This window comes from Polyodon spathula, chromosome 3, assembly GCF_017654505.1.
Source record: "Polyodon spathula isolate WHYD16114869_AA chromosome 3, ASM1765450v1, whole genome shotgun sequence".
NCBI classification, from domain to species: domain Eukaryota; kingdom Metazoa; phylum Chordata; class Actinopteri; order Acipenseriformes; family Polyodontidae; genus Polyodon; species Polyodon spathula.
Genome location: NC_054536.1, coordinates 9805694 through 9877782, shown reverse-complemented (window position 1 = coordinate 9877782; position 72089 = coordinate 9805694). Strand labels below are relative to the sequence as shown.

Genomic DNA, 72089 nt, shown 5'->3' with positions numbered 1-72089 from the left:
ATTGTTTTCATTTGTTAAAATAATCACTGTTGAGTATTTCGGTATGTTTGCCCTGCATGTTTTCAAAGTTCTAGCACTGTTTCTTTTTTAGTGAGCTTCCTGATTGTGAAGGTGAAGAGCGTGAAGGTGTCATGGTTGTCAAACAACTTCTGCGAGCCAGTGGCCCTTGTGTTATTTGTTCTGAAGTGATAAGCATTTCTTAGCACTGAGATTTGCAATAGAATTACAGGAGATTGGGAAGTGTATTTCTGTCTCGGTAACAGGGTGATTATTCGGTTTGTATTGAACTCATTTTGACCCATGGAATGATGTTAACCATATCAAATTGGTACTGGCTTACCCCCTCGTTCCAAAATCTAGAAAAGTATAGTACGATGCTGGGTGCCAAAAGTCATTGTAAACATAGCCATTATAATTCCGACTATAGACTGGCGTACCCTGAAAATAGTCTGTGTAATGATGCAGAAGCAACAGCTGCACTCACCTTGTCTGCAAGATAAATGCTCCTACACCTGAATAAAATACATGTATTTTTTTTTATCGTGGTCATGGCCTCACACAAACATTTTCAATAAAACTTTTCCAGGAAGTTGATTATTTATCTCCCGTCACCATACAACAATAACTCTTTATTTTGGCCTATATTTTTAACTCCCTTGAGATAAATATATATATACTTTTTATTTTTTTTTGCAGTGAAGGTTATTTATATTTTCCCTCAGGTTTTAAGTCAAAGGAAGAAACATTATACAAACTTGGTAGACCTTTTTTAGACTATATAAAGCAAGCTGTTCAAAGGTGCAACACAATAACATGATATGGTTTGATTAAGCTTTGCATGGGCGTTTTTGTTACAAGACGCTGTTAAACTTATTGTGAATCTGTTGGGAAGAGCCATGAAGTTCTTACCTCCCAGTGAATGTACCGAATATTCAAGCAGTACATGCAATTACTTTTTTTTTAAGTACATTTGAAAATGTTCCATATAAATTAATAACAGTCTTTACTGGTTTAAATACTGTGTTAATATACCAAAACCAAATGGTTGTGAAATATACCCACTGTACTTGAGTTTATGTATATAATCCAGGTGCTGCAAATGCATACTAGACCACGTGCTTATAATTGTTGTTTGTTGTTGTTTTTTACAGACTTTGTCTACTGATAGGTGAAGGTTTTGAAGACAGAATCGTAATTGCCCATGATATACACACCAAAAACAGGTTAACTAAATTTGGTGGTCATGGATATTCTCACATCCTAACCAACATTGTCCCAAAAATGCTTCAAAGGGGCATCACCCAGCATGCTGTTGACAACATTTTAGTGGAAAACCCCAAACGCTGGTTAACTTTTAAGTAATCATATATTTGAATGTAAGAACAAATAGTAGTTCATGTTTTTACAAAGTGCAAACTGCAATAAAGAGAAATGTAACCATACCTTTAATCATTAAATCATAGTCCTTGACACCAAAAATTATTTTGGTTATAAATGCATGCCAACATTTCAGTGTCTTTGATCAGCACTGCCACCATTGTATCACGACAAATCTTACTGACAGATCCTGTTTGTCGCTAAATTCCTAATAAAATACTGTATGTTTTCTAAATGTACAGTTCAAATGGATTGTCTTGGTTTCTGCCTCAGCTTTGTGTCTGTTTGTTTGTGTGTGAGGGGGAAAGCAGTCTTGAGGATCTTTTATAGAACTATTTTTGTTGTTGTTGAAATAGTGATCAGGCATAGCAAAAAAATGATCTACAAACAAAAACATTAGGGATCTATACATAAGACACAGAACTGTACGATGTGCAATATTAAAGCCATGTAGATAAGTTGCCTTAAGTGATTGCCTGGTATTATATATATAATCTCATATATATACACACACACACACACACACACACACACACAATACTGTGCAAAAGTTTTAAGCAGGTGTAAAAAATGCTGTAAAGTAAGAATGCTTTCAAAAATAGACATGTTAATAGTTTATATTTATCAATTAACAAAATGCAAAGTAAGTGAGCAGAAGAAAAATCTACATCAAATCAATATTTGGTGTGACCACCCTTTGCCTTCAAAACAGCATCAATTCTTCTAGGTACACTTGCACACAGTTTTTGAAGGAACTCGGCAGGTAGGTTGGCCCAAACATCTTGGAGAACTAACCACAGTTCTTCTGTGGATTTAGGCAGCCTCAGTTGCTTCTCTCTCTTCATGTAATCCCAGACAGACTCGATGATGTTGAGATCAGGGCTCTGTGGGGGCCAAACCATCACTTCCAGGACTCCTTGTTCTTCTTTACACTGAAGATAGTTCTTAATGTCTTTCACTGTATGTTTTTGGTCGTCATGCTGCAGAATAAATTTGGGGCCAATCAGATGCCTCCCTGATGGTATTGCATGACAGATAAGTATCTGCCTGTACTTCTCAGCATTGAGGAGACCATTAATTCTGAACAAATCCCCAACTCCATTTGCAGAAATGCAGCCCCAAACTTGCAAGGAACCTCCACCATGCTTCACTGATGCCTGCAGACACTCAGTCGTGTACCGCTCTCCAACCCTTCGGCGAACAAACTGCATTCTGCTACAGCCAAATATTTCAAATTTTGACTCATCAGTCCAGAGCACCTGCTGCCATTTTTCTGCACCCCAGTTCCTGTGTTTTCTAGCATCGTTGAGTCGCTTGGCCTTGTTTCTACGTCGGAGGTATGGCTTTTTGCCCGCAAGTGTTCCATGAAGGCCACTTCTGACCAGACTTCTCCGGACAGTAGATGGGTGTACCAGGGTTCCACTGTTTTCTGCCAATTCTGAGCTGATGGCATTGCTGGACATCTTCCAATTGCGAAGGGAAGTAAGCATGATGTGTCTTTCATCTGCTGCAGGAAGTTTCCTTGGCCAACCACTGCATCTACGGTCCTCAGCGTTGCCTGTTTATTTGTGCTTCTTCAAAAGAGCTTGGACAGCACATCTGGAAACCCCTGTCTGCCTTGAAATTTCTGCCTGGGAGAGACCGTGCTGATGCAGTATAACTACCTTGTGTCTTGTTGCTGTGCTCAGTCCTGCCATGGTAAACTGCCATGGTAAACTGTCTTCAGCAACCTCACCTTGTTAGCTGAGTTTGGCAATTGTCATTTCTGTCCCCTCTGCAACTATGATTTCCATATTTATACCATAGTTGCAGTGGAGCAGAAATTACAGCTGCACAGGGGCTCCCGAGTGGCGCATCCAATAAATGCACTCTGCGTGAGTGCAGGATGCACCCTATAGCCTGGACGTCACTCGTTAAAGTTTGGGCTATTCCACAACCGACCGTGGATGGGAGTTCCCAGGAGGCGGCGCTCAATTGGCTGAGCGTCGCCAGGGGGGGCTTAGGTCAGCCAGGGTGTCCTCAGCTCACCACACATCAGTGACCCCTGTAGTCTGGCCAGGCACCTGCGGGTTTGCATGTTAACTGCCCGGGAGCTGCGTTGTCCTCTGACACCGTAGCTTCTGGATGGTGAATACGCAGTGTGTAAAGAAGCGGCCGTCAACAGGCACACGCTTGGGAAGAAAGCATGTGTTCATCTTTGCCCTCCTGAGTCAGCACAGGGGTGGTAGCAGTGAGATCAGCAACAAAAAAAATAATATTTGGGCATTTCAAATTGGGAGAAAATAACAAAAAATAATTGGCAACGACTTATTTTTTTTTAAAAAAATAAAGAAAAAATAAAAATAAATTACAGCTGCACAACCAAAGTAGTCATTCCTAAAACCATGTTGCATCATAAAAATCTTACTAAGCAGCCCTCTGATTCAGAAATGGCAACCGTCAATTATCTCTGTAAATAATTATCTAAACAGAAATGACAGGAAAGAAAAGTATACATGACACACATAGCAGGATATCAAAAACAGGAAAGAAATGTCAAAGTATCCCTTAAGGAAATAGCAGGCTGCAGTGCCATCTGTACTGCAAGCAGAGGTGTGAATGAGCTTCAGTTGCTGACAGATATCTTCATGTTCTTTTAAAACCTGATTGAGCAGAAAATAACAAAGGCGGCAGTGTCAACAAAATCATTCAGAAAATCAGTAAGAAAAGTGAGACATAGAAATGAAGTAATATTTTAATGAAGTGCCAGGACCTAATTATGGTTTAGAAGCTCTGGTAAAATGTTGTAAAGAAAGAGAGTGTTTGCCTTGTAGTACTGTATGTATGTATTTTGTATTATTATTATTATTATTATTATTATTATTATTATTATTATTATTATTGTATTAATTGAAGTTAAGCTCATTACACTTTTACAAGCATTGTCTTATTGTCTCAGGAGTGTTAATATGATGGTAGAAAGAGATGATCCTTTGAAACATCATGGGGTTTACTCCATTGATTCAAATGGCTAGATAATGACACTATTTAAATCATTAGCATTTTATATACAGTCATTTTAATAACACAAATACACTCAAAAGACTCAATTGTACTTTTGGGCCCAAATTGACAGTTTCACAAATCCTGATTAGTATTAATCTTGGATTACGTAATGTTACCTGAGGTAATGTTGTCCAAGATTAACACCAATCAAAATTTGTGAAACCAGTTGATTGGCACCTATTTGACTCCAGTCAGCTGCAACATGTAGGTTAGCCACTGTATATATCAGTTGAATAAGATCATTTGTTTTACATTTCATACACAGATCATCACAGATAATCAGAACTAAACAAACTGAATGTGAAAAAAATGTATGCACAAATCACAAGCACCTTAGTTAATCATCATAAAAATAAGTATGTTTTAGTTTTGTAGGAGGCTGTGTTTAAAGAAACAGGCTTGTAAACAGGAAGTCCCCTGTTGAAATCCCAGCTCAGCCACTGACTCATTGTGTGACCCTGAGCAAGTCACTTCACCTCCTTGTGCTCTGGGTAAGATGTTGTTGTAAGTGACTCTGCAGCTGATGCATAGTTCACACACCCTAGTCTTGTATCTTGTAAAGCGCTTTGTGATGGTGGTCCACTATGAAAGGCGCAATATAAAAATAAAGATTATTATTAAAACAAATATTGTAACTAATTACAAATATTGTAACTAATTAATTAGTGACCATCACTCCAGGACAGTATGTCAATAAATAATACCTATTTGTGTATGTTGTTCTGTCAGCAAGATGTGAACAAATTAAAAAGTTATAGAGCTCTGGTTAAGCACTGATGGCTCTAAAACTGAAAATTAGCAAATGATCTATGAAAATGTAATGAAAAAAATGACAGCTAGTATTGTGTAATCAGTTTGCTTTCTTAAATGATTTGTTAGCATTTCTAAATAAAATCACTACCAAGACCCAACTTCCATTGGTAGAAAGTTGCTGCTTTCTTCCATGTCGTTGATTTACAAGACAATCTTCTCCAATGTGTTAATTTAGCTGCTGGCAGATCATATTTATTACATACAATTTAAAAACAACTTGTCATTGAGGATATTTTGCTATTCCTTAATATTTTGGGTTAGCTTCTTCTGAAGAAAACATTTATTGAATGTCAGTGTTTAAAACAAAATACTGTCACTTCCTTTTGTGGTCCAATTATTTTTAGTTTTATTTCAATATAAAATCTCAGTGTATATTTGTATATGTCACTTACAGTTTCAAAGCCTGCTGAGTAGGTGCTGAATTTGCTGCGGATTTTTTAAGGCTGCTTGGAGAGAACCAGGAACACATTTTTCTATGGCCAGCAGAAAATCATGACTCAAATATAACGACATCTAGAGAGTGTACTTCCGTCAATATCAAAGCAGCCAATAAAACCAAAAGGTAAATCTTTATCTTACTAGATTTTTGATACTGAAGCAAAAGTTTATTATATGAGCATCAGCAATTTACACTACCCTTGCATTTGTAAAAATGAAATACCTTATTAATATGTTTGTATTTCATAAAGCAGCTTTTCAAGTTGAAGTTTGTTTTATTCTTTTATACAGACTAAATGGTTACTGAGCATATCAGCTTTGCAGTTGTCTTTCATAGATGTTTTGGAGAAGCGTATCCATTGTAAATTGTTAAACTTCCAATGACACCTTCATATAAATGAGCCGATTACATTACCTAGGCAGGCCTATCTGAGATCTGTGGTAACATGACAGTATTATCAATTGGCAAACTTTTGGATGACATGCAGCACTTGTATCCTTTTTTTTTAGTAGGTTCTGACAAGTTCTAAACATTTTAAAAAACAACCAATTAAAGATATGCCTTAACCCTTTAAATTCACTGTGACTTTATACCTACTGCTCAGTTTCATTTGAAGGCATTTCAAATGGTTCACATATCCCTTTGTCTTTCGCATGACCACAGCATGTGACTGTGCAGAAGCCCAAATTAAAAAGCACAGCTATTCTGTTTCGAAGTGTATCTTTTGGGCATGAAAATGAATCACGCACATTTGGTTGTAGTAGCCCGAGGTATATACTAGTGCTAAATTCCATTGTGCTCAATCTTGGTAAGCTTATTGCCAGTGAAGTTAATTCAAAATGAGCCCAAATCAGAGGAGTATAGTTTTTACCAGTTTAGGCGTAGGCTTTCAAAATAACTATGAATCTAGCATTCTTTACACTAAAGTTTAAGGTAAACAGTGCCTTTATAGGGAATCAGAACACATATTGCACTTTCATTTACATTGTAAACCTGTTTCTCACCACATTATGAGTGGACGATAAGCATCAGAATTAGCAGACAACTCTCAAGAAGCATTGGCAACACATGATTGAAGCTGCTAGATGATACAAACAACAGTGATATAATAACGAGGGATATTTAGTGCACAATCTTATCATTTCTCATAAAAAGTCTTACATATAGGCATCAGTTCACACAGACAAGAAATACACAGGTAACTGCTTTGGTGGTAGAAGGTTACACATCTGTTTGACTCACATTTTTACAAGGGGAGTCTTTATAGCACACAGATGTGAGTCGGGTAGTTTTAGCTTGCTTCTTGTTCAGATCCACTCAACGGTTGATTGCCCAATAAAATCTACTTCCAGCGAACTGACTGAATGCTAGGGATCCAGCCCTCTGACTTTTGAAGGGGGAAAAAAGTTGTTTTAGGGTGACTTAATCAGCATAGATGATAAATCCAGAAAATGTGCTATATTTGTTGTTGTTTCCTCCATGTGCTTTCCCACCGTCCAGTTTAATATAGACTTCGTCCCCTGGCTCCAAATGCAGAACCACACTGTTGCTAGCATAGTCATAGTTCTGGTCAGCATCCTGAGCTATGGCACTGGCACGGACCTGCAAACAACAAAAACCTCTATAAATACATTTCAGGAGTTTCAGGACAGCCCCTCCCCCACCCCCCCTACACACACACACACTATGAGTTTAAAGATTGGATTTATGATAATGCAAATGCAAAGAATGTGAGGTATGTGGAGGTTGACTGGAAACCAATTTGCCATCAAACCTGCTTGATTTGAGGGACCACTACCTGCCCCCCCCCCCCAACAGTGATTGTACTTAGGATAAGTTTCTGGCGGAGCATTAGAGAAAAAAAGATAGTCCTTGCATATAATAAGCTAATTGAGTCTACCAACTGCTTCTCAGAAGTACATTTGTAAATAAAATAAGTTGGAGGAACTGTGGGCAAAAACTAGTGAACTTTCTGTTTGTTGTAAACCACAGTCAACCAACAGATCTATATATGCTTTCTGTCTGCATGCATTACCTCAGTCCCATCTATCGATAGAGATGTACTGTGTCTTTATTGATAATAAATGGAGTAGATGTATGGCCACAACCTCATCTCCTTTGGGGTCTGTTTCCTATATAGACAATGTGTCATTTTGCATTCACTATAATGGTTGCTTGTGGACAGGCAGCTGGCTAATGGAGCTGTGTTTCCCAGTATTTTCTAGTTTGCTCTCTATATGAACTCTAAAAGAGCTCTGTAATACAGAACAAAAAGCACTAAGAGCAGTGATTAGAAGTAGCAGGCATTCATGTTTCATATTTGCCAGAATAATGGTCAGAGCATGTATCCTTGGAAATATTTTACATGTTGTGAGGCTTTGGGCTTATACCTTCCGTATGTGGAAAGGGCCATATTAAAACAGTACAATATATTTTTGGTCTATCTAATAAACATATCAATGGGTATGTTCATTATCTATTCAATATATTATTTTTCATTGAAAAGATTCAGAAAAAAAGATAAGATATTATTATTATTATTATTATTATATATTATTATTATTATTATATTATTATATTATTATTTATTATTATTATTAGGCCCTTTGCAGTGTGGTTTTTAATTCTTTCAATTTCCCAGTTTTATTCCTATTAGTTTGTCAAGGGATTTACTCTTCTATGTGACCCATTGCCAAACGCATGACAGTATTTGTCAAAGTGAATAAACGTTTGCTGTAAATTTGTTGTCTTAAGACTTGCAAGTGTGGTAGTCCTATGTTTTCAAGAACTCTCTTTGAAATATTCAGCAAGTACCACTATTGTAAAAAAAAAAAAATGTATAAGAATTGTATAATTGTATAAGAGTCTATTTGGTGAATCTTCTAACACAAGGGAGATTCAAAGTAAAATATATTTATTATCAGGGAATCATAGTAGATATTAGGAAAGAGTGCTGTGTTCATTCTCTCTCTCTCTCTCATCATATATATATATATATATATATATATATATATATATATAGAGAGAGAGAGAGAGAGAGAGAGAGAGAGAGAGAGAGAGAGAGACCTGATCTATTGCGAGTTTCTCTAGATACATTGTTTTGTAAATTATCTACATCCAAAAAAAAAAAATAGATCCTTTTTTTTTTTTTATCTCTAACAGTGTGGCAATTACTAAAACTATCGACCGTTACATATATACCTACTTATATATATATATATATATATATATATATATATATATATATATATATATATATATATATATATATATATACCTACTGGCATACAAAATATTAAATCAGAAATTCTGATATAAAGAAAGTTGTATTTGTCTAAGATGACCATTCATAAACTGTCGGAGATTCCAAGCTTGTGTATTGAAATATAAGCCATGTACAGTGTTACCAGAACCTTTATTAAAATGAATACATTCGAGTTACCAACCTGTCCGCAGTATAGGGATACAACTAGACCACCTAACTACTGCCGCTGCATCAGAAAAACACTGTGAAGCTGTTAGAACTCTATTCAAATAATCTCTGGGATTAGACATGTCACGTGTATTTTACCTTGATTAATCCTAGTGTACAACCTGCTAACTAATCTATTTTAAACAATGCATTGTTTTGCGTAAATTTTTAACTCCTCCATCCTTTCAACCTGTTGAAAGACAGCTTACATTTTAACAATTTTAAAACATTTCTGACCGTTTTCCTTTGCTTTTTCCTTTGGTATTATTATTATTATTATTATTATTATTATTATTATTATTATTATTATTATTATTATTATTATTATTAGTGTTTTTAAGAAGAAAGAAAAATTAAAGAAAGAAGAATCTCTCCCACACCTGCTTATGCAGGCAAGTGCAGGGAGAGAAAGGAAACACTAAAAAAGTGTTCTTTAATAAAAAATAAAAACACTAAATCAACAAAAAGGTGCACTACTACTTTAAATAAATTGAATTATAAAAGTTTTCCAAAATAAAAAGTTTAAACAACTGTTTTTAATGTTTTGAATGTGGAAACGGAAGTGCGACCTCTCAGTAGTAATCATATTTAAGGTCCGTATGACCGGACTGCACGAGCTGTCCAAAGACAGCTGGAACTTAAAAAGACGAATCTTAACTAATTTAACTGAAAAAAACGGTCAAAAGACTGTAAATTAAATTACCAATAGTGGTGGTGTATGTTGTGTTAAATGTTATGAGATTGCACACAATCGTTTCCTTTCTGACTTGATGTATATATATTTTTTTATAATTGAATGTTTGGTTTCATGCATATTAAGTTTAGTATATTATCTGTATTTTACACCGACTGAAGCTGACTATCTGAAATGTCACTTCAGTAATTCCCTATGAGATTGTTTTCCTCCTGCGCCCTTTAATAGATTAACTTTATTTTACTTCATGCTTTGCGTTATATGCTGTTGCTCATTTTATTAATATGTAGACTACTTTTCAAGACGTCTGCGATTGCTTCTCTGTTATTGTTGTATATGATTCTTAGCTTTAGCTCACTTGTCCTCTTTATATACCTGGTTATTTTTGCAGAGATCAGCCCACATGCTGGTCCCGTCCCCTCCTCGCATCAAGATGTGGTAAGTGAAGAAGTAGATTCCTGGAATGGAACATGTGAATTTCCCCGTAGTCGGGTCGTAATGATTGCCCAGGTTAGTGACTACATCGTCGAATTTAAGCACCTCGTAGCCTTCGTGTTGCTTCTTCAGACCAGCGTAGAAAGCGATCTTGGGGACTGTGCTGTAAGTAGCGGCGCTTATAGCCCCAGCGGCTGTGTTTGATCCTGGTGGACCGGGTAGTCCGGGGCGTCCAGTCTCTCCTTTCTCGCCAGGAGGGCCCGCTGGGCCGGGTAGACCCGGTTCTCCGGGAGGACCCCTTGGACCTGCCTTCCCAGGACGACCAGGTTCCCCTTTAGGACCTTGGATGAATGTTGGTAGGGACTGGATTAGGTTGGGATCGGGGACGGTGTCTGCCGTGGCGGTGCTGGTTGGTGATTTAGTCCCATAAGGATCACACACCATGCGGCAGGTTCCAAGCATCTCGTAGTGAGCCGAGGTTCCAGCTGAGTTGACCAGGACCGGGATTAGGATGACTAGCACGAGGACCATTACGACCCCGAAAACTCCAGCAGCGATGAGCCGCTTCCTGCCGACAAACCTGGTCAGAGCAGGGCGAATCTCTTGTCTGCTTTTGGACGGAATTTTGGTGGTTGACCAAGGACCTCCTTAAGAAGAAATAAATTATACCCAACTGTTTTAGATCTTAATTAAATGTTGGCTTGAGCTTATTTGCTGATGCTGGCTCTCTTCTTTGTCTTGTTTCATATGATCGCTCAGTCACTTCAAAGATCACTCACAGGTGCACTGGGTTAAATAAAAACACAATCTTCTACATCGCTCACACCTCCGCTTTAAATCTCTATATCCACGTGCGGCTAAGAGGAGCAAACCACCTCTCTGAAGTGAAGAATCACACTCCTTTATGCTCTTGAAGGCGATCGACTTCTGCCAGCCATGCCACTTCAGAGATATAGCATCGAGTCTTCAAGGCGAGACGGGAAATGCTGAAAACAGCGCGCAAGTTTGCATGCGGCCACTTACAGATCTGTTAGCATCTTCACTGCTGTTGAATTGCCAGCGCCAGAGTATAGAGGCGGGCTATATATATATATATATATATATATATATATATATATATCACCAGAGAACCCAGCCTTATAAAAGATGAACATGTTAAACAAACCTCGCCACTTACAGCTATCTTGACATCTCTCTTGGAGATCAGCCGGAGCAACTGCTAAAGAGATGTGGAGGCAGAGACAAAGCCAGTCTCCTTTGAATAACTTGGCATTACAGATAACTCGTGTCTCAGCAAAAGATAAACAGTGACTTGAAGTGCAGCCCTGTCTGTGAAACGCGTTGTAGCAGAGAGCTTTCATTTACATCTTCTGATGTTTCCTGTCAAGGCATCAGTTTTTGAATGGAATATGTCTGAAGGTTTCAATATACGTCAGTGGGCATAATTATATTTTAACAACTGAATCTAATTGGATACGGTTTAAAGCTTTAATAGTATTTCATAATCTAACATCCACAATTAACTAACGCGATAATCGCAATAATGAAATATAGCTGGACAAGGGTACAGTTTTTAAAGAGAGAAGTTCATTCTTTAATACTTTCTTTGCATTGTCACTTTGCAGTATACTTTCTGATTCGTAGATACTCAAAGGCACAGCTTGTATATCACATGTCAAGCTCAATACACCGTCAGATGGATACATGTATACAGAAAAGTCGACAAACAGAGAGATACTTCTTAGGAATATTACGAAGCAGCAGCAATTGGGGGGGGGGGGGGGGGGGGGGGGGGGGGGGACTTCTGGGGGGGGTGGGGAGACGGGGGGGGGGGGGGGGGGGGGGGGGGGGGGGGGGGGGTGGGGGGGGGTGGGGGGGGGGGGGGGGGGGGGGGTAGGGGGGGGGGGGGGGGGGGGGGGGGGGTGTGGGGGTAACTGGTGGATATCAGGATGCGACTTATTACACTGGTGTAGGAATCAAAGTCATAAAGGATTATCCACGGTGATGCGCGTGTGTTTTCTTGTCATATTACACCGTGTAACAATTATTATTATTTTTTTGTTCCTGGGTAGTAAGTGTTATTTCCTAATTGCTTATGCCTCAAAAGTATAGAAAATGGCTATTATTCCCCACAAACTTTCCTTTTGTGACCAGGACAGTGATATTTCAAAATATTATTATTTCCAATGGGAAAACAGGAAAATGTGTGTCTTTTCGTTCACATAAAGTCAGAAAAAAACCCACATATGAATCCAAATTAACATGTATTTATACTAAAGTAATACAAAAATGATTACAAAAGATTTAAAAGTGAGTAATTTTTCGAGATTAATGATTATACTGTATTATATAAAGACCATGCTTTATAGCACAGACAAGTAAAGAATTGATTTTTTTTCTAATAAATGTTTTAAACTTTCTTTTACAACTACCACCAGGGAAAACAAATCTGAACACACAAGCACACAAGCACACGCGCACACACACACACACACACGCACACACGCACACACAAACGCACACACTTGCTTCTGAAGCAAACTATATATGCGAGAAACGCTTATGATCACTTCATCAAACAAGACAATAACACAGTTTGGTAAGAGGCGATGCACTGTAAACGCGGCCAAAAATATAAGCTAATCTGCAACCACCTTCAGACATCAGAACACACAGTGCAGGTCAGGATTACGCAAGATGTACAATTAGTGCCATGTGCTACTGACACAAAGTTTGGAAACTACCAGTACGGGCTGGATGTTCTGCTGTCTATGGTGCTGAAAATGAACACGGGGGTTTGAACACTGAAGTGTTGGGTTAATAGTATTAGTTTAATATCCATCAGCAGAAGTCACCGGTGGACAAGCAAATTGGGAATATATACGCGTGTTAAATAATACATAAAATGGATTGCATTGTATCGTAATACACTGGAATATACATATACTGTATTACTGTAGAATACACAGTATAATGGCATATTCTTAGAAGCAATAAGAATGTTCCTGGTCTCTGAGGTTGCAGTGTGGAGAGATTATGACGCGGGTTATCAACTTTTCAGCTGTTGTTAAGTTTTGTGCCAAACATGAAAAGGTTTAAATCTAAAAAGACAGCTTTGCGTGAGTCTGAAAAAAACAAGATAATAATTTTAGTCCATGACAATTAAAACACTTCACACTTGTTATAATTTCTTCATAAAATGTTGATTGAATGAACCTTGTAATGAACTCGTATTATTCGTTATGGTCAAAAGCTATTTAATTCTAATTAAGTTGCTTGTATCAAACACACAATAAGTATTGCCTGCAAAAAATAAAAATAATAAATAAATAAATCTATTGAATATAAATGTATAAACAACAGAGGCAAATCGTGTTTCACCAACTACTATTGCAGTGTTAATACAACTGAAACTGTACCAAACACACCAAAGTAATTGATGAGGAACACATAGGGTTTATTAAAGGATCATATAAATAAGAAAGATATTTCTGCAAATGGACAGTCACACGACTGTTAATATATTATGCAAATTAATTACATCTCTGACATACCGTATTTTTGTTGTTAATAAAGTTGAATCTCCCTGTCAATTTTAGTTATGATCTTGCAAAATTGACTTCACTTCCTTGTTGGATTCAATTTTGGTTACCTAGATGTGCTCCTTCTAACCCAATTTAACTTGCTTTTTGTTTGGTTCATTACTATGAGATTAAAGCAAACATTTAGACTGCATTTGAATGACAGCTTCATGCCGCAAAACGGAATGGGTTCATCACCCACAGTTGGTAAAAGCAACTCATACTGGAGTCCGGGTAGCAGTTGTCCCATAAACACGTTAGTTCTGTGCGCAGCTGGGTAAGGTGGGATAATTATTGATATTAAAACAAACAAAAAAATAACAATGCAGTTCAATTGTTTGGTATTAAAGCAACATTTATTGTGTGTGGGGTGTGGGTCATTTTAACGTGGTATAAAAAGTTCATTCAAGTGTTATAGAACTCGCATTAGCTAAGGTCCATTTTTAAAGGCACCAGAGTACACCAACACAACTATAGGCTATATAAGTGTAGACTACACAAACAGTATGCACAGTAAAACCTAGCTAACACTGTTCTACATACTGGCATACATTTAGCTTCCCGAAATTAATGGTGTGACACCCTTCAATCTGGAACCTGTCTATGGATTCCAGCGTGATTTATAAGCGCTGTCTGCCTAAAGCAAATGCAAATCTGACTGTGCAGTCTGACATCAAATCGTGCATTTTTCTTTTCAAACTGTAGTCAGGCATTTTTGTACATATGCACATATGTGTGTATAGTACACCTTCAGTAAAATACTTGTTTACATAATGGGGAGTACAATTAAAACATATTTAGCTCAGATATTAATTGCTATTGTTTATAGATGTATTTATTTGTTTTATTTCAACATTGGAATGTTCCAATTGTAGGATATATTTTAATCTCCATCCTTCGTTTTATGTAAAGTGCAACACAATTTAATACTGTATAGGAAAACAAACATGCATTTATTTATTTATTTATTTATTTTACTTTTTCTGCAGTAGGGCTATAAGGTAATGTTTATGTTTTCTTAAACTCACATCTCTTATGTTTGCCCCCCCCCCTTGAAAAGAAATACATTAAAAGACGCAGGCATTTGTTATTTACCCTTATTACATTCTTGAGACTACCTATTTTTTTAACACCCAATTTTCTCCTGAATTAGGAACGTCAAATTATTTTTTCTCCTCACTGCAGCAATTTCACACACAGCTCAAGTGATCTGAAGCCTCAATGGGTGTCCTGTGATCCCACGACCAAGCCAGATTCCTTGTTTACACCCAGGAACTTAAAAGAGGATGTCAGCAAGCTACCGGCCTCTGGAGGCCAGGTGCCCAGTTAACTCAAAGCGGTTTGCAGGGTTCAATGTAGTGCAATGAGGAGAAGCAGTTGCTGACAGCTTTGAATCCCCCAACCCATGGGAGTGCCAGAGACAATGCAACGCTCACATTGGAATCCTCAGTGAAGACGGGTGACTCCGCACAGCCAGTACGCCAACCTGTGCTGTATAACTCACCCTGCACACCATGCGGCTGAGACTGCCTTTTGTTATTATGACAATAATGTAAATGTGATCTAGCCTACAGCCTACCCCAAAACAATGAAAAGCTGATATAGGTTACTTCTATTTTCTGGGGGAAATGCTTCATTTGTTAAATTGGATTTGGAAACTAGTTGTTTTTCCAAAAGGAGACTCCACCCATCAATCTTATAAGTTACCAGTTTAATCAATTTAAATAGGTCTCTGCCCACAAACCCGTCATTTCTTTTTTCGGTCCTCCTTCTCCCTGCAGTGTGCCTTGTCTAGTGGGAAGGTGGCCACACTTAATCACTGTATTGCATTAATCTTATCTCGGCCAGCATAGGGGCGGCTATCGGGCTTCAATGGATAAGGCCAAGGGTCAAATTATAATGTGAATGTATTATGTATCTGTCGGCTATCATGTTCATGTGCCCATCAGGCATATCTTTCGCAAGCAATACTTTGTTATTTCTTCAACTAAGTTGATGTCTCCTTTCTGAAAATACATGTTTTATATACTCCGTCGTTTCCATGGTGCTTTTTGTGCACTTCCAGATGCTTCGTTTATTTCAATAAAAGTAGGCCTGATTGAATCTACTTTCGACAGTCTATAGTTGTGTTCGATGTGATCTGATTTGGTTTAATGCCTATTTATATTTCGTTTTTTTGTTGTTTTTTTAAAAAGTGGGTTTTACAAGGTTTGGATTAATTAAGCAATAGTGCCAGCCATTGATTGTGATTATGTGTCCTGAGGGTTTGTCAGAGTTTGTTTTTTATTACAGTTTCTTCCTGTTTGGTCCAATTATATTTCTTTATAGATGCTAAACTTACAACACAGATTTAAAAGATATACTTCAAGTAGAAGAAGTGTATCTAAATATAAAACTTTTAGTGTGGTACAACTGAACACCTTATGATTAAAATTTTGAATGACAAGGATCTCTCCAAGAGACTATATATTTACTATGGGTGGTGGTAGCCCTTTAATGGAACTACCATGGTGTATATCTGCATACATTAACATTGTTTGCCACAATCTTATTTTTTCCATGCATATCAACCAACTAGTGCAATATTGCAAGTTTCAGGGTCTTTTTCCCTACTTTGCGTCCATTTTTAATGCGAGCACCAACTTAAACAATAGCATCGCTTCATATGTATCATGCCTCATAATGCTAAACAACACATTGAAGACTGAAGTTGTTTTAAAATAGCTGTCACTTGTAGACAAAATGCCTATATTATAGACCCTTGTCATTTATAACCTGTTTTGTGAAAACATCAAAGAAGTGGAGGGGATCCTCTTGTCCTGCACCTAGTCCTGGGCCTGGCAGGTGTGTGAGAGATGTTTGGCATCAATTCTACTTATCTAGACTGTTGTTAAAGCTTTATGAAGAGCAAAGTCAGTATTGTATTTACTGGGGTCTGTTCCATTTATTTAAACAGTTTTGGGACTAAATGCTAATGAATGATTACATTATTATAACAGAACCTTCACTGGCGTTGTACATATTTGTCAAACATACGCACATTAAAGAACATTGATAAACAAAGGGACTTCTATTAATTGACCATCTTAATATTAAAATATCAAAGTTGAATATTAGTAGTATTATTTTGTCTACAGACATTTGGTACCGATATTAAATTATTTTACATGCAAATTTAAGTAAACATTACAATTTGTTGGTAGTGTTTCTTCATTAGGAGTCCTTTTATACTGTGGAACAGCTAATAATGCAGTATGGCCATAGACCCCAAGCACTTGTGTTTTCATTATAAACCAGATTTTACCTAGGCTTCTGAAATTTTATATTTATTCCTTTTGAGTATTTTTACCTTCAACATACAATTATAATGGTGGTATAGTATGTACAGAATGTCTTTTTGCAAGTCTAATATGTGGGTCTTTCAGTTTCAGAAATCACTGAAGAAAAATCAATGTTACTGGTCTGCTGTGATACCAGTGCCCTTGAAATGGTGAGACAAATAAATAAAAAAAAAAAGACTACTTTCTAACAAAGATGTCAGTAATTGATCAGCCACGAAACTGAAGTGCTTTGTTGTATTTCGATTGTGGTTATACAGTGTTTGAGCATATTGATTGTGTTTAAAAGACTGCAGATGAATGGCTTTGGTACTGAATTAGCCTCCACTTAATGAAGCATTTCTTAAAGAGATGACACCTTTGGTGAATACAATAAAAAAAACTTGCTGTACTGCAACTCCCAATAAGCATACCCAGCAAAATCTCTGCATAATACTGAGGAAGGACATGTCTAACTTTAACAGCTCTGGTATTGCAAAAGGTTAGTACTTCATAATCATCCATTCTGTTGAGGAACGATAACCATCCTAGAAACCAATGTTATGTTATCCAGTTTAGTCCAGTAACCGCATAATGCTATTAAAGTTACTTTGCTAATTAAGTTCTACTTTTAGAATAAATATTAGACAAAATACAATATGAAACTTTTTTTTATGCTTGTCAATTTTAGTGTTCATGACGGTGAGGGCAAATGACACTTGTCTCAATCAGACTTAATGATTAGTAGCTAAATAAATTAGCAATGGGAGGAAATTCATCAAAAGTTTGACCTACCTGGAGTCTTAAAGAGAGATACTAAAAATATATTATGGGATGCCTTTGGTCATTATTCTGTGTGAGGTTATTATTAATCATTTTTCAGATGATCTCAGGATTCTCAAATCATTTTTTATACTTTGAAGTTCCCAATTTAAAATTTTAATATTTATAAATGTAACATTCTACAAAATCAAAAATATGATTACAAAAAAATAAATACAAGAAGCCACCAGGAGCACAGTGGGATGTTATAAAAGAGCAAAATAAAGATACAGATTGTCATACAAACACATTATTTTATTTAAAATAACAGAGGAACAAATTATACTTCTATCTGAAATGAAAGAGTAGATGACGTCCAAAACAAGTGTGAGTTTTAAAAGCAAACAAACACATATAATATAAGTGATAAATGAGCTGATACATACCAACATAAACAGTGTGACACTATGTATGAAGCTTAAACCACTGGTGAGATTAATAATTCTGTGGTGGTTATAAAATGGTGCGATACATGTAGAAAACTCCCAAGACATTCATTTGTAGAGTTTGTTAGTGGAAATATTGATAATTTGTTCCAAACAACCTTGGTCCTCATTTGTTTTTAGATGCCAGGGGTTTGCGGCTGATTTTCTTGGTCTTGTCACTGTTCTTCTTTGGGGGCTCTGGGTTGGCCTGCATGTGTCTCCCATATAGGCTGCAAAAACACAGGCAAAAAAGTTACAACCAGTTAAAAGGTTGATGTTGCACAAAGAGTTGTTTTATTCATTCACTTGTACAGTTTCTTGTCAAATGTGAAGGAGAAAGCAAATACCTCTGACAAGAATCAGGGAGAAATGAGGTAACATTTATTCAAAGAGTAGGATCTTTAAACGGTGTTTTGATTGAATTTATGTGCATTGTTCTAATTATAACTTCTGGATCCTTGGGCCATCAAAATGGCTAATAAACCCTGCTTCCCTGTCAGTGGCTACAATACAATTAATTTTATTTACAACTGCAATAATTACTCATAAGCATGCAAATTAGCTTGATTGATATGAACAACAAAAAGTAATAGGCTCAGTGTTAACATCCTCTTTCCGCTTGTTCTTTAGCAAAAAAAGAAGTAAAAGCTTTCAGTAAAAAAAAAAAAGACAATTACACAAATTGGGTTGAGCTCAAGAGACAGAGTGCCCCTTTACAGCCCAGTGAGTTTCATGCCAAACCAGAAAACCCAGCGGCTCACTAATGTGACTGAGAGAAATGGTGTCAGAGCCTCCCTGGCTGCCCCTATGTGATTGATGGCACAGGGGTAGCTACCCAGCCATTAATTCTACATTAATAAGTACCATTGATTAAACGTTGACAAAGTACTGTGTGTTTAAAGTGGCGGGTGTGCAGGACGCCGCGAAATGGACTACGCTGCCTAACGGAAGCCGAATGCAGACTGCAATTAAAGTACGTCACTCAAAAATGACTTTCATTACGCCTACTAAATACAAAGCAAAGGGTTAGTCACAGCAATGCTAACATTACAAATATGTGAGAGGCCAGCATGAAGGCAGTCTCTGTGGGACTGCTATGTATTTAATGGCTAGAGAAGGATTCATCTGCCAAACGTGAGTCTTACAAAATTCTACACAGCCGTTACTTTAATGGCACCTTTCTCACTTAAGCGTCACTTAAAATCTACCATTTAGAAATTTAAAAGAAAGCAATATTAAAAATACTTAAAGAATGTAAAACACAATATTTGTTTTCCTCTTAAAAATACTAAATTAAGAAGACAACCTTTCCTGATAAGTTTCTGGTACTTTTCTTCAGTTCCATTTTTTTTTTTTTTTTTTTTAAACCAGTGATTTCATGCAAGTCTCTTAATAACTGTCGTCATACCAAAAGACGAAATAAATGCTTTATTAATAGGTAAGAGGCAGGGCTTTAATAATATTCTATATAGTTTAGCAAACTAAAATCCCTCCCTTCTCTGCTTCTTTCCTGAATAACGTTAAATTATTCTATTTACTTCTGAATAATTGGCGGAACACTTTACACACTTCAATATATGGTCCAGAATGGTATTTGAACCGCTCAGATATGCAGGATGTTTCTTGCTAGTTTTGTAATTAACCTGTCAAGCAGTCAAGTTAATGGAATTTGCTTGGAATCTAATGGTTTTTTTTGAGGCGAGTTGTAAAGTTATGCAGCGTTAAGCAATTTAACAAGACTGATAACTCAAGCAGTTTAGGGCAGTGGCGCTGTAGCACCCGCGGTAAGGAAGTTGAACAGAAGTAAACAGCAAGTTTGATAGAAGGAGGATAAATGTTTTCTTGCATTAAATAATAATGGGGGAGGAACTCTGCACTGGTGGAAGCAGAATAAAAAAATGGACCCCATAACCTTTTTTTTGGTGGAAATTTTTAACCAATTTAATCTATAAAAGTTTCAAAGAGACAAAAACATTATTCCTGATGTATCAGTAGCACTTTTTTCTACTGAATTTGAAGACGCATTTTTGCAAGTTTTTTTTTTTTTTTTTTTTTTTTCTATCTCCTGGATCATAAGGGATGAAGCTGAGCTGTGATCTGTAGAGCCACAAGGCAGTGGATACTGTAATAAACAGACCTCCTGTTGGAATTGTAATCCCTTTTCTTACTTGACCGCTCGGATTTGTAGTGGCAGCTAAAAATCTCCAGGCACTTCTGGGAAATACAACAGAAACTTTACTCGTGCTCAACCAGATTGTTTTTTATAATTTGATTTTTGTACAAAATAAGCACTTGTTTCTTGGTCTATGTGAACATGGATATCTGATCTTGTGCTATATAAATGTTGTAAATCCATCTTTTATCATTTTTAGAGCTTACTAAAATGCTTAGGTCTTGTTAAATAAACAGCTTCAAAATCACGCATGGTGGAATTGTTATGTGGACCTTACTATGGATATCTGATCTTGTGCTATATAAATGTTGTAAATCCATCTTTTATCATTTTTAGAGCTTACTAAAATGCTTAGGTCTTGTTAAATAAACAGTTTCAAAATCACGCATGGTGGAATTGTTATGTGGACCTTACTAACACTTTGACTTTATGTGTCAAGTAGATTCAAAGCACTTAAAACAAGTGGAAATGTTACAGGTTTGACTTGCTGTTATAACTTGAAGTGGTAATGTTTGTGTACTTATCTTATGAGCTTTTGGCCTTCAACTGTCAAAACAAACCTTTGAAACTGATTCTAGCAACATGTGTCTTTTGTGTTATGTCCAAATTGCCCTGTTTTGCATTTTTAAAGTTGAAAATCAGCCGACCATTCATTTTCTGACAGATCATGCAAAGGCATACCAATGTGGAACGAAGTGGAATGATGTGGTTTGAATTTGTAAAGGCTTTAAAAAGGGCAGATAACAGGAAAGGGATGTTGCATTATTCTATCAATCCTTTTCTACGAAGTGTATTTTTTATTTAGGTCCATTGCAACAGACATAATGCTCTGTTACCATATTAAGGTGAACGTAAAAGAATAAAAGTGCTCTCTTCCGAATGTAGGTTAACCATGAAATATCAGGTAAGAAACAGAAACAAACAAGCACAACCTACCAAAACAATGCTTAAACAAGTAGCTGCTATATTATCCAAGGGGTCTGGTTGTGTATGGGGTGTCTTTCGTCACTGAACGAAGTGTACAGAGCAGCACACTCGGTACCAAGAGGAGGAGGCACAACAACTTCCACCTAATAAATGCAGGGAATCCAACAGCCTTTGCTTGTTAATATATTGCAGTGTTTTTATGAATAACTTTAACAAATAAAAACAAGCAGCCAATTTGAACCTTGTAAGAAAGTAAACTACAACATAATGGCTGTGTATGACAAAATATATTATACTTTTCATTTTTTGATGTTTGTTTTGAGTTTTATTTAGATACCTTGAAAATGTATTTTTTTTTTTTTTTTTTTTTTTTTTTAAGGGCTTTTTGCTTTTTAGATACTGTATGAGATTATTTTTTTCAGTTACCCAAAATTCTTCTGCCGGTTTTCCTGGCACAATTACCACAACTAGCTTGTTTCCTTTGCTGTCTTCCACAACGAAATCCTTATGGTCACGAGTATATCCTTCAGGATTTTTTTACATGTGTAGGCATGTTTTAAATCCCACGAGCATGTACAATCCTCCTTATCCGACTGTAATATAGCTTTAAATCCCGCGCGCAATCTCGATTTAAATCTCACAAGTGTCCCTGCCTGCAGAGCCTCCAATAGAAATGTAGGAGTTTGCTGCCACTCTGGAGTTGGGGTGGGTTTAAAGTATTCAGAACGAATCAATGTGAGATACAAGTCAGGAAGGAGGGACATTGCGACACTGCATAACTAACGGCACTGGGAAACGGGTGAAGTCAATGTGAATCGAGTAACCATTTCCAGTGTTTTTTCTGGAGTTTATTGGATAGACACCGAATGCATATTTTTTTTGTATCAGCTTTGTTTTACCAGTGTTTATCAGTTAAAATCGAAAACCAGAAGCACTGCATCTCCTCATTCTTCCTTTCATAAGGAAACTGTTTAATTGTATCTCTTGGTAATGTCTCCTTTGAAATTGCATCACATGAAGCCAGTCATGTTACCTGTTAAACCATAAATTGAAAAGGGACTGAATTCAAATCCTAAAATGACTAATCACCTGATTGTACAACCCCAAAACCTCACGTGTTTCTAACCACTGTCAAACAGCTGTCTTTTACCACTCAAACTGAACATACTGAAACACATCCTACATAAAAACAAAAGGCAGTAGCCATTAAAAATCAGGAGATCTGTAGCAGTACCAACAATAAACAGATATATATATTTTGTCAAAAAAAAAAAAAAAAAAAAAAAAAAAAAAGCTTCAAAATTACCAGACTCTCGAGAACAAAGGCCATTTCTGCAGATGTCAGCTCAAGCTCACCAGCACCTGGCCAGCAGGGGCCGCTGTAGCACGTAGAGCATAGGCCCTGGACTGCAAATCCCATTGAAGCACTCACTAAGGGCCCCCAGCCAAGACAGGTCACAAAGATTAAAAACAGCAAGGTATCTTACATGACACATCCATACACTCCACACGGTACTGCTTTCACTAGTTGAGCTACTGAGGGTCCCCTCTTCACTTTGTGTCTATATGTTATTGGTCGCTATACTCTTTATAAAAATCACGATAGCAAAACATATCAGTGAAGCACAACTCCGAACACAGGTCATTCTATGGAATAAAAAAAAAAAAGTAAGCAGATGTTTCCCTTCAGTAAATATAATAACAAAGTGTTTTTATTTGTAGAGAGACACTGGACCGGATTTATTAAGCTTGTGCATTTCATTACTAAATTCTATTTAAATTGTCCGCCTTTATGAGTTATCAATATTACGCTGTGCGTTTGGAAGGGTATGTTGGGTTGCGATTGCAATGCATATTTTGTGTAGGAGTAATTATATATATTAGCTTGATCTCATAAAAAAGACCTTTGAAAAAACTGCAGAGTAGGAATTAGCCTTCTTCAGTTGGCTGCGCAGCAATATGAACTGCACTACTGGTTTTATTGTTGATTTTATGTATTTATTTATAAAGCCTCTATACTAGTGTTACAGCTTCATGCATGCACTGAAGTTTCTACACTGGCATAATAAAAAAAGAGCAAATGTGAACAGTACACACAGTCAGTTTCACTTTTCAATTTTATAAGTGAAACCATGGCAAAACTAGCAAATATACAAAAACAAATATAAATGTATCACAAAATCAAATAAAAAATCTGAACTAATATAGAATCTACAAATAGCACACCAAGAGAAAAAAAAAAAAGCCCCAGACACTGGAGCTGATGAAATGAATATTTGCAGGGCCTACCGACAACCTGATATTACAAAGCTACTTGAGAGACCAGGTCCAATCCCGGGGCCTGGAGGGCAAGCCGACTCCAGGGTTCACAGTCCAATGGGATCATTAAATACTCCAGTCTGGATGGAGGGTTAAGTGGTTCAATTAAACACTTTAAACAGGGTTGGAACAAAGACCAGGACAAAGAAGGGCTGACTTTTGTATTCCCTGCTGTAAAGGAAGAAAAGGGAATAACTACACTGTTAAAAGTTAAAAAGGTTCAAGAAAATGATTGGATCAAATAAGAATATAGAAATTCCCTGGAATCACACCTAGGAATTTCACAAACAAAGCAGGCAGTCGCTTACTACTTTCTAAAAGCACTTGTGTTATTCTGCTCTTCCATAAATTCCATGAAGCGTAGAAGGGTGCCCATTTTTTTAAATGAATGAAATAATCAAAAAACAACACCCATCACTCAAATAATGGTTGGATTAATCGGTTTTGTAGCTAACTGCACCATACAGATATTGCTACTCGAGCAGTTGTACATGCTGGCACTGAAATACTGAAAATACTTTCAGAAAGATTAAAGAGCAGTTTCTAACCTTCAAATAAATAATGCGTACTATGGGAAATGACAAGGCCATTAAAAATGTGCATTACACTTGGAATTCATCCAGATGTACATTTAGTTACATACTCTCTTGGAAAACGTATCTCCATTACCCCAGGTTATGTACACTATTGTTTCCCCCAAAAAGGTAAATGGAAACTGAAGGAGCCATATTTAATTAAGCCTCCAGGTAAACAGTACAACTTAGCCCTGTTAGCCCTAGCTGAACAAGTTTTAACATTAAAGCGTTGTTGTGTAGAGCCACCAGAAGCTGGACTAGTGGATGGGTGTTCTTTCAGTCTACAGCTTGTCAATGTCAAGGAGCAAAAGGGAAATAATAGCAAGTAATTGCCAGACAGCAATTCATGTAAATAATCAACAATAACATCACACTATTTCTAACGAGGAGCCTCTTTTTTCTGATAGCAGGTGAAGGGCTAGGTGTACTAATGGTGAATCTATTTGGACAGCTCAGACACTACAAGCAAAGGGAAATTTAAAACAGCAGTTTCTAATTTGAGCTGCTCTTGCACACCAGCTGGTTTCAACATGGTCATCAAGCCTGGAAAAGGGACAACATGCTATCCTGATTGTGGCTGTTATGGCATAGCCTGCAGCAGTGTACAGGAGCTCTATTCAAGGGAAGGAAATACAGATAAGGCAATCGAATCAAATAAGGACTCATAGGTTGATGAGGGTCTGACAGGCAAGGTATAGATAAAACAATGCTGTATTATAATATAATCTCCAACATGTATACTCTAGTATTTATATATATATATATATATATATATATATATATATATATATATATATATATATATATATATATATACACACACACAGTACTGTGCAAAAGTTTTAGGCAGGTGTGAAAAAATGCTGTAAAGAATGCTTTCAAAAATAGACATGTTAATAGATTATATTCATCAATTAACTAAATGCAAAGTGAGTGAACAGAAGAAAAATCTAAATCAAATCCATATTTGGTGTGACACTTGCACAAAGGTGTACACTTGCACAAAATCAGGGATTTTGTAGGCATATAGTCAGGTATATGATTAAACAATTATACCATACAGGTACTAATGATCATCAATTCAATATGTAGGTTGAAACACAATCATTAACTGAAAAAGTAACGGCTGTGTAGGAGGAATAAAAATGGGTGAGGAATAGCCAAACTCGGCTAACAAGGTGAGGTTGCTGAAGACAGTTTACTGTCAAAAGTCATACACCATGGCAAGACTGAGCACAGCAACAAGACACAAGGTACTTATACTGAATCAGCAAGGTCCCTCCCAGGCAGAAATTTCAAGGCAGACAGGAGTTTCCAGATGTGCTGTCCAAGCTGTTTTGAAGAAGCAGAAAGAAACAGGCAACGTTGAGGACCGTAGACGCAGTGGTCAGCCAAGGAAATTTACTGCAGCAGATGAAAGACACATCATGCTTACTTCCCTTTGCAATCGGAAGATGTCCAGCAATGCCATGAGCTCAGAATTGGCAGAAAACAGTGGGACCCTGTACACCCATCTACTGTCTGGAGAAGTCCAGTCAGAAGTGGCATTCATGGAAGACTTGCGACCAAAAAGCCATACCTCCGACGTGGAAACAAGGCCATGCAACTCAACTATGCATGAAAACACAGGAACTGGGGTGCAGAAAAATGGCAGCAGGTGCTCTGGACTGATGAGTCAAAATTTGAAATATTTGGCTGTAGCAGAAGGCAGTTTGTTCATCGAAGGGCTGGAGAGTGGTACACAAATGTCTGCAGGCAACAGTGAAGCATGGTGGAGATTCCTTGCAAGTTTGGGTCTACATTTCTGGAAATGGAGTTGGGTATTTGGTCAGAATGAATGGGCTGCCATATCGCATTCGTGTCAAGATACGACAAGTTGTGCATTCTTTTATGGGTCTTTCGGCACCAATGTTGTACTGGACTGTCAGTTGACTAACTGTAGCCCGTCTGTTGCTCTGCACAATTCAAGTCAGCCTCTTTTGGCCTCTTTCATCAATGAGCCGTTTTTGACCACTGGCCTGCCGTTGGCTGGATGTTCTTTGGGTGGTGGACCATCCTTGATACACACAGAAAACTGCTGAGCGTGAAAAACCCAGCAGTGTTGCAGTTCTTGACTCACTCAAACCGGTGCACCTGGCACCTACTACCATACTCCGTTCAAAGGCACTTAAATCTTGTCTTAACCATTTACCCTTTGAATGGCACATATACACAATCCATGTCTCAATTGTGTCAAGGCTTAAAAATCCTTCTTTAACCTGTCTCCCCTTCTTCTACACTGATTGGAGTGGATTTAACAGGTTACATCAATAAGGGATCAGAGCTTTTACCTGGATTCACCTCGTCAGTCTACTTCATGGAAAGAGCAGGTGTGCCTAATGTTTTGTACACTCTGTGTGTGTGTGTGTGTGTGTATATATATATATATATATATATACTCTCATGGATTGTTTTTTGAACAGGTTTGTAGGTCAAACAGTTCTTTGGAGAGAAAATGATTGTCAACTGCCAACCTTCTTTCATTAATCAAAACTCTTTACAGACAGCAATTCTTAAAACAGGTACACTTACTGCACTGTGTTTTAGTATGACATACCAAGTGAGATTTCTAGTGAGAATAATTTGGTCTACTCTTTTATAGTTCATGCGATACTGTATAAAATATATCACATTTCAGGGGCTAGCAGTTATGCAGTATAAGCCTAAGGAAAAAAAAAATCATAGCGACACATACAAATGAATCCATATAGTGGTGCTCAATAATCCAACCTGACAATAATTGAAAGACCCTACACAAGATAAGCACAAACAGCCTATAATGGATTTTTGAGACATGCTCATCATCAGGTTTAAATCTCTGCGGTTACGTTACCGTCATTTGCCCATTCATCAGCAGCTCACACTCAGATAGCCCATCTTTAAATGTCTCCCGCATATTAAGAGAAGTAGAAGGGAAGTCAGTTAATCACCCACACATAACCTATCCAGGTGCCAGTGACAAGATCTACCCAACGATTTGTTGTAAATACTGTATAGCCATTGTCAGTTTCTAATTAAAAGGTGTTTTTTATTACTTGTAAATGCTTTGTGGAAGCTGTTCTTACCACAAGGGGCTGGGATCAAAAACCATTTTGCTCCACTGTATACTCTATGTATAATTTCAAGGTACTAGATTTCAAGTGGAGCTACTTCAAAAAGAGACAGCACCATACTTTCATTGCATATTGGAGATGAAAATGCCAACAGTTTTCTTATTAGTGTAAGTGTAATCACAGGATTCTTTTCGATATAGGCAGGTGTTAACAAACTGACATAAGCTCTTTTCATCTGCAAGCAAAAAAGGGTTCTCATCACCTTGGAATTTTAATCTACACCTTGTCAGACACCTCTGGATGACTGCTAATTTGCATTTACAGCCTATAGAAAGTCTACACCCCCTTTCAAATGTTTCACCTTTTGTTGCTTTATAGCCTGGAATTACAATGTATTAATTTTTTTTTTTTTTTTTTTTCCCCACACATCCTACCCCACAACTTCCAAGTGAAAAAAATATTCTAGAAATTTACAGAATTAAAAATAAAAACTGAAATAGCTTGGTGGGAAAACAGTGTCCACCCCCCTTGTAAGAGCAATCCTAAATTACCTCAGGTAACCAATCACCTTCAAAATCACACACCAAGTTAAGTTGTCTCTACTGGTGTTAAACTGTAGTGATTCTCATGATTTCAGGATAAATTCAGCAGTTCCTGTAGGTTCCCTCTGCTGGGTAGTGCATTTCAAAGCAAAGACCCAACCATGAGCACCAAGGAGCTTTCAAAAGAACTCTGGGACAAAGTTGTTGAAAGGCACAGATCAGGGGATGGGTATAAAAAAATATCAAAGGCCTTGAATATCCCTTGGAGCACGGTCACGGTCACAGAACAGAACTGACCTGTTCACCTGTAGCATGGTATTACTCTCCTGTTTCCAATATTTAACATGCATCAACAACCTGTGCACTGGAGCACAAGTTCTGTTCAGCCTTATGCTTGGGTACACCTACTAGGTGCAACCAATCACAGCAAGGAGCTTCCAGGTGCATACATTTGGCAGCATCATCACATGTGTCCACCAACAGCCAATCATATTAGTTCTTACTTCACTGTAACACAAGCAATAAAGAAAAAACCTAAAACCATGTCAACTTCAGGCACTGGGAAGTTTTTCAGAAGCATGGCAAAAGGTTTTTTTTTTTTTTTTTTCTTGTTTGATAGAAGCTTTTGAGACACTGAATACCCACAGTCTTTGCAGTGAAGCGACTGTTTCCATTTCTTATGATTTATCACAATCATATTCAAATGAGGGAGGGACTACCAATATGAGTCTGGAGTAGGGAAGAATGTTTATAACCCAAACAGGATGCCCTGCCATCACCAGTCCAGCAAAGCTTCTCATAATTTATCCATGTAGTTCTCTCCCTATTAACTTTCTATAAAGATCTTTAAAATCGAAACATCACCTTTGTCACAGTGTCAATAATCACAAGTTACCCAGTGCTCAATGGAGCTGATGAGACCATGCAATAATGCACATGTTTTGTGCTACACCCAGTAGAATGCAATCCTTACCCTGACTTGCAAGAACATTTACAGTGATACCAGGTTATGAAAGCAGCAAATAGAGGCCAGTCTAGCATGCAAGGTCACCTAACAAATCCACCCAAGGGTGAATTGGCATGTTAAATCTGCACTGTATGAAGCTCAATTCAAAAACAGTTCAGAGATACTGTCATTCATATGCAATAGATTATTCAACAGCTGCGATCACAGAGACACAGGCAATCTATCCAAGCAGGGATGCTTCATGATTGTTTTGATTTTTGACCAGTGTTGATCCTTGTTGCAGTTCTAGTTACATGCCATTCAAGTTGTAATACACAGTCAAGATCATCACATGCCACAAAGCATGTGTTAGATTCTCAGAGTGAACAGATTTACAGTACACCAATAATTCTGAGTAATGGAGGCACATTTCTTTAACACAGCGCAGCAATAAAACTAAATGGCCAATTATTTTCCAATTATTACCTGCCGTCTAGGTAGCCGAGTGCATTTATAGGAAGTGTTTGTTATAATTGGCCAGGTTTTTTTTTTTTTTTTTTTTTTTTACACACACTGCTGCTCGCTGCAATTAATTTATTACAACATTAATTGTATTTTTAAAGAATGATTAATGCTAATCCACTTTGGATTTAACCACAATTACTCATTATTTGAGCATAACAGCAGTTGACAAATTGTATGTTTCTTGAATTCCCTGTGAAGTAAAAAAAGAATAAAATACATAAACAAATAATGCCTCAAAAAAAGACTCTTACTGCACTTTGTTTAATATATATATATATATATATATTATATATATATATATATATATATATATATATATATATATATATATATATATATATACACACACACACATACACACACACACTTACATTTTTTGGTCCACTTAATTTATCATCTAACCTCTAAAACTTTACACTTCATAACATCAGTCTAACACTAGTTATTGCACTAACCTAAAAGGAGCACATTGGATCACATATTTACATAGTATCTCAGAACTACTTGCCAGTAGTACGCAGATCCACTTTTGTAAACATCCCATTTCTGAGTCTGAAAAGTCGTTTACTTTAACCACACTATTACATTAAAGAATGCAAATAAACTACTCTCAGAGTTGCGTTAAAGGGTTTTAATGAACAGTTGAGATTTTAGTGGTTCGGTTGTCAATAAGCATTTACATGAATAAAACATTTTAAGAAACAGGCAATGCTTATCCAGTAACAGGTTTACAATATGTAAATGCAATACAAGCAGAGATCTGGTTTCCCTTGCATTCCTCTGAGGTTCTGCTGTCAGTATAACAAGCTGTGAATGAAATGTGTCTGACAGGTGCTTGCTCTTACTGAAATGGGAAGCCAGCAACCATATTAGTCCTGATTCAAAGAGTCATGACAGTTCAGCACCACTGTTTTTTTCTTTCTTAAATAAGCACAGTTGTTAAGCTTTTGAAACTAATGCATCCTTTTTTTATGTTGTGGAGTTTTAACCACGTCCTAACATGGGTTCAGTAACACCTTGCTACATTATTCTTAACACTTTTAATTTCCCCCTAATTCAACAAATTCTCACCTGCAAAACAAGAACTGTATCTGTGATTACGCTAAGACCAATTCCTTTTATTGTTTACTAATATAATATTACGCTAGGGTTTCTCACCATTTTTTTTTTTTCACCCCAAATACCTAATTTATATTTCTATGTTAAAAGAACAGATAACATCCAGTCACTGGAACCCTTCAAGGGACGTTTCACAGCTGAAAATAATGGACAGTGATAGAAGGCCAAGATAAATGAGTGTCTTTTAGATGTACGATTGGAACGAAAGACTATTATATTTGAATAAAATATATTTTCACTGGTCAGATGCATACCTGTTGCAAAGAATAAACCATAATCATGATTCAATAATGAAGGTTGCCATATTCTAATCCAGAATACATACTGCAGCAATATATTGCATTTTACTTCATTCCATGCTGCCATAGAAGTCTATGAATACATTCCTCCCTTCTATAACACATTGTCTATCTTTAATTGCTCATATTTCTATACACAGTATACAGCTTAATAACTACAACACAGAGCTCTTTCTATCATCCTGGTTCATAGCTGGTTCTCTGGGTGTGGAATCAACACACATTTAGTTTGCAACTTACCTGTGATGTATCATGCTCTACTCTACCTAATGGACGGAGTAGCACTTTCATTTTGGGTTATGTTATGCAGACCAGAGAAAGCATGAAGAAGAATAGTACTTATAATGATTGTACCAGTGTTCCTGCACAAGCCTGCAGTGACCTCTGAAATTCAGTTTTATTAAGGTGGGGTCAATTTCACTCTCCATTAGAAATATTAGGTTTCCAAACTTCAACCAAGTGTAACAAAATATTTCATTTTCTAAAAAAAACACATGTTTGCTATAACATAACATGTATTTCCTTAAAAACTGCACACATAAGACCTATACAGCCAATGGAGATGCATGGCAGAAAGGACATATGGAATTATTTTGTTAGAATCAACCATTTTAAGACCTGTTTAACTTTTAAGGACAAGCATTAATGAGACTGCTGAGCACAGATGCAGCTGCTGAAACACCAACCAATATGCTTGTTAACACCTGTATAAATGAGTTTATTCTTTAGCAAAAGCTCTCTTGTAGGGATTGGAATTCATGTTCTTGTTACCTCCAGCTGAGTAATAAAACTGATTCTGTCCTATCATACTACTCAGCATAGTGTCACTGAGCTGCTGACACCAGCATAGAGCCCAAGTGTTGGGTCTGGGTACTGTAATTATGTCCTCCTGTTTTTATTGAGTTGTGTATTACTTTAAACACAGCAGTCATTTAATGCACAATAAAAATAATAAAATAAAACACACAAATAAAAAAGATAAATACTCAACATTATAAGCATATTTTGCTATTATTACACTACAAGGATGCCAATGCCTTTGTTTGTGAGCTGTACGTTAATTTTGTATGATTAGAAATGATCGAATACTAATGAGGTGCACTGGTGCAGACAGAACTGACTAAACCATTTAAAGAAAAAAAAAATCAAATACCAGTATGTCAAAATTTTCATCTTTGTCAGCAAAACGCTGTCAAATGCATCATTTCCATCTATAAATCAGCAATGTGCTGTCAATATGCAGAGCAATTTGAAAATGCATCCTCTTACTTTATTATGTTTGCAGTTAATATTTAATGACACTAATTTCTACAATCTGCAGTACAAAATGATAAAGCTATGGAAACTGATTGCACCATTACTGACCATGGATCCAAGAGAGCAGAATAATCATGGAATGCATATGGCAACATTAATAGGAAATAAGGAAAACCGTGTGCAAGTGTGATGGGAGCCAGCTATTAAAACTGTTACATGGTTTTACAAGCCTGTTTTTCTCTGTGTAATCCAAGCACCTTGTCTCTGGTGTCCATTTTTATTACAGCTAAGTGGATTACTGTATAGCAGGGGAAATAAATACGTCTAAAATAATATTGTTCAGAAAAAAGGAGAGCTGACTTCAATAGTCTAATTTTTCATAAAGTGTAATATTGCTGAATACATAGCACATTTTGATCCGTTACATTCATAAATACATATTGTTAGATTTAATTTACTTTTTACTAATTGTATGTGTCTTTTGTACATCTGTGTCAGATTAAGGCTGAGGTGAAGGAACAAAATCAAATTGCTTTACTACACATGGTTTTCAGAGTTTCAGAGATCAAATACCTTTTTTAATAAACGTGTGCCAATCAGTGTGGCTAATGAAATGTTAACCATTTGGATCTATTATATAAACTGAATGCTGCTTTTCTGCCTGCTTATCGCTCTGTTAATTGCACCCCAACTATCATGGCTCTCTTGCTACGTTCTTCCACTGTGACTGCAATTTGAAATCAGACTCGTTTATTTCCATCAGGAGATTGAGATCAAATTGATTTCAAATCAGGACTGTCTTGAGCCCCAGTTGGGATTGCAGGCTGGCAGTATGATGAGGTGAAGTTATCTAATGAGCGTCCAGTCCAATGGATGACGACTGCGAATATATTATACCATCAGGAAAATATTGGCGGTTGGAAATTATCCATTTTTTTTTGTATGGTTGCTATTTATTGCATAAAGGTAATCTTTGACTTCTACATAATGTCAGATTGCAGATTGGATTGTAGGCTGTAGATGTGAATCTGGCATTTGTGAGCATTTCAGCCATCTGAGGAAAAACAAGGTCACCTTGCATTATTACATATGGCACGTAACTTTCTTAAAAGTTCTTGGTGTCAACCCTGTCTTAGCAAATCTACTTGACCTAGTCTGAGAAAAAACTTTATTACTATCACAACCTGTCAAAAGTGTTACTCATTTTTTTTAAGCAACGCCCAAGAAAACACACATGTAACTAAAGACATAAAAATACCATAAACTAATTATTAATGAAAGAAATACAAATCTTTTACAGATACATATATTAAAAAAAAATACATAAAAAACACAACAAAACAGATGGTTTGGGATTTAACAATCAAATACCTGATATAATGAAACCCTATATGTTTATATACAGTCAACCTTGGTTAACTCGACTGGTGGATAACTTGACACCTTTGCTTAATTCGACAGGCAGTCTTTGGTCCGAATTTTCTCCTGTGACAGAGAAAAAATGAATCTTGGTTATAAACCTCCCTCCCGACCTGTTGGGGCACTGTGTAAAGGGAACAATGTGCCCCAGACTGGATGGTTTGACAGTTCATTCCAGGGTCAGCCAGAAGCAGGCCATTCAGGAAGGGGGTGGAACCACAGTACGCCAAGTCATCACCCCAGACAGGAAGCGATGTGGCAATCAAAGATTGGAGGAAAAAACGATTGCACTCGCTAAACAAGGGGGCGTGGCTGAAGGTACAAAAGGAGATGTGGCCGAGCGAGCTGCTCCTTTGTTATGGTTACCCACGAACCGCTGAAGGACTGTGATAGACCGTCAGTGTTTAGTGTTTGTTTGTTTTGTCGTACTAATTGTAAACGTTTGTTTTTGTGTGACGGCTAACACATACCAGGAGCTGTCACTAAAGGCAGCACCAACCTGGACAACACTGCACTACTGTTCACAAATACATGCATTTCACCACTCGCACTTGAAAAGCACTCACATTGGACTTGTGACCGTGTCTGTGTGTGTATTTACTGTAGTTATTATTTTGGGACTAAACCCTGTGGGTTTTACTGAGCAGTACACATTATTATTATTTACAGTTGTCAAGTGACTTTGGATTATAAATAAAACATCACTGCACCGTGAACACTGTTGTTTGTCATTCCTTGAGCACCGTATCACCTCCACACCGGCACACTGCAAACCTCTTTGCCACTATCCACACAAAATATATGCATCCTGCCTCTTATTGTTTTAATTCGATACCACGCTTTACTTGTAACTCAACACTTATTACCAGTACCAAAGGGATAAAAACTATTGAAAAGACTAGTGGATAACTCAACACTGTTGTTTCACATGACTGAACTCTGGAAACAGACAGCTCATTCATTCCTGTGCAGCTGGTTACAGTATCAGTGCACACTGAGTCAGAAGTGAAAAGGAGCTCTCATTCAATTGTCTTTAAAGCTCAGGTTATTCAGGATTACAAGCTTATCAGCAGAACTTTTAAAGCCTGCGTTTTTGCATGCAAAACAAAATCAACAAGGTTTGATTTCTGTGTGAAACTAAGTTTATTTATTATTGGGTTTTTTCACAGAGTTAATTCTGTATAATGTACATTTCATAACTTGTGCTATTTAAGTCGTTAAATTAGACAGTACAAGCCAATACCTAAAAGTATAGTCAACAGTTTGTGGTTGGATTGTTTTCGTAAAAATAATGCTGTAGTTATTTTATTAATTCTTATTTCAAATCAAACTATACAAGCTGTACAGTGTATAGCAGGGCTTCTCAAACTCCGTCCTGGAGAACCCCGTCGCTGTTTGTTTTAATTCCAACTGAGCTCTCAGTTACTTAAGTAGACCCTTAATTTAACTGCTAATGTGCTTAATTAGACCTTTTACTTGTTTTCAGCTCTTGAACAGTTGCATATTTCAAGTTGGCCATAACATTTGATTAGTAACTTGAAATGTAACTGTTACCTTGAAGCAATTTAAGCCCAACAAATGTCAGTCTTTTTTCATGTTAAACAAATCGTTCCATCAATGTAAGCCATTTGTTTTTATCCATTAGAATGTCTCCAGTTGTCCTTTGGTTAACAGTACATGCCTCGCTTAGTCGAGAAAACATTTGCGATGTCTTGCTGACTTTCTTATTTTCAGATGCATACATGCAGATTTTTTTTCTTTTGCTCTGGTGTTAAATGTAGGGTCGATTCACCATGTTGTACTTTCTGTTTTGCTTTGGGAGCAGGAGTGTTGATGAAACTGGTATGAACGTTCAGTTAACAACGAATCAAGAAAGCGAGTCAAAGGTTAACTGCATAACTTTGTTATTTTAATTGGCTATGATTATTTCGCTGGCGTTACAATGAGGGAAACTACAATGCTTATATTTACATTTGCTTGACTTGGGAAGTTGGCGGGCGGCAGACAGTGGGGTGGCAGTATAGTAGGGAAAAACAGCACTGTTTTTATATTGGTAACATTTGTTCAGACAGAATAGCTGGCGGTATGCAAGCGTGTCTTTATAAAGATGGGGCGGTATAATGCGGGCCAACTGTGCGTGTGTGTATGTATGTATGTATGTATGTATGTGTGTGTATATATATATGTATGTATGTATGTATGTATGTATGTATGTATGTGTGTATATATATATATATATATGTGTGTGTGTGTATATATATATATATATATATATATATATATGTATGTATGTGTATATATATATATATATATATATATATATATATATATATATATATATATATATATAGACACAACACACACACACACATATATTTCCAACTGTTCCTATTTCTCGGCTTTACTGTGAATCAAACAGGTGCAATCAGGTCTGAGCACTGACAGACATATACAGGTTCATACCTCCATGATGAGTTCACAGGTTCACAGCAGATTCAAAAGCCATTTATAAATGCCAAATGCTTTCAGCAGCTTTTTGTCAAAAGCTCTTGTATGATGCAAGTCAGCCCATCAGCTTTTAAAAGACAGCTTTGCTCTCATTCCACTGTTGCTGATAGAATCTCGACAAATGTCACTTCCTTCCTTCCATTAACCAACTTGTCAAGGTGCTCTTTACTCCAACATGTTATCTTTACAAGAAAAGAAGGGGAGACATCCAGGTAGCAGCCATCAGAACAAGCACTGGAAAAGAAGTGTCAGCCAACGATCTGAAACAGACTGCATATTTGCTCTGGGACCAATGGTCTTCTGTTTATGATGGAATTGATATACATGTGTCAGTCAGATAACAGCAAAGCCCCACCCCCCCCCACCCCCGAGAGAAATAGTACAAATGGAAGACCTATTGCAGTATCTTCTCAGATATCTAAATCAAAATTCTGATGTAATATGTTGTCACAAAGAAGGCTGGAGTGGGGGACGTCAGACCATAAACAGGAACCAGGAAATAAACAGAGAGGTGGAGTTTGGTGAAGCTGAGTGAATGGTCTCGCTCAGCAATTAATAATGAACAGACGGACAGAAAATAAAAGGCTGCAAGAGAAACAAAAACATAGGACATGGCACATTTGCCAAATTAAAGAGACAAACAAAACGGACTAACACTAAACAAACACAGTGAGCTGATATTTTTAACTACTATTATTATTCTTATTACCTTTCTCCAATCCCGTTCTCCACTCACCCATCACACAACCCCGAGTGAGTGAAAACATGCGGCTTTTATGCAGCTGTACCGAGACTCGATTGCTAATCAATCATTCAATTGGAGTTGCGGTACAACTGCACGTAAATTAATCAAGTGCAATTCCCCCCGTGCTCACATATTATTACATTTTACTTGCACGTGAAGTACTGTGCAATCCTTGTGCCTAAATACAAATATACATTTTACACACTCGTGTTACACAGACCCGTTTATATCCCGTGTACCAATGACTATACACCAACATTAACACACAACATACAACACAAAATACATACAGAGGCGGGCACTTTGCCACATATGGATATAGTGCATTTCCTTTCCAAGTATCAGTTATATCTGTACTTTAAGGGTAAACTGTTGGTTAAACATGGTGAGGTCAAATCATACAAATGTGTGCCCATAGCCCATATAGTCATGCATGCCAACATGCATAATCGAAGTCTCATTTGTTTGTACACCTACACAACAATTACACAGCCTTGTACAAAATGCACTTGTTTTCCTCTTGTAAGAATGAAGTACTGTACTACAAGCTTTAGCCAGGAGATGTCTAGTCCTTCGTCTTTCTACATGATGGTCTTTGTATTTTACAGCCACCATATTATACAAATCAGTCATCTCTTTCTGTCACTATGTTAGACATTTAAGTTCCTCTGGGAATGTGTTTACAAAAAAAAAAGGTCACTTTGAGACTTGGTTAAATGCACGATGAACAAAAAGATATTATAGCTCTATAAAAGGAATTGGACTTGTTTAGAAGCAGTTGCTCAGCATAGTTTACGTAAACTGCATAAAAACCTGAGAGAAGCCCCCACCCCCCCACGTGGTTATGGACAGGAAGATTAGCTTATACTCTTAGCAATTCAAAACATTCTGATTAAACTTGAAGATTAAAAACCTTCAAAACACAAAACACGGTTTACCAAGTTTAGATTTCCCTGCATGTCAAACACGCTTAAATATTGAGATTTTAGGAAATCTGAGTCCAAGGTGGTATGGCTATAGTCCTTTAACTTTCCAAGCAGTTTGGTAAGCAAGTTCACTTTGGATCTTTAACCACAAAAAATTTTTTTTACAAAATGTAATGAGAATAGCAGTAATAATATCCATTGCGCTGTGCTGCCATTAGTCTGAGGGTCCCAGCAGGACACTATCACATCGGGGGTGGGGGGTAGGGCAGTTCATCCCCCTTGAAGACAGAGAGAAGAGCAGTTTCCCCCACGGGAGCCAATTGATATATCACTGACAAGCCAGTTAAGACAGCTAATGCTACGAACCAGGGCAAGGTATTGACCCACAGAGGCTAGGAGTGAAAATGTGGGATTCTGCAAGTCATTCAATATTGCTTCTTTATCAGCCTGTATATTAAGTGAGGGTTGACATGCAGAAATATACAGAACAGATAAGTCTAAAAAGAATAAAGTATTTTTTAATGCACTTACTACTTGTAGGTTTCTGAACGAACATATTCAAAAACGTGAGACACTCCCAGCTGGAACTGGTCTGCAATGGGAGTGACCCAGGGGTTGTTCTCGGCTTTGAAAACCTGTTTGGGACCTGTCAGATCCAGGTTACCTGAAATATTAATACAAGACAAAACTATTAGTTTGGGCGGCTTGCCAGATTCTCTGGCACTGCTGCAGCTCATCAAGGGACTCCTGAGGCTAATTACATTTCTTAAGGATTACAGTGCTGAAAATCTGCAGAGTACAGTAAAAGCACATCAATGCACCCAAATTTACATTACATGATGTAGACTTTATATGATTTCAATTAAATATCAGCAATCTTATCTAAATAAGAACATGGGAAGTTTTTCATTGAGTTGAAACTATTATTATTTCTGTTTTGGCCAAGTTAAAGTCTACATTCTTCAGCATAGTATTGAAAACGCTTTAAAACAACAGACACAAATTTATTGGTTGTTAGGAAAGCTAAATTGCTCAGCTCTCTCCCGCTAGACAATTTTGTCTATTAGGACTTGAGGTTGGCGACACCAGCCGTCAATAGAGGCGAAAACATCTTACAAGATGGAAGCAGACTTCTTTCTTTCACATAACATATTACCAGAGACATACAATTCAGTTTAATTTACAATTAGTCATGTTTTTATCAGTGATGCTCTTAAATACTAATAATAAAATATATCACTCCAATATAGTGTACCAACTTTACAGGACCCAGGAACGTTTAATAAAACAATAAAAATGACATTTTATTATTTAATTAAACCATCCCGGTCTGTTTTACATAGCATCATACTGCTGCAATAAAACAATTAGACATGTGATTCTAAGCTTGAATGACACACAAGGCCTCACATTAAAATACACTAAACAATGCAGCTAACCAAGTCCATCTCTGAATTAAAATAACCAATCGGGTAACAGACTACCAATCTCTATAGAGGACTCCTTACTTTATTTTTTGTTTTTCTGAATACTGCACTGTATTTTAAAGCTTCTAAAAATGGTGTAACATTGGTGAAAGACACAGTTATAATCATATTTAACAAGTCTAAATTTAACTGGAAAAAGCTTCAGAAAGGGATGCTTCACCTTTCACAAATACCGTACTCGGACTGTCACAATGTGTAAAAGAATGACAGTTCAAACCAAACTTCAAACCAGTCGATCAACAAGTCCCAAGTTCTTCACCACCTTCTCTGTCAGCTCAGTGAGGTATGTTTTATTAAACACTAGCATGCTGAATGCGTTTGACCCCCAATGTCAGTCAGACAGCAAGAGCCCTAACAGCCTCTCGCTTCACTGCTCCCAGCTCGAAGCCTCACACCCATCTCCTTTATTAGAGTTGAGCATTTCTGGCGTTCTAACACGGATCAAGCAGCAGGCAGAGGGATTAAGCAATGTGACAAAGAGAACCTAATAAGCTAAAACCGCTGTTTCTAACAATATATGATGGCTGGCAGGAAACAGGCTCTTGCTGTTCATTGCTCAGTTGCTAGGATAAGGCCACTAGGGTAAGCCAGACAGCACAGCGATTAGTGGTAACCCTTCTGACCAAGGATCATGTGTCATTCAAAGGTTTGTTTTGCTATTGCAAATTAGCTCATTGAATTCTTTACTTGAAACTCAGAACATACCTCCCTAGAACATTGGTATGAATAAAAGATGAAGATAAAAAATACTTTGCAAGGTATAGGAAAATGAAAAGATTTTTTTAGAACAAGAAAAATACATTTTATACACAGCCTACGTCATTTAGCCACCAAAAAATGCAATAACAAAAAGCAGGGGAAACAAAACTCAATGTCAGTCAGACAGCAAGAGCCCTAACAGCCTCTCGCTTCACTGCTCCCAGCTCGAAGCCTCACACCCATCTCCTTTATTAGAGTTGAGCATTTCTGGCGTTCTAACACGGATCAAGCAGCAGGCAGAGGGATTAAGCAATGTGACAAAGAGAACCTAATAAGCTAAAACCGCTGTTTCTAACAATATATGATGGCTGGCAGGAAACAGGCTCTTGCTGTTCATTGCTCAGTTGCTAGGATAAGGCCACTAGGGTAAGCCAGACAGCACAGCGATTAGTGGTAACCCTTCTGACCAAGGATCATGTGTCATTCAAAGGTTTGTTTTGCTATTGCAAATTAGCTCATTGAATTCTTTACTTGAAACTCAGAACATACCTCCCTAGAACATTGGTATGAATAAAAGATGAAGATAAAAAATACTTTGCAAGGTATAGGAAAATGAAAAGATTTTTTTAGAACAAGAAAAATACATTTTATACACAGCCTACGTCATTTAGCCACCAAAAAATGCAATAACAAAAAGCAGGGGAAACAAAACAAAAACGTAATGTTACACAAATCCAATGCTGTGTACTATCCTTGTGTTAGTTACTAAACATTTCAAAGCATTCTTGCATATATATATATATATATATATATATATATATATATATATATATATATATAATATAGATTATGAACATATTTATATATACATACACACCCAACCTATTATACACACACCCACACATATGTATGCTCATCGCAAACTAACAAACCTGATGAAGACAAGTTCGTGTCGAAACGCGTCCTTTTGTACGCTAATTCTTTTAACATGAATAAAATATCAATTTTAATTTAAAACGTGTTACTTTCATCTTATTTAAACTGCTCATTATTTTGAAAGATCTATATGAGAGTGCTGCCAAGCCAGGCTAACCTGACTATAACGAACCCCCATGGGACGTGGACAAATGTTTGTTATATCATTATAACAGGATTTGGCATTTTTCTGTATCAGAATAGTGACAAAACAGCAAATCTTAATTGATGATCAATATATTTTACTTTTATGAAGATTCCTTCACATTGATCAGCATTTAAACGGTATTGTGACAAGGTGCTCGTGTCACGTGTGAGTAACCGCATTGCTGTAGATCAAACGTAACTCCAAAAAGCACAAAAAACAAACCCACTTCCACATATACATTCCACCAACACTCATTTCCTCCAGTGCAGGGCAATCACCCTGCTATAGGTATGTTTAAAAGAAAACAGTAAAGAAATGAAAAGGTAAAGAATGTACACTTACATGCTGAATACAGTAATTACATGTCCTTTCTCTTGAAAAAACTATCCAGCATAGATTTTCAGAAGAAAAATCTGTCCACGGCAAGACCTGGACATTGTTTTCTTGAAGTTGTGCAATTGTAATCCTAGCACTGTGTGGCCTTGCATTGTCCAGCTGGAAAATCAACACTTCCGGACTGGCTTGCAGGAACGGAAAAAATGTTGCCTCAAAGGCTTCATCAATGTATCGCTGAGCAGTGAAGATGCCCTCAATCGGCACCAAAGGTGTTCTTGTGTTAAAGGAGTTTCCTCCCCACACCGCCTCACTAGTTGGCTTGACCAAGTAAAACACTCCACCACTCTCTCTGCCACCACGTCAGATGTTCTCTGGCCCACAGAATATGGCAATTCCGTCTCTCAGTTTTATCCCAGTACGGCCTCCGAGCACGCAAATCATTTTCATGCAGACTGCGAGCTATACTCATTCTGCTGATGCGCGGGTTATTTCTTCCTGGAATTTCTTGTGCTGTAGCCACTGCAGTCTGAAAACGATTACGCAGACTGATCGGTCGGATGGGACAGTCCTGGGCCTGTGTGGTTACCCTCTGCATTCCAGGACATGGCCTGTCCCTCACGGAGGCTTCCCGGTTTCTCTGGACTAGTCTGCTGACCACCATTTTTCATGTTTTCATTCTTCTAAAACAAATCTTGCTCAATGAAATAGGTTTAAGAGATTTTACTTCAGCTCTATAGGTGGTCGCTGAAGCCTGTTGTAGTCGGTATCCCGCAGCAATACACAGGAGATTACTGGCATCAATTGCTAGCTATGCTAAATTCATACATTTCTCTTGGTAGGTACCCATGATAGATTCTACTTAAGGCTAGTGTACAAAAAAGTCTAGTCTTAAAGCAATCTATTCAATGCCCAACCACGAACAAAAAAAAGTGTAAAGGATGAAAAAAAGTCTTTGCTTTGCAAAGGGCTTAGTTACATATTTATGTATTGCAAAGGGCTACATTTTTTAAATTCGTAGTAGCTTCAGTATTTTTTATAACCTTGCTTATAAAACAACTCAACTATAAAAGCACTATTATTGCCATTTGACTCAAATTATTTGAAACGTTGAATAAATTGTCACATAAAAATAAAATAAAAAAAAAAACACTGAATGAAGAGGTCTAAATAAATAACACAAATAATGTGTAAAATATTAGAACATATCAGGCCCTACTTAGTTGTTAGCGAACCTCTGCGATTTAGAAGATACAAGGTCATTAACTCCTGCAAATAACTAGGTCTTAATCCATTCAGAGCCTTGTAAGTTAATAGCAAAATCTTAAAATCAATTCTATACTGCACAGGAAGCCAGTGTAAAGAGGCCGAAGCAGAATTAATATGTTCACTTTTTCTGGTTTTAGTCAGAATTCCAGCGGCGGTATTCTGAACAAGCTGCAAGCGGGATACCACACGTTTTGAGACACCAGAAAAAAGTGCATTACAATAATCAATTCTAGATTAAACCACAGGCATGCATTTGTCTCTAGGCATCAGATACAGAAATAATTGGTCTAAGTTTGGCTATATTTCTCAAATGGTAAAAAGACACTTTAGTAACTTCCCTAATGAGTCTCAAATGATAAATCAGGATCAAAGATGACCCCCAAACTCTTAATTTCCAGTTTGAGTTTTGATGAGAGACTGCAAGGGTCAAGCTCATGTAATCCCACATTTCCTTTTAGTTGGTTCTGTGATCCCACTAACATAACCTCTGTTTCATCAGAATTCAACATTAGAAAATCCTGTGACATCCAATGCTTGATGTCTGTAAGGCAAGTAGCTAATAACACCCAGGCAGAAGAAATTCCAGGCTTTGGGGACTTATATAGCTGGGTATCATCAGTAAAAGCAATGGAAATTCACTCCAGGTCTGCAGATAATGTCACCTAATGGTAGCATATATAATGAAAACAACAAGGGACCTAGTATGGAGCCCTGTGGAACACCACAGACAACTTCCGATAATGAAGATTTTACCTCCCCAACAGAAACAAACTGAAGCATATTAGAAAGATTTGTACCATGATAGGACAAGGCCAGGCAGTCCTACTGTGTTTTCAAGATGACTCAGTAGGATGGAATGGTCTACAGTATCAAAGGCAGCACTTAGATCTAGAAGAATTAAAACTGATGGAAAGCCAGAGTCACAGCTTACCAGCAGATCATTCACAACTCTGCCAAGGGCCGTCTCGGTGCTGTGTGCAGCACGAAAACCAGACTGAAACTTCTCGAATATACCATTAAGAGTTAGAAATGTTTGTGATTGAATTGCAACAACTCTTTCTAGAACCTTATCTAAGAATGGTAGGTTGGCCATTGGCCTATAGTTATAGAGGACTTTAGGGTCCAAAAGTGCTGCTGGAACTATACCAGATGAAAGTGAACCATTTATAATTTTTTTTTTTTTTTTTTTTTTTTTTTAAATGTGGGTAAAATCGCTGCAAGCCTACGAATCAATCTAAGTATGCAGCTTTTTTTTTTGTGCATAGTATGTAAAGCCTTTCAGTCCAAAATCACATTTAAAAATAGACATCCTATTTATTTTGTTTTCTGATCTCTGTATGCTGCTGATCAAGCTTGACCCGCACATTTTATTGTGTTGGTTGTAATTGTAATTTCTAAATTATTGCCACCAGTACATTTTGGTGACAGTCTCAATGGGTACATTTCCTGGTTAAATAAATATATAAATACATTTTAAACGATTCTGTTTACAGTTACGGATAATACAATAATAATAATAATAATAATAATAATAATAATAATAATAATAATAATTAGCATCAGTAATAAAACAAATTTAAAATTAGATGACTGCAGTAATTGTATCAATTTAGTATGTGTATTAAAACCGAGATTAACTAAGATTATTTATTTTAAATCTCAAGATTAATCACAATTACTTTTTTTAAATGCCTGACAGCCCTAATAAAGAGATGTTCCCTTTTTCAAAACTGTTTCTGGTTTCCACAGGGTGAAGTAGCTCACAAAGCTATGTAAAAGCAGTAAAATCTGTGCATAGGAGAAAGTATTCAAATTGAATGATTTTTAGAAAGCCACCAACCATAACTGAGTTGAGCACAGGTGGTGCTATCTCTTATCTGGAGACGCAACTAAAGCTGGAGAAAAGCCAGAGAGCCACATCAAGGAAGCCTGTCTCTAATTCCACACCAGTAAGAAGGAACATTTATAAAACAGTAAGTCACATTCTGCACAAAGCAGAGCATGCCTGTCAGATTTAGCAAAGCATGATAAACGAGCTAAAAGGACAAGCTCACAATAGCATTTCTTCAGTGCAACACACAGCACTCTCACAGCTACGTCTTGGAGAGCACGCTACAGCTCAGGTTTTGAACATCATCTAGTGAACCTTAATGTCTCAACAGACATACAGGCTTTGCAACACAACTACTGAAGCCTGTTTAGTCAAACATTTGATTATAAAAAAACTTTTAATCTTTTAATATTTTAAAGTGGTAATCACATACCCCATATAGTTACAGTATTTGGGTGATGTTTTACATGGCTTCATCTCCATCACTATATTGCCATACTGACAGCACATATGTTTGAATTAAAAAATAAAAAAGTGTAATAAAATAAAACATACAAACCGCTAATAGCAAGCTGTTGATGTTATAAATAAATACATAAATAAATAAATACGAAAAACTGTAACAGACAGACATCAGAAGCCTGCAGTCTAATGTATAAAGTGCTGATTCCCTAAACAAGATGAAAGGCTAGATGACACTGTGCTATGCATTAATTTTCCCTTCTTTGACTTGACTGCATTCAATATTTAAAAGTTTAACGAAAACAGCTTTACAATGGTATTTAGAAAACAAAGATTTCTGCATCAAACTGGCAGAACATTTTGAATGAGTGCTTTGAAGTAACAGTTCAGCTGGAATTGCCACGACTGTACAGCTTGTTCTTTTATTATCTCAATGGTTATGCCCAAATCCCTCTGAGAATGCCGACTTAGAAACAAAGCTCAGATGGGGTCATGAAAACAGCAGAGCTGTGCAGACAAGCACTCCGAGGAGATCCATTTCAGACCTTTATTAACTAAGCAACCAGGGTCTGGTAATGTATAGTGATGAATATTGCTCTACACAATACATTTCACCATTGAAAGACATGGGACTACCGTAGGCGTTTAAGTATTATTCCTCTGCTGGGAAATAGTATGGATTTCAAACATATTAACGAACCCTAAATTGACATTGATAGTCGTTTTCTTATTGTACATTTTGAGGTTGTAAAGGGACCCACAACATTGAATCTTGCCCCAACTCCTACCTTAAGGATGCTATGCTCACTGCAGGCACCCTAGAAATGAAAACTGAATGGTACTGTGAGATGCTCACCCAGTTCAGGGGGCAACACTGTAAGCCGGTTCCCTTGGATATGGAGCTCCTTTAGCTGACTGAGGTCCCCAATCTCTTTAGGCATCGAAATAAGGTCATTGTCCCTTAGACTCAGCTAGAAGGAAATGCAAGACTATTAGACCAGTTTTCAATTAGAAATCTAAAAAATCAATAAAAAGGACTTTCATTGATCCCCCCCCCCCCACCAACCCCCAATCCATTTTTTTTACTCCTCATTTCTTTAGGAGTCTCAGCAGATAAACACTGAAGCACCGAAAAGTGAATTGATTTTCCCCGAATTAGACAAATTACTCACAATCTGCAGCTTCGTGAGCTTCCCAATATCTGGAGGCAGGATTTCGAAATCGTTGTCACTTAGATAGAGTGCACGCAGGGTGGCTGCAGATTAAACAGCAATATATAAACAGGGTGACATTAAACCAGACCATTTGAGCCTGATCAATAAAACAAGCCAAGTTTGATTAATAACTGTGACTTGGTGAACAGCTTCTGACATACCCCGGGCACCCAATAATAACAGGCAAGTCAAGCTTAGATTTACTGGCTTGTTGTGTTAGCACCGTGCTGAGGAAAACATCCATATCCAAAACGGACTGACACAATTAACTACTTCAGAAAAGCTAAAGTCTGTCAGGGGCTCTGCACACTCTTTCAGATTAGCGCTGTCACATTACACAGACCCTAATTCCTTTTGTCATGATTGTATAATGTTTTGTATTTTTTTTTTTTACAGGCACGTGGATTGTAGGAAAATAAAACGGCATTCTTACCGCCTTGTTTTCAAATAGTAGGGTAAAGAATCTGCCCGTTCTGAAAAATGACTGGACTTGACCACTTGAGATTATTTATTATTTGTGTGTGTGTTTGTTTGTTTGTGTGTGTGTATTGCAGTTTAACTCCACTTGTGTGGCTAGTACTGCTACCAATGACGTGGCTGTGCTCATTTATCGTTCTATGAAGCTGTGGCACAGAATTGATGTGGCCATTTGAAGCTTAAAACACTAATTGAATTTGATAAATGCAATATTCGTTTGGGGCCCAGGCAGCTACTCCTGTACTAGATGTTATTGCTGTTACCTAAAACTGACAGAAAAAATAAATATAAATATAAATATATATATATATATATATATATATATATATATATATATATATATATATAAAAAATATAATATATATATATATATATATAAAAATTGTCACCTACAAAAACAATACAATAAACGGTTAAATATTTCATAACAGTTACAGCACCTTACTAGGTAATTAATCAAACCTTGAATTGACAGTTATGATTCAGACTTGAGTGATTAGCAAACAGTGAAAAGAGAGGATTGACGTTTTTCTAGAATGGTAATTCAAATAGCAAATTAGTCCTTGTCAAAGTATGAGTGTTACTGAACGCTCCAAGAAAAAAAAAGTTTATGCCATTTTTCTTTTTACTGAATGACATGCATTACATTTAATATAAAAAACACAGGGTATATTTTAACGGAAGCGTGCACAATGTCTACACAGAGTTTCAGTAGCTTCTCTCTCTGCATTAGAGTATTTGGAGTAATGAATATCTCTAGGTTCTGTTCTATCTGTGAGATAATGTGGATTGCAGTAAGTTAGTTGTGAGGAATCAGAGGTTTTTCTTACTGAGGTAGAAGAAGTTTCCAGGGAGGGAGGACTCGTCGAGGTTGTTGTATGTCAAGTCGAGAACCTCTAGACCTGGCAGTGACCCGAATCCTCTGGGCAGGGAGTTTAATCTGTTCATGCTGAATGACAACACAGAGACATTACCACGAAATCTCTGCACAGCATTCTCACTTACATAGAAAACAAAAACTACAGAAAAATGCACAACCAATACAGACACCTGGATTAAAAATTAATGCATTTTGTGTGTTTCTATGACCTGATCAACGATGCCAGTTTAAAAAAAGGAACCCGGAAGGTGAATTTTTGAAAGCTTATAGATTGGAATACGCTCTACTAAAATAAACAAGTTGCCAGTTATTTTACACTAATATGTAACATACGTCTTAAAATATTTCCAAATTATCCTCCAAAATCAAGGTAAACAACTCTCTTTTGCTCTGAATGACATCAGCTTCTTTACTGAACAAAGAAGAAAAAAAAAGATCAATAAAACTTCCTTAAATTCTCTGTGGGTTCAAAATATAAATTATTTCTGGTGACAATAATCAGCAACATCACATCTGTTAAGACTCTGGGGGTTAACAGCAGCACGTGGCTTTGTAAGATTGAAGGTGATCATAGAATTAATATAACAGTGAAGTGAAGTGATCACAGGTGTTCTGGCTTCACTCTGTGTATACAGTATAGTAATTCTCATTGCATTAATTGCATATATATATATATATATATATATATATATATATATATATATATATATATATGAGAGAGAGAGATTATTTACAAAAAGCAATACAGAAAACATTTAAGTTAAAAATCAACTGAACACATAACCAACCAAAAAAAAAAAAAAAAAAAAAAAAAAAAACTGTATGAATCCCAAACTTGCCACCCAAAAAGAGCAAGATTTAGGGAATAAATTACTAGAAAATGACAGCAAGTAGTTGCGAAGATGATTGTATTGTGAAGATGATCATTATAATCAGTGACCATCAAAATGAGACAAGAAAGTCATATATAAAAGAAATATCTTGAAGCAGTTCCTAATTTTAGAACCAAAAACTAAACTTTTTAGAAAAAAAAACCTTTAAAACATACACTAGTATGGGGATATATTATGACCCTGACCAAGACTGTCTCTTCCCAAATGAGAAGAGCCTGATAGAAGGTGAGGAGATGTTCAGTATGCTACGCATTAACACTGACTCTTACATAACTATGATATATATATATATAACTAACTAATATATATATATATATATATATATATATATATATATATATATATATATATATATATATATATATATATATATATATATATATATATATATATATATAAATAGAGCTGTTAATTAATCACAGTTAACTTCTGCGATTAACACGTTTATTTTTTAGGGGATGCATTTTTTAAACGCATGTTAATCACACTCCTGTCTTGTCCCGCTTAGCATACTGTAATTAATTTCCTGCAGCACCCATTTTAATACACTCGAGTGCATGCCAGGACTGAATTAATGTAGTCATAGTTTGAATATAAAATTAGCTTCTAGTAGTTCTTCTGCTACAGACAAGAACGATGCAACAAATGAAACCTGACAAGTTTCAACAGAGTATAGTTTTAGAAATCCAGGATCGCTGCAAACCCATGAATTAAGCCAATGCTGCTGCAAGGTCAATAGCTACCGACTATAGACCTGTTAACATTGTAGCTTTGTTTTATTTCAATAACCACATTTATTTTAGACGATATTACTTACAATTATGTTCATTGTGACCTAGCAGTTGGTTCAAACAATTTAATAACAAATGCTGGATTAAATAAATATAAAACAATAAAAAGGGTCCCACAAATAGGATCCAGAATCCAGAAATAGGAATACAGGGTTTTTATGCTGGGCTGTTTTTGGATGATGAGAATGATGAGAATGATGAAGAGAAGGAGAAGATCAGTAATAATACAAACTTAAATGAGATGGATGCAGTAATTGTATCAACTAAATTCAAGATTAATGGAGTTTTTTTTTCCGCCCCTCAAGATGAATCGCTTGAGCCCGCTGGAAAGATAACTCCACTGAAAACTGCAGACCGCCCTAGTGGTAAAGAAAAGATAACTCCAGTAACCAAACAGACAAGTAAACTATCCTAATAAATCCATACAGGATGTATATGCCCATTTGTATTTATTCGTCATTATGTGACACTGACACAATTTATTTACTAGTGACGAGAGAGATAAAGTCCATGCTTACCCCAGGTTAAGGTGTTTGAGTTTCTGAAGGCTGCTTAGCTGTGTTGGGAGCTCTTCAATCTGGTTATTGAAAAAGTTCAGTACTTCCAAGTTCTTCAGATCAGCTATGTTTGGTGGAACAGCTGTGTATACAAAAGGAGAAAGCTTTAATAAACAGCAGGTACAGTAAATAGTGACAAATCAATGTATCCAGAAATAAGTACCACAGATCAAAGAAGGGCTTATTAAAAAATAAACCTTCTGTTTGTAAGTGCAAGATGGATCAGTCTGCAAAAATCTAATGTCTACAATTCGGAAGAGACATTCTGTTCTCTCTACATCAAATGTTCTTTTAACATGCAATAACTCCAGAAAGAGATGGCATGTATTGCCAATTAGTATGGTAGTCAAGGGTTGGTCCAGATTTGAGGGTGATGTGAGGATGGGTCATAGAGTTACGCATTTTATCAGTGTAGACACCATTATCAGTTTTAGGTGGCACTACAGTACAATGGTTTTCAGTAATATGTGAACACGTGTCATCGTCTGCGTGTGGGGCATTTATTGTGCATTATACTAAACTATACAGCTTGCTGAGCAGTCATAGTATCCTTGAATTAACTCCTCTTCAGATACACAAAGGTTTTATGAGCAATCAATCCCACTAATGCGGAACAAGGGGAGCTTCAACATTTTCGGTCAATTGCAACAAACTAGAAGTAGCGTACTAACTGGGGCTGATCATCTGGTTAGTATGGAGTAAAGTGCTAATGATGGACTGCAGGATAGCTGCAATTGTAATGAACTGAGCACTTCCTATAGACTGCAGGCAGGTTTTAAGACATTCTCTATAGCAGGGGTCTCCAACCCTGGTTCTGGTGAGCTATGCGGCTGCTGGTTTTTGTTTCAACCAATCTCTTGGTTACTTAATTGAACTAATTATTGGCTTAATTAGTCAAGATTAACAGGTGTTCCAGATTTTTAGCCACCTATAAAACCAGCTGGATAGGGGCTCTCCAGGACCAGGGTTGGAGACCCCTGTTCTATAGTAACAAACAGAACGGGCCCGATTCTGATGACAAGACAAATCTCTAACTCAAGGGTAAAACGTATTTGCCTCTGATTTTAATTAAAAAAAAAAAAAAAAAAAAAAACAGATCAAAACAGGAGATACACTGCCTTTACCCTGTAATGCAATTCTGGTGACATGCTTTGCCCCGTCCTTTACCATCTGTGTTGGTGCCAGTGGTCGGCATAACTTTCGAGGTGTGGTCTGACTTGCATGTTAGCTTTGATCTACTTTGACGATGGCACAGACGGGAGCGACACTCAACCTCAAACTAGTGTTTCAAACTAACCAGGTAAGGGAAGGTTTAAACGTAAAGGGAACATCACGTGGTGAAGGAGAGGAAGTGAGTGAAAATGAACAGTAAATAATGTAGTTGTGCAAACTGTGATGTGGCACATGCCTTCATTAACTTTACAGCTGCTCTCTAAAAAACTAGATTTAAAAAGGACAAAATAAATGCATTCAGATATACAGCACACGTCACAATAACTGGAAGTAATTTACTCCAATGTTTTACATTTAAATATGCATGAATATTTGCTGTGTGGGGTCTTTTGGAATTGGCGCATGTTCCAAACCCCACAGAAGAAGAAAATATTCTCTTAAAAAAATACATGATCTGGAATACATTATTTCACACAAATATGCAGTGCCGGCTTCATATTACTTAAGGAAACAGTTTTTGTTTGTCAAAGTTTTTCAGAGCAGCATTAATGCATGAAGTCGGTATACATCATTCTGCCTGTACAGTGTCACATTTGAGATGTCCTGAAAGCTGTACTGGAAATGTGCTTGATACCTATGTGATACTAGGAAAGGTTCATCCTTTCGAATGACCTACTGGGTTGCTTTGTCTTCAACTACACTGGTACTGAATGTCTTCAGACTGAGTGTTACAGGTACATTTCATTGACACTGACCTGATTTATCTTATTAATATGTTTATTTTACAGGAAGTGTATGTATGTAATTCACAACATGATTTTCTGAGGTTTATAGAATGAAAAATGTAAATAACAATAAAAACCCATGACATAATGAAGTAGAAGCATGCAGAGTTCCTCTTACTCTGCTCTTGTCTCTTCCCACACTCACTACCATATTCCGATATGCAAACGAGAAATGAACAGTTGAGCCTTCATTCATCCCCAACTTTGCTACCTGTATTTTTTTTATTGCAATTGTACTCAAATATGACATAGCTGGAGATGACCCACAGACAGTACCATACTAGATACTACTCATCTTAGTCCAAAACTAGTATGGAATGTGGTACCAACCTTAGCAGTCATGTCTACGACCTTGAGACAGACAGAAATTACCTGTTTATTTAGCAGCCCCCACGTATAAATGTACTACCAACAGCTATGGACAAAAGGTTTTGTATCACCTTATAAAACAACGTGACATTTCAAAATCCAACATGAAATAATGTACTTCTAATATGGCTTCCAGTAAACTTGCAATATAATTTTGTAGTTTCCTTGATTATATGATAAATAAAATACCTAATTATGTTCATATATTTTTTTTTATTATATCTCAATCCTTAAATTCTAGTTAATGCAAAACATTTGACAGTACTTGTCTAATTAAAGCATTAAAGACACTTAACAGCCAAGTAATTAACAATCATTTAATAAATGAGCAGTCTAGGATGAATCTGACTTCTTAATGATGAAGTGTTTTAGCATGAACAATTTATTTCTCGATTCAGGTCTATTGAGGGAAGACTTTTTGATCAATGATGATAACAAGGCTCCCATCAGATTACACACTGATCAATGTGTATTCATTACCTAGAAGTATAAATAAGGAACTAAGAGCATGACATGAATAGCACTGCACAGATAAACCACCAAGCTAGAACAAGACCATGCAAACAAACACAATGACAAGAGGGCAAATTCCCACTTTAAAATGAAATGCATTAAACAATGTCTACTTGTACTATTACACCGTGTAACAATTTTTTTTTTTTTTTTTGTTCCTGGGTAGTAAGTGTTATTTCCAAATTGCTTTTGCCTCAAAAGTATAGAAAATGGCTATTATTCCCCACAAACTTTGCTTTTGTGACCAGGACAGTGATATTAACTATCACTATTTCAAATGCGTCCTCGTCACAAAAGCAAAGTTTGTGGGGAATAATAGCCATTTTCTATACTTTTGAGGCATAAGCAATTAGGAAATAACACTTACTACCCAGGAAACAAAAAAAAAAAAAAAAAGTACAGCTGAATGCTGTGTTCCCCACAAGCCTGTAGAACTGTGTTCCCTATTCTAATAGCACATGCTAGAAAGAGGCTGTAATGCATTTCATTTTGTTTAGGATAGTACTTGATCACATTTAATTAAACATGGCAACATGGCACAGAACATCACCAGATTCAACAGAAGCTGAGATCTAATTCAGAAAGCTTAACGTAGAATGCAAAATTCACTGTTCAATTTCCTGTGCCTTCTTGTACAGATGTACACCAGCAGGTAATGACAAATGATATATATATACACACACACACACACACACACACACACACACACACACACACACACACACACACACACACACACACACACACACACACACACACACACACACACACACACACACACACACACACACACACACACACACACACACACACACACACACACACACACACACACACACACACACACACACACACACACACACACACACTTCCAAGAGATTATGGCATAAACTCCTGAAAACATGAAATGACTACAAGAAAATAAAACTGCTAACAGATAGCACGGTTTGAATAGTTTCAAAAGACACTGCTTTATAATTACTAAATATGTTAATGACTCATTATACATCTCTGAAAAGTTTTCATTAGCATTATAAAGCAATAAGAGGTCAAATTCATTGAAGCTGAAATAAAAAATGAATCTGCATGACAATATGTTAGCATCTAATTAGTGAAACACTTTCTAGCACATCAATTTAATTCATATAATAATAATAATAATAATAATAATAATAATAATAATAATAATAATAATAATGTAATTTAAAAGTATTTAAATATTAACATGCTCTGTGTTGCAGGAGTGCAGCAGCGCTAAAGCCCCGAGTTTCCCGGACTCGCTCAGCTGATCAGCTTAGACGGCACGGAAAATAAAAAACATTTTCTCAAAATATCTCTTACTTACCCTAAACAAAATGTCTGTCAAAGAAACTGAAGCAACAGTCAAATCTATTTGCATTTGGATTTGGAAAACTTCATGAAAATGAGAATGTAACTGAGGAGGAGTTAATTTAATATTTTAGCCAGCTTGTCTTTGACAGTAACTGAAAAATAAAGAAATATGTTCACTTTCCTGGATTTGTTAGTTATCTTCCTTGGCATTTGATTAATATAGTTCTATTTCCTGGCATTTTATGTATATAGTTCCCTGATATTTTGTGTATATATTTCACTCTCTGGCCTTTCATGCACACTGTAAATAGCTCCCTGGCATTTAATGCATATAGTTCCCTGGAATTTTATGTTGTTAGTTCCCTGGCACATCGAGTGATAATAGTTTCCCTCCCACAATTTAAAGATAATAAATAAACACCCATTACATGAAAACAAAGCGCACCTATACATATACACATCTCCTCTTACTGTCCCCGTTTGAAAATGTTGGCCACTGTGAAAGTTCACTTGGCCACCATGTTTTGAAAGCTAGTGGCCAAATGGCCATCAGCCTGCAAAGTGATTTGTCCCACCCTGTTCCTATGATACAGTCATCAATAGCTCAGCCAATCACCATGACCTCCATTCACAGTTCAGGATGTGGAATGTCTTGTTAAAAAAAAAAAATACATGAACCGTTGTCACAAAGATGGCTGCAGTGGGTGACGTCAGACCAGAACCAGGAACCAGGAAATAAACAACAGAGAGGTGGGGTTTGGTGCAGCTGAGAGATTGTTATCGCTCAGTATTGAATAACGAAACAGACAGAAAATAAAAGGTTCAAAGAAAAACAAGACACAGGACAGGGCACTCGTAGCCAAAACAAAAAGACAAATAAGACGGACTACACAGACAAAACACGGTGAGCTTGTATTTTAACTATTAACTATTCTTATTACCTCCGTCTCCAATCACCGAACACACAACCCAGAGTCAGCGAAAACATGCTGCTTTTATGCAGTTGTACCGAGACTCGATTGCTAATCAATCATTCAATTGGGGTCACGGTACAACTGCACATGAATTAATAAAGTGCAATTCCCCGTGCTCACATATTATTACATTTTGCTTGCACGTTAAGTGCTGTGCAATCCTCGTGCCTAAATAGAAATATACATTTTAAACACTCGTGTTACACAGACCCATTTATATCCCGTGTACCAATGACTACATACCAACATTAACACACAACATACAACACAAAATACACACAGGGGCGGGACACTTTGCCACAACTGTTTATTCATGCTTGAGAGAGCTGTACCAAAGATACAGCCCAGTGAAAATGGAATTTCAAAGAGCTTCTGCGGTTACAGAATTTCCTCCCAACTCATATATTAGTATCTTAACCACCGCCACCCTGATTGTCATAATCCAGATTAATGCTGGAAATTCAAGCACCCAAGGTTCCCCAGAGTTACAATAAACTAAAGTTCCCATATTAAATTGGTCTGTACACAAAGAGGCTCTTTGAATCCACTGTTAAAGTGACTGTGTCTCCTTGCTTGAAGAGGTACACTTGAAGTATGAATGCCAATTACTACATTTTCTGCACGGCTTATTATTTTGGAAGCAGCTGATTAAGAATTCACAACACTGTACTTAAGGATTAAAATAACCGTTCTTGTGCTTTGATTCAGGTAACAAGGCAGGCCATTTCAATTAACTGTGGCAGACCAGTCCAGCACAGAGATTTAAAGGGAAGATATGAATGAAAGATTGTTGCACAGCTTAGTTAATGAGACAAAGTGGGGACAAAATAAAGAATGGGCAAGCAACTGACTCCTCATGTATCAGGTAATATTACGACATTATAATAAAAAGTCCTCATGTATCAGGTAATTTTTTTTTCAAATGTACAGAGGGAAAAAAAATAAGTCAAAATATAATTTTATTTGGTCAAACTCATTAAATTAATTATATATATATATATATATATATATATATATATATATTATATATATATATATATATATATATATATATTTAAAATTCACCTCACACAACTAAGAATATATACACACACACACACACTTAGGTTAGTTCACAATCCTAAAAAATATTCAGTAACTCACCATCATACTTTAAGCCAGCTTCATTAGAGGCTGAACAACACCAACAGCAAAAAGCCTAACCCGATTCCTTCTCATTTATGGTACTCCCTTAAGCTTTAGGGCACAAGTTAAATACAGGCTCTGGTTTACAGGCTTTCACACAGATTACAACCTGTACTGTATATGATTTTGCAAGTAAGCTACAATGGAAACAAGGAGTGTTTATAGTATTCATGCACATGCAATCTACATGCATTAGTTCTAGTCCGTGGTCCATAGTTATAACCTTTTTCAGTACCATTTTATCTGCAGAACTGCTAGCAACTTTACTAAAATTCCATTGAAGTGAACCGGGGGTAGCTCAGATTGAACTGTTAAGTGTAAATTCCAGTTTACACCCACATCTCCCTTAGGGTACAAACATTTCATGATCTCTGAGGATATTAACCTTACTGCTGGGCTAGTGCTATTAGAGCAGTTCACCAGACAGTAGGTCAGCTATTACATTTCAAATTGAACTGTAGCACTGAGATATAAATCCTTAATCTCTGGACAGAGCAGTTCAAGCCAAATGAATAAAGGTTATCATATTTTGCTTCTTGGAAGGTCACATTCTAAAACATAGGGCTGTATTCGAATGCAAAGGGAAAGGGAAACTGGAGGTGCAAGCTGATGAAACATTCATTCTAAATGAAAGACTTTGTGGTTCTGTCCTTCCAGTAAGGATCTATGGTATTGAAATCACACATCACCTGGGCACTACAGCTTGTAGCAGAAAATGAAAGCAAATTCCATCAAAAATGACAACTTACACAAAATACGACAACAGATGGATGACAAAGCTACTGTCAGAATGGGAACCAAGAACCAGTAAGGTGGGAAAATGTGATGCAGAAATGTGTGGGCACATGATGGAAAGGTATTATCAAGAACAGGAAAATCAGGAAGGAAGTTGTCAAGACTTTCTATGGAGCTGCAGACCAATAGCAGCTGATAATCCTGCTGCTTCTGAAAAATGAGCGTTCCATATTAAGAGCGCCGAGGCATACTGCAACTTAAATACGCTTCACAGATCCTGCAATGTATTTTTATAACCTACTCTTGCTTTTAGGTAAGACTGTAGGTGAAAATCTGGATTTAATTTTAAACATCTGGCACTGTGATCTCCTTTAACAGCTGTTATTGCCAAGACCATTTTCTTCAAACAGTTAGGAAAGGTTCAATAACATTTGTGAGGACCACCATCATCATTCTGTCTTTCTGAGCTCTTCTTTGTGCACAACAGTTTCTTCTCAATGTTGACTGGTATTCACAAAACAAAAATGTTACGAGCAGGATTTTTAGCTAAATGACACAATCATGAAACAGTGGATCACCGTGTGTGTGCTTGATGTAAAAGGGTTCTTCAGATATCGAAATGCACTGAAATGATAAGCACCAGTAGTTGTGGTAGCCTTGAGTGAGTCGTGCTCACAGGGTACTGCACCCACGGCAACACTATAAAACATGTTAAACACAGCAATCGACCTGTTAAATACATCATTCACTTGTGCAACCTTTTAAATAGCATGTAAACATTACGATTATATTATTGAATTAGTTCAATTTATGATTAAGAATGAAAAATCTAAATCTCTAAAATAAATTAAAAAATATGTTGCACATGTTTATGTAAAGGAACAAGATGGTTGAAAACAATATATAATTTGGAAAGACTCATGACTAAATCACGAGGACTGAACGAAACTCTAAAGTAAGCAAGAACACCTGAGAAGGTGTGCCAATCGTGTACTACCACACACATGAATAACACATTTAAATGTGTAAAGGGGCTTATACAATGTCTTACTGTTGCTTTACAAGTAAAAGTGCTTTTGTTTTTCCAGTGTGTAAGGAGGCCGTATTCCAGACAGTCAGGGTTGGGGACAATTCCTTTTTTCCCCTAATTTCCATTCCCTCTTAATCAATTTCATGTCCTGAATTGGAATCAGAATTGATTAAAATGGAATTGATTTTAAAAAGGATCTGACCCCAGCGCTGCACACTGTGTGGTTGTAATGACATATTTACATGGTCAGTACAAGCAATGCCTTCAGGTGTGTTATTGAGCTTGAAATGGCTCAATACTATTATGAAACTGTGATTTTACTGATTAGAATGACATGACATCCAAAGCAATTGTTGTAACCACATGACACCAGAATGTTAGCCGCCAATCAGGATGCAGGAAATGTCCAAGCCATTTTACACATTCCTATGCTGTAGTGCCAACTTGGTAAGGGCAGCTCTTACAAGTCAATAGTCCTAAGCTGCATACCAACAATGGGAGTTTCAGCGCAAGCATTTTTTTTTCTCATATGAAAGAAGCAGAAAGATTATTCACAACTTGAAAAAAAGTCAGTGCTTTTAATGCTGTACTCAGTAATAATACTAATAACCATGTTGGATTAAACTATTACAATAAACACAACATTTTAAGTGCAGATCTAAATGAACATGACTTCCATGGTCTACAAAACAATCACATTGACAAGAACAATCCACTTAGAAAAAGGAAAGGTAACCGTAGTAAAAAAACAACAGCTTTGCTATCAGAGTTACAGCAATTTCTTAAGGGAGTAGAGTTTACAGTACTCATCTAGAAAAGCTCCCTATAACATGCAATAAAAATTATTATTATTATTATTATTATTATTATTATTATTTTATTATTATTATTATTATTATTATTATTAATAATAATAAATGCAGGGCACCCATTTATTGGCTCACTAGGATTCAATTTTAGTTACTAGAAAGTGAACAAAAACATACTCTAAGGGGTGTGTCACATAAGATTGAATGGTTTGTAATTATGAAGTAATGTGGAAATGAAAATAAATAAATAAAGTAAATATCATTAATCTAATCACCTGCATATCCAGAGGTTAAAAACACAATGTGGCAGTGAAAAGGTTAATTTCCACTTGACACCACCTATAATGCAACTTTACTGAGAGAACCATAGAACGCAGCTTGTAAAGATGCTGCCTGAAAGCAAATTAGCTACATCGTTATCGTTAATGTGGTACAAAATTAGTTAATATTCACTGAATATCGCCTGTAGGTAAGGAGAGCTATGATCTACATTTAATTCAAGGGTAAATCAAGTAGCTAACATTTCAGATGAAGCCTTCTGCAGTGTATTGCAATGATGAAGGCACTACCCAAAGTCTTTTTCTACTTGTTTTACTTAAGAATATTGTAGGGTTTTTGTTTTTTGTTTTTTTCCCCAGCTGCACTGAAGAACAATTATGATTACCTAGGTGTAAAATAACTTCAAAAAGAGGTGCTGCATATTGTTTTCATTGGGCAAAAGAAAGCACACAACATGAACTAGATGCATCAGATTGCTCTTTCTCGTCAAAGCATTGCGTGCCAGAGAAGGACAGATTCTTCCTGGTCAAGACATGGGAAAAGGTCTGCATTGAAATAAGCAGCACTTCACCCAATAAGTGACCTTTAAGACATACAAAAGCAGTAAAGGTTAAAGATCGAAAATTGGCAAGGGAAAAAATGAATTGTACAACAGTGAGGAATGCGGCAAGTGTACAAAGAAACCATTTTCTAATTACATGCAGTTTCATGGATTTAATCCGACTGCTTCAAAAAGTTCCCAGACTTCAAAATGCTGATGATTTTATTTTTTTATTATGTGATGAGGCTGTGTTTCAGACAGCATGGCTGTACAGACATATTTACGTGGTTTGGAATCCTTTACAGCCAGTCATATCAGTTTGTTAAGCTAAGCCATTTTCTAAATAAGTAATAAGACACGAGAAGGTGTGGTTTGTACTGATACAACCCATAATTTAGAAGAGTTGAGGCACGAGGCACCACTTAAAAAAAAAACCCTGAATATTCTTATGCTAGACAGGGGGGGGTGGGGGGTGGGGAGAAAATGTGCTGTACAATGAAAGCACATTCTACAAACATCCAGTTTTATGGATTTATTGAGCACTGCATTGAGATTCTAGACTTAATGTGGTTCAATAATAACACACAGTCCATAAATTGCTCAAAATGTTAGTCAGTTATATTTTCTCTGCATTAACGTAGAGGGATATAGCTGTTAAAATTAAAGTTTGATGATCCAAATGGTAGTGGATCTTTGTAGCTACGTCCTTTAACTCCCTTATTAACAGAACTAAATACAATAAAAACACACTGGAAAGAGTTCTGTGATAAATTAGGGTTTTATGGTAGCATTCTGGATTTACTGGATATCGAAACTAGAATTTTACACACATCATGTTATTAAAACAGGAATTACAATGGGCAAAATAAAGCAAGACATTTAAATAAGTGTGCAGTAAACAGCAGACAGTTCTCTCAGTGTTAAAATTCTAACCACACAGCTGTAAACAGTGTTGTGGAACAGTTTTGAAGTCTTCCTGCTCTTCACATTGATCCTCATCACATGTGTATTCATACAAATCAATCACTCAAGTTGGTTAATAGGTTACTATTGTCTTACAGCAATCCATCACTAAAATGGCATGATATCTGCTGTTGTAAATATATGCTTATTGGGCAATACAAAAAAAGAAAACTTGCTGAATAATAACAATGGAGTAAGTGGTTCACTTGATCCGTACGTAGAAATCTAAGGGAGATACACAAAGTGCCTTCGCATAACCTCATATGCATATCCATTAAGATAAAGTTCAATGCTCTGATACATGAAAGGTTTGCTTTCTAGTTTGTTTGGTTTTTTCTGGCAAGTGTATGGGGTACAATTCAATGTAAAGCACTAGAAGGTATGGGGTACAATTCAATGTAAAGTACCAGAAGGTATGGTGTACAATTCAATGTAAAGTACCAGAATGTATTGTAGGCAAAGACAAACAGATCTAAATGTGACATACAGCGAGTGACCCTCATATTAATGAATTTGGATAATTTTATAAATAAGGAATGAAATTGTGCAAAATATTGATGATCTGCCTGTTGCTAACAGATTTGTAAATATGGTACAGAAAGCTGTTTTCCTTTCCTACATATCGATTGTATGTACATCCCAACCTTTATAGAAAGTAGTCATGTCACAATATGTGATAATGATGACAGCAGTTTGGCTGTGTTTCGCTGTAAATGAGTGTAGGGAAGTGATAGGCAGATTTATTTTTTTTTAATTACTTATTGTGCACATGACTTTAAACCAATTATTTGAAGATACTCAAGTGGCTAACTGCAGGTAACTGCGACTTGACTAAAAACACTGGCAAGAGCACCCTCATGTGGTCAACATATATTTAACATACAACTGAAAACTGTAGCATACTTGTTTTTATTATGAAACAGAAAAGCACTAACACGTGGTATGTCACATTACAATAACGGTATTGTGATAATTCATAGCCATTAAACACTGCACTATAAACCTCAAATGTAAAACCTCTGAAAGTCTCCTATGTCACTAGTACACTTTACAGTCTTTATCTTACAATGAGCATACAGGACATTACAGTCTTCCAAGTGGGTAAAAACTCATACTTTATACAAGTGATGGAGTCAAGTACAGTAGTGGTTACTGCTATTATATGACAAGTGTTTTAGTCTTTATTTAAGGTTGTACATTTTTCGTGTTGCTGGCTGCTGCTGTCACCCCGCTGTGTTATAGCAGAATAAAAGGATTTGAAATCCCAGCCAACGTGAATGCGGACAGAAAGTTAAATAATTAAATACAGCATCTTTACATAAATACATTATACAAACACTTACTTGTGAGTTTGTTGTGACTAAGTACCAGCTGGGTGATGTTAGACAATGTATCTGCAAAACACAAAGAGAAAACATTAGTAATGATGCTTTATGAAGACAAAGTTTTGAGTCACTTGCAAACAGAAAGGCAAGCCTTTTACGCTGTGGTTACCTATTCAAGAACATCAGGATATTAGAAAATAGGGTTAAATGGTGAATAAATTCCCACCCCCAGGTATTTTCATTGAAGTGAACAGCTTCTCATCTTCAGAAGGTGGAAGGACATCAATACCCACCACAAGGGGAGAAAGAAAAAAAAAAGACTAAGGAATTATTTTACCTGAGTGGAAGAAATTAAAACTTAAAATGCACACAAAAACATAACACAAATAACATTTGAATGATACTCCCAAAATCAGGAATTAGTTGAAACTGAAGATGGGTACCTGTATTAATGTGGATTCCAGGGTAGTTTTTTTGTGTAATATACAGCACTATTTCAGCCGAATACAAACCTAAAACTTGTCACATTTCTATAGCAATATATTTTTTATTCATATAAAATGTAACTATTTATTTATTTTTTTTTAATATGTTGGCTAAGATGAGTAGACTTTTACTCTGAATTTCAGCTTTATGGCTATAAGTACATTGCTCACTTTTTTCCTGAAAAATGTCACGTAATTAACATGAGTGAAAACAATAGATACATTCCCCTCCACAGTATACGTCCACATTCAAAAGGCATAAGCTGTAGTTCAAGCCCAAATAACTACTACAAACATCCAATTTATAATAAGATATAACCAACAACCTATTTTACAGAAAAAAATGGTTTGAAAATGTTTTTTTTTTTTTTTTAAATCTGTATAAGTATTAATAATATAAGTATTATAAATCTGCACTGGCGTTTCATGATACTATAGTGTTATGTCACATTATCACAGATACATTTTTTTTATATCTAAAAATTCTCCACCATTTATTCCACACATACAAATTGCTTCATTTTTTCACTATCAATTATCACTGTAAACAAACTTAAAAAAACAAAAAGAAAAAACAGTATTAGATATTAAGAACTGTACCATACCATCTAGTGGTGAAGTATACAAAGGAATTCATACACAATACAACTGTACATTAAAACTTGGGGTTCTGATGTTAGGTTCTAATCCATAATTGATCAAATACACATTTAAACAAGTGTTCACCTTACTGCACACTAGAGACTGGTTCATTGTGTAGCTGCCGGGATTTTGTTGTAATATGAGGTGCAGCACTGACTGCGACTCTCACCTGTGCTGTTATTTGATTTGAGCAGCTTTGTGTGCTTCAATGCTTCAAAAATCCAGAACAGTGCTTTTGGGCAATAGCTGAGAAGCCACTGTTTGGACAGTAATACAAAGTAAAATCTCCAATAAACTCAGCATTTTGAGCTAGAGGAGGGCACACACCAAAAGACAGCCCATAATTAAAAAAATAAATAAATAAACCCGTGCTGCACTGTGGAGATGGTTAGCAAAACAATATCCAGCTCTCCCAGTTGTGTTTTCTTTATTGTGAATACAGCTTGCTAGTAGCAAAGAGGCCATGCATTGTAGCTGTACGGTATTTAGATTACCCCACAACTAACATTTTAATCACAGTATAGAAATTACACGACAGCAGTTGAGTGCATACAGTACAAGGGGCCCAGTCATCCGCTCACATGCTGCACGTTACAGGTGGTGGACATTTTAATATTCAATTTTTTCCCCACATTAGAATACAAATACAAACCCAAATAAGTACTTACAAAGTCCCGCGATATCCAGCATATTAGAGATGCTTCTGTCACACATATCCACCTCTGTCAGGTTCTTTTCCCTGCTTTCTTCCACGATTTTCTTTAACGATTTCGACATTTTCTGTATCAAAATTACAGAGGTTAAAACCTAAATGGTCAGAAACTGTTTATCAGTTGGCTAATGTATTGTATAACTAGTGGACGCATTAAGGCCACATTAAAGTTGCGAGAAGTTTCATAGGGTATTATTAGTAATTGCTACATAAATGCAGCTAGCTACTCTTTATTAAACGTAACACTAACCTTTTGTCAGCCGAGTCCAGATTTTAAAAAGGCGACAAAGTAAAATATTTAGTAAGTTAAAATAATAATGTATTTTTATTTTATTTTTTACAAACAGTATGACAACTCTTCCCAGGCAGCTAAAACTGAAAAAAAAAAAAAAAAAAAAAAAAAAACAGAAGAGCGCACCCAACAGGAAGTGAGTGTGTGTGTAAAAATGTTCATATTCCGTAAAAGGAGACTTCCTCGGGAGAACCCAAGCGGCGGCTGCGAATTAAGAATGCCGAGAATTATTTTTACAAAGGCTGCAATCAAATCCACAGACCCCTCTGTATGCTGGTGAATTTGCCTGGAGAAGGCAGCTTGATCCAATTGAGATTTTATATATATATATATATCCCAGAAGAATATTTACATTGTAGCGAAAGGGCATTTTTTATGGAGGAAAACAGTCCTATTTATAGCCCATTAAATGGGACCGTCCAACGTAGAGGACATCTCCAGCCGTCAAATAACGGCTGGAGAAAAAGATTCACATTAACATCCTCAATTTGAGGATGCTAAAAGGAATGGGCTATAACTAATTTAACGAAAACCGGTGTAAAAAAGGACTGCAAATTAAATATTTAGAACAAAAGGGGAGGTGGTACAGAGCACGCCCCCTAGAGTCCACTGGTCAACAAACGATGCCATGTCGCCAGCAGACTCCGCGTGGGCGTGCTCTAAATTAACCCTAGAATGGACGAGGCCCCTGAACATGGCTCCGCAGTCAAAGAGACCTTCCCCGCTCATCTTACGCTTCCTGGTCTTGCAAATGGCCAGTTTAGCAACAGCCAGGAGCAGATTGACGAGGAGGTCTCTCTTTTTGTTGGAGCCACGAACAGGGTGCCCAAAGATGAGGAGGGTGGGGGAGAAATGCAGTCAGAACTGCAGCAGAAGGTTCTTCAAAAGCAAGAAGAACGGCTGCAGCCTGGCGCAAAGAAAATAAATATGAGCCACCGACTCGGACTGTCCGCAGAAAGGGCATGCGGCGTCCGAGTCGGTAAAGTGACGCAGGATCTCTCCCGACGCGAGGGCTCCGTACAGGACCCTCCATCCCAGATCCCCAGCTCCCCTGGAGACCAGCGGGGAATACAGGGCCTCCCACTGGGGAAGGAAGTTGCTACAGTGCTATTAGTCCCGAACAGAAACAACACGCATATTCTTTCCTAGCCACAAAAGAGAAAATATGCGTAGCTGTAACTTGTATTATTTGCCCCATATATATATATATATATATATATATATATATATATATATATATATATATATATATATATATATAAGGGTCTGTTAAATGGGAATTGTGCTTACAAGTGACGACCATAACAGAAATATTTACTATTATTTCACAGTTACCTTTCTATTGGAAGTGTAATATTTGTTTGTGCATTTATACTTATTTTAAGTTCAGTATATCAATCCACCACAACACTTTTTTTTTTTTTTAAACAGCAAAAGCAACAGAGAAGTAAGCAAGATATTCTTAATAGTAGAATGTTATTGTGGTAAGTTAACATTTTCTTTGCATATTTTTTTTATTTATTTTTTTTTTAATATGAACCCCATCTTTTATTTGGTGTATTGTCAAGCATTATGAGATGCGATGAAAATAAAAATACAAAAATAAAGTTTTTAACGATGACTCGAAATAGGAAAATTACCTTAACGTGCGCAAAATTGAACACCAAATACACATGGAAAAATAAAACTTGACAATAGTTCTTATATGTGGTAGTTCCATTAAAGATAAAACAACTTCCATATCATAATAAATAGACACATGGGGGTAAAGTTCTTACTTTGTACACCTTGCTCTTCACTATATAATATTGTGTACCATTAAGCGGGTCCATTACAAATCATTTTACTGTAACGTTCTAAAGTCAAATGTTTGGTGTCTACATCCCTCTAGACATTATGTAGGATTGTTTGTGCTGAGTGCCCAATAAGAGGCCAGTACGTGTTTCATCCAAATCCCAACACTCAGCTGGTCACCATGAAGTGTCGGCAGGCTACTTTTGATAATGTTCAAAGAGATCCCACTGTTCTAATGGATAAGCCTTCTATAGAGTTCTGATTAATGTATATGTTGTGCAGTTTGTGAAATGGATATATATATATATATATATATATATATATATATATATATATATATATATATATATATATATATATACTGAGTGTACAAAACATTAGGAACACCTGCTTTTTCCATGAAATAGACTAACAAGGTGAATCCAGGTGAAAGATGTGATCCCTTATTGAAGTATTATGTTAAATCCACTACAATCAGTGTAGATGAAGGGGAGAAGGATTTTTAAGGCTTGACACAATTGAGACATGGATTGTGTATGCGTGCCATTCAGAGGGTAAATGGGCAAGACAAAAGATTTAAGTGCCTTTGAACAGGGTATGGTAGTAAGTGCCAGGCACGCCGGTTTGAGTGTGTCAAGAACTGCAGCGCTGCTTGGTTTTTCACACTCAGCAGTTTCCCGTGTGTATCAAGGATGGTCTACCCAAAGGACATCCAGCCAATGGCAGGCCAGTGGTTGAAAACGGCTCATTGATGAAAGAGGCCAAAGGAGGCTGACACGAATTGTGCAGAGCAACAGACGGGCTACAGTTAGTCAACTGACAGTCCAGTACAACACTGGTGCCGAAAGACCTATAAAAGAATGCACAACTTGTCGTACCTTGACACGAATGGGGTATGGAAGCTGACGACAGTTCCACTTCTTTAAGCAAAACACAAGAAACTGCGGTTGCAGTGGGCTAATAAACGAAAACACTGGACAATGGAGAATTGGAAAAACATTGCCTGGTCTGATGAATCCCGGTTCCTGCTGTTTCACGCTGATGGAAGGATTAGGGTATGGAGAAAACCACATGAGTACATGTAGGCTGGTGGTAGTGGTGTGATGGTGTGGGGTGTGTTTTCATGGCACACACTGGGCCCCTTGATAAAAGTGGAGCAACATTTGAATGCCACTGGATATCTGAACATCATTGCCAATCAGGTGCATCCCTTCATGGCAGCAGTGTATCCATCTGCTAATGGATTTTTTTTAGCAGGATAACTAACTACCAGCCAATTTGATATAACTATGGGAAGCATTGGAGTCAACATGGGCCAGCATGCCTGTGGAACCCTTTCGACACCTTGTAGAGTTCATGCCCAGACGAATTGAAGCTGATCTGAGGGCAAAAGGGAGTGCAACTCAATATTAGGAAGGATTACCTAATGTTTTGTACACTCAGTGTGTATATATATATATATATATATATATATATATATATATATATATATATATATATATATACTACACACACACACACACACACACACACACTGAACAAAAATCTAAACGCAACATGCAACAATTTCAAAGATTATACTGAGTTACAATTCATATAACGAAATCAGTCAATTGAAATAAATTCATTGGGCCCTAATCTATGGATTTCACATGACTGGGAATACAGATATCCATCTGTTGGTCACAGATACCTTAAAAAATAATGGTAGGGACATGGATCAGAAAACCAGTCAGTATCTGGTGTGACCACCATTTGCGTCATGCAATGCGACACATTTCCTTCGCATAGAGTTGATCAGGCTGTTGATTGTGGCCTGTGGAATGTTTTCCTACTCCTCTTCAATGGCTGTGCGAAGTTGCTGGATATTTGCGTGAACTGGAACACACTGTCGAACATGTCGATCCAGAGCATCCAAACATGGGTGATATGTCTAGTGAGTATGCAAGCCATGGAAGAACTGGGACATTTTCGACATGGGGCCGTGCATTATCATGCTGAAACATGAGGTGGTGGCAACGGATGAATGGCATGACAATGGGCCTCAGGATCTCATCACGGTATGTGCATTCAAATTGCCATAGATAAAATGCAGTTGTGTATGTTGTCCATAGCTTATGCCTGCCCATACCATAACCCCACCATCACCATGGGGCACTCTGTGCACAACGTTGACGTCAGCAAACCACTCGGCCACACAACGCCATACACTCTGTCTGCCATCTGCCCGGTACAGTTGAAACTGGGATTCATCCATGAAAAGCACACTTCTCCAGCATGCCAGTGGCCATCGAAGATGAGCATTTGCCCACTGAAGTCGGTTACAACGCCGAGCTGCAGTCAGGTCGAGACCCTGGTGAGGACAACGAGCACGCAGATGAGCTTCTCTGAGATGGTTTCATACAGTTTGTGTAGAAATTCTTCGGTTGTGCAAACCTACAGTTTCATCAGCTGTCCGGGTGGCTGGACTCAGACGATCCCGCAGGTGAAGAAGCCAGATGTGGAGGTCCTGAGCTGGCGTGGTTACATGTGGTCTGCGGTTGTGAGGCCAGTAGGACATACTACCAAATTCTCTAAAACGACTTTGGGGGGTGGCAGCTCTCTGACAACAGCTCTGGTGGACATTCCTGCAGTCAACATGCCAATTGCACGCTCCCTCAAAACTTGAGGCTTCTGCGGCATTGTGTTGTGTGACAAAACTGAACATTTTAGAGTGGCCTTTTATTGTCCCCAGCACAAGGTGCACCTGTGTCGTGATCATGCTGTTTAATCAGCTTCTTGATATGCCACACCTGTCAGATGGATGGATTATCTTGGAAAAGAAGGAATGCTCACTAACAGGGATGTAAAAAAATTTGTGCACAAATTTTGAGAGGAATATGCTTTTTTGTGTGTATGGAAAATTTCTGGGATCTTTTATTTCAGCTCATGAAACATGGGACACTTTACATGTTGCATTTATATTTTTGTTCAGTGTCTATATATATATATATATATATATATATATATATATATATATATATATATATATATATATATATCCCAACTTTTGTTGATTACTTACAAACCCTCTGTCTGTATAAGAGCAGTGTTGGAACAGACTGTGTTACTACACCCTCTTAAGCATTATTTGGACAGTATTGTACTGCGGGAAGTAGTATATTGCTATCATAATGGCGAGAAAAAGGCAATTAACAAAGGAAGACAGACAGACCATTATAACCCTTAAAAGTGTAAGTCTTTCCTTTAGAGAAATTGTAAAGAAAGCCAAAGTGTCAGTGAGTACAGTTTCCTACCCCATCAAAAGGCACTTGGAAACTGGAGGAAACTCTGACAGGAAGAGGTCTGGCAGACCCAAAGCTACAACAGAACATGAAGACAAGTTTCTGAGAGTCAGCAGCTTGCGTGATAGGCGGCTCACGGGACAACAGCTTCAAGCACAGCTTAACACTGGTCGAAGTGAGCAAGTCTCAGTTTCAACTGTGAAGAGAAGACTTCGAGCTGCAGGTTTGACAGGTCGAGTGGCAGTAAGAAAGCCATTGCTAAGATAGCAAAATAACAAAAAGAGGCTTTCCTAGGCCATGAAACACCATCAGTGGACTAGTGAAGACTGGAAGAAGGTCTTGTGGACCGATGAATCAAAATTTGAAATTGAAAGGATGGTTCCTCGATGTGTGACACCAACTGTCAAACATGGAGGAGGAAGCGTGATGGTCTGGGCCTCTTTTGCTGGATCCAGAGTCAGCGACTTGCACAGAGTGAGTGGCACCCTGACCCAAAATGGCTACTACAGCATTTTGCAGCACCATGCAATACCCTCTGGTATACGTCTAGTTGGTCAGGGGTTCATCCTACAGCAAGATAATGACCCAAAACATAATCCAGGCTATGTCAGAACTACCTTAGAAGAAAAGAACAAGACGGTAGGCTTCAAATCATGGAATGGCCAGCACAGTCTCCCGCCTTAAACCCCATCAAGCTGGTTTGGGATGAACTGGACAGAAGGGTGAAAGCAAAGCAACCTACAAGTGCAACACATTTGTGGGAACTTCTGCAACAGTGTTGGGAAGAACTTTCTGAACAATATTTGATTTTCATTGTAGAAAGACTGCCACGAGTGTGTTCGGCTGTTATATCTGAAAAAGGTGGCTACTTTGATGAGTAAAAATTTTAGATTAAATTTTGTTAAACAAAACGATTCCCTTATTTCTTTTTTATCTCCAATTGTTTATTTGTTCTATGCTTTAATTTCAGAGTACACTGAGACATTAAACTGCGTAAATTTCAATAAAAACATGGATAAATGGAGGTGTTCTAAAACTTTTGACTGGTAGTGTGTATATATATATATATATATATATATATATAGAGAGAGAGAGAGAGAGAGAGAGAGAGAGAGAGAGAGAGAGAGAGAGAGAGAGAATTGTTCCCTTTATTTGCTTTTTCTTTTTTAGTGAGACACCATTAGAACTACTACTATTTGTATTTCTGCATTTATCCTATTGGATTAGATAACTACATAGAGAATGAAATACAATTCTAGGAGTATAACCAACCAGTATAAAAAGTCTGTAACCTTACATTTGCATGTAGCCTTAGTGGCAAATTACTTTACCAGCTTGGAACGTATTTAACATAAGCATGGTTGCTAATGAGAATGGTGCGCTAATGAAGGTCCATAGCTTGTTTAATCACAATTGGACAACCGGTTTTCTAGATAAACAGGATGCAAAACCTGTAAACAATGCAGGTTGATCATTTTCCCAATTTCAACGCAACCTCTCCCCTTACCTTCTTAGGCAGACACATTCCTTAGTGGGTTTTTCTCTGGCAGATGATAGTAAGGCAGCAACAAGAAGTTCCAATGCCACCGTACTGCCGTGCAAAATAGGAATTCAGCACTGTGGCCGGCAACAGTAGTACTTTTTCAGGGTTTAGTTACAAGAAGAGACTGATATTTTATCCTATTTTTAGACCCTGATTATTTTTGGCAGGAACAGATGCCTCACAGTAGTGAACTATAGCAAACTTTGTTGAGCAACAGCATCCAGCAGTCTATTCTTATTGACAGGGCATCCTGTTTTCAGTTAGCATATGCTGTGAATTTATGCTTTCAATACTATAATATTTGTTTTAAAGAGCAAGTAGCTTAAAGTTTTTTTTTCTCTCTCTCTCTTTCTTACTGTCCCAGTGTCTGAGTGGTATATATTTTGATTATTCAAATACTTTTTGTTTTGTTTTCTAAAATGTGTCTCTGTTAAAAGTCTATGTTAAGGTCATTTCAATTGAGGTCAGCAGTTGATCTCCACTTCTATTTCCCTGCTACTGATTTAGCACAGGCTAGATCCAACGGTTTTATTTTTTTATTGATGTAAAAGCCAGCCCCATCAAGTTTCCTTTTGTTTGGCAGGCAATACACTGCTGAGCACAAGAGGGCGCTAGCGCTTACAGATATAAAGACATAGATACACTTTGGCTGACCTAGCTTACAAATCATGCATCTATGGCAGACAACTTGAACAGAAGAGTTTTCTTTGCAAATGCATTGTCTTATTTAGGGAACCCATAAGTGAACAATGATGAATTGTTTAGCCATGTTAATTAATAATGTTAAAAAAAAAAAAAAAATTGATATCGTCATTAAAGGAACTCTTCTTCAAGGTGGTACTGTTTACCTTTGAATCTTATGTTTTTTTATTTTTTTTTATTATTATTATTTAGAGTTAGGTGTTACCTGGCAGCATCATTTGGTCATTTTTATTAATAATTTCTGTCCACAGTGTGCGTATGCTTACACAGATATCCACACATTACCAGTATATATTGTTTACTGATACCAGTTACTAATATGACTTGTTATATAAAACTAATAGATATTACAGTTATCAGAGTATCACCAGAATATTTGAAAACGTGCTGCTCACCAGTCAATTCTGTTCAATTAAAATGCCACAATCGAACTTCGTGCTCTTTTACTGAGGTGCAAGTAAAATAACAATTAACAAAAAGCTGAGTAGCTAAAAATAAACTGTATTGCACTGCTGATCAAAACATTACTTAAAGCAATCTTCTGTTACTTGTTCCAAATTCTTGTCAGCGGCTTATTAGAGCTGTCTATTAGTGTGTTACTTTTATAACAATCTCCCAGGCACGCAGTAGGATATCTCTGATAGGGCAGCAGTCAAGATATCTCTTGACATGTGTCCAAAAAGACTGGATCATTAAAATAGCTGTCACTATGTTGTTATTTCTCAAATGTGAGTCGGACCCAGTAACAAACAAAAGGGAATCTGTGGAACTAAATTATAAACTTTTAATTAACTTCTAAAAGAGAATTGTTATT

At 37.0% G+C, this 72089-nt stretch overlaps 3 protein-coding genes across 5 annotated transcripts in view; 1 reads left to right on the top strand and 2 right to left on the bottom strand.

Annotated features, from left to right (window-relative positions):
* The window catches only part of LOC121312699 (phosphotriesterase-related protein-like), a 7050-nt gene extending 5421 nt beyond the window's left edge, over positions 1-1629 (top strand). For both annotated transcript variants that reach the window (XM_041244389.1, XM_041244390.1), the window contains exon 5: positions 1152-1629. In XM_041244389.1, the coding sequence (XP_041100323.1) occupies positions 1152-1362 (211 nt within the window). In that variant the 3' untranslated portion in view covers positions 1363-1629. The remainder of the gene's footprint in view (positions 1-1151) is intronic.
* Positions 1630-4989: 3360 nt separating this feature from the next.
* c1ql3a (complement component 1, q subcomponent-like 3a) lies at positions 4990-10949 on the bottom strand. Its single transcript, XM_041240440.1, has 2 exons — positions 10216-10949; positions 4990-7276 (listed from the first exon to the last, which is right to left on the bottom strand). Exons 1-2 carry the CDS (start codon positions 10804-10806, stop codon positions 7097-7099), a joined length of 771 nt encoding a protein of 256 aa, XP_041096374.1. The 5' UTR covers positions 10807-10949; the 3' UTR covers positions 4990-7096.
* A 7280-nt stretch (positions 10950-18229) lies between these two features.
* Positions 18230-70570, bottom strand: LOC121312698 (ras suppressor protein 1-like). 2 transcript variants are annotated; one of them, XM_041244387.1, is made up of 9 exons: positions 70538-70570; positions 63617-63728; positions 61840-61890; positions 49770-49890; positions 47518-47636; positions 46169-46251; positions 45853-45967; positions 38324-38456; positions 18230-18650 (listed from the first exon to the last, which is right to left on the bottom strand). In XM_041244387.1, exons 1-9 carry the CDS (start codon positions 70553-70555, stop codon positions 18548-18550), a joined length of 855 nt encoding a protein of 284 aa, XP_041100321.1. In that variant the 5' UTR covers positions 70556-70570; the 3' UTR covers positions 18230-18547. The 2 variants fall into 2 exon arrangements, with proteins under 2 accessions (XP_041100321.1, XP_041100322.1); XM_041244388.1 differs by lacking the exon at positions 70538-70570 and adding an exon at positions 63911-64042.
* Positions 70571-72089: the final 1519 nt, after the last annotated feature.

Coding starts and splice junctions, on each gene's coding strand:
- LOC121312698 (XM_041244387.1), bottom strand. Junction 49,891..61,839: donor TAGTCACAACAAACTCACAA/GTAAGTGTTTGT, acceptor TTGTATACACAG/CTGTTCCACCAAACATAGCT. Junction 38,457..45,852: donor AGTGTTGCCCCCTGAACTGG/GTGAGCATCTCA, acceptor TTAATATTTCAG/GTAACCTGGATCTGACAGGT.
- c1ql3a (XM_041240440.1), bottom strand. CDS start 10,806: ATGGTCCTCGTGCTAGTCATCCTAATCCCGGTCCTGGTCAACTCAGCT. Junction 7,277..10,215: donor ATCTCTGCAAAAATAACCAG/GTATATAAAGAG, acceptor TGTTGTTTGCAG/GTCCGTGCCAGTGCCATAGC.